At 46.1% G+C, this 72,089-nt stretch overlaps 1 protein-coding gene across 1 annotated transcript; it reads left to right on the top strand.

The window, feature by feature from the left end:
• Nucleotides 1–36,226: 36,226 nt before the first annotated feature.
• Nucleotides 36,227–63,402, top strand: FAM89A (family with sequence similarity 89 member A). The gene is made up of 3 exons (XM_073557648.1): nucleotides 36,227–36,547; nucleotides 51,636–51,915; nucleotides 59,489–63,402. Exons 2-3 carry the CDS (start codon nucleotides 51,667–51,669, stop codon nucleotides 59,750–59,752), a joined length of 513 nt encoding a protein of 170 aa, XP_073413749.1. The 5' UTR covers nucleotides 36,227–36,547; nucleotides 51,636–51,666; the 3' UTR covers nucleotides 59,753–63,402.
• Nucleotides 63,403–72,089: the final 8,687 nt, after the last annotated feature.

Here is a 72,089-nt window from a genome sequence, read left to right as displayed (position 1 = left end):
GCCTGTACACTCCGTTCGTATGCAGAAGCTGCAGCGATTGCTCCACCTTCCCAACCACCGCCTCATTATCGACATTGCAACAAGGTGGAACTCCACCCTGCACATGGTGGAGCGGCTGTGCGAGCAGAGGCAGGCCATAATGCATTTGTGGGAGGATACACGGCCAGGCACTTTGAGAGCAGACATGGAGTTGACAGGTGTGCAGTGGTCGAAGCTGAAAGACCTCTGTAAAGTCCTTCATTGTTTTGAGGAATGCACACGGCTGGTAAGCACAGACGACGCCATCCTAAGCATGAGCATCCCACTTATGCGTCTGCTCATGCAAACTTTGACGCACCTTAAGGAGCAGGCGTCTGCAGCCAATGTTGATGAGGAGGAAGAGGAGGAGGGAATCCTTGATGACATTCAGCCATTGTCTGCTCAGGGACCTCTCCTGGACGAGGTGGAGGAAGAAGAGGAGGAGGAGGATGATGATGGGGATGATTACTTAGGGGAGGAGGATGCATCTCGTGGGGCAAGTGAAAATGTTGGCGTGGCAAGGTCTGGTACAGGGTTTGTGCGTGACTGGAGGGATGTGGATTTGCCAGAAAGTGCTCCTCCAACCAGCACTCGCAGTGCATCATTGACACCGGGAACATTGGCCCACATGTCAGATTATGCCTTGCGGATCCTAAAAAGGGACCCCCGCATTGCCAAAATGATGAACGATGACGACTACTGGTTGGCCAGCATCCTGGATCCACGCTATAAAGGCAAATTACAAAACATGCCACAGGAGAACCTTGACCTAATATTGGCTAATAAACAAGCAACTCTGGTAAATCGGTTGCTTGAGGCATTCCCAGCACACAGCAGCGGTGATGGTTCTCACACGAGCCGTACGGGCCGGGGGCAGCTTGGCAGAGGTGTTCGTGGTGCACACAGCAGAAGTGGCGTTGGAGACAGGGGTTTCATGACAATGTTGTGGACTGATTTTTCAAATACCGCTCACACAACTGGTAATACTGCATCGATGGAAAGTGACAGGAGACAGCAGTTGTCAACCATGGTTACAAACTACTTTTCCTCCCATATCGATGTTCTCCCACACAGGTCATTCCCCTTTGACTATTGGGCCGCTAAACTGGACATCTGGCCTGAATTGGCCCAATATGCCTTACAGGAGCTCGCTTGTCCAGCTGCAAGTGTGCTATCGGAAAAAGTCTTCAGTGCAGCTGGATCAATCCTGACAGAAAAAAGGACCCGTCTGTCAACCCAAAATGTGGATGATCTAACCTTCATTAAAATGAACCATGCATGGGTTTCCAAGGATTTTGTCCCACCTTCCCCTGATGACACATAGGGTGACAGAAAAATGGCTTGCTTTGGTCCACCTCTTCCTGGGACTTGACCTATTTCGCCTTTTGCATCAGCTGAATGTCCAACATCAACATATGCCACTTTCTAAAACTCCCTAACTGTGCTGCCTCCCCCCCCATGGCCGGGGTCACCACCTAGCGCACAACACCGTGCGAGTGCCGTTGCCCTGGACAGGTGGGTAGGCCGACTCTTGGGCGCGGGCGCTGGCACAGGGTCCCTCATAGTGCAATCAAGTGTCTCTGACGGTGGTGGTGCACACCCGCCATCAGACACACCGCTGTACTATGAGGGGCCCATTGCCAGTACCGACGCCCACGAGTGGGCCCCCCTGGCTTGGGCAGGGCCCCAGCATTTGCAATCTTTACCTCTCCCTGCTCCTCCGCTGTGTAATCTGGGCCGTCAAATCCATACTGTGCCTGACACCGTCTGAGCCTGCCTCCTGAGACATATATTTTGAATGTGTACGCTATCCATACATGTTATCCGGGGATACGGTACCCTTTCTAACCTTTGTGCAATCACGTGCAATCCATACTGGGCCTAACACCGTCTGAGCCTGCCTCCTGAGACATATATTTTGAATGTGTACGCTATCCATACATGTTATCCGGGGATACTGTACCCTTTCTAACCTTTGTGCAATCACGTGCAATCCATACTGGGCCTAACACCGTCTGAGCCTGCCTCCTGAGACATATATTTTGAATGTGTACGCTATCCATACATGTTATCCGGGGATACGGTACCCTTTCTAACCTTTGTGCAATCACGTGCAATCCATACTGGGCCTAACACCGTCTGAGCCTGCCTCCTGAGACATATATTTTGAATGTGTACGCTATCCATACATGTTATCCGGGGATACGGTACCCTTTCTAACCTTTGTGCAATCACGTGCAATCCATACTGGGCCTAACACCGTCTGAGCCTGCCTCCTGAGACATATTTTGAATGTGTACGCTATCCATACATGTTATCCGGGGATACGGTACCCTTTCTAACCTTTGTGCAATCACGTGCAATCCATACTGGGCCTAACACCGTCTGAGCCTGCCTCCTGAGACATATATTTTGAATGTGTACGCTATCCATACATGTTATCCGGGGATACGGTACCCTTTCTAACCTTTGTGCAATCACGTGCAATCCATACTGGGCCTAACACCGTCTGAGCCTGCCTCCTGAGACATATATTTTGAATGTGTACGCTATCCATACATGTTATCCGGGGATACGGTACCCTTTCTAACCTTTGTGCAATCACGTGCAATCCATACTGGGCCTAACACCGTCTGAGCCTGCCTCCTGAGACATATTTTGAATGTGTACGCTATCCATACATGTTATCCGGGGATACGGTACCCTTTCTAACCTTTGTGCAATCACGTGCAATCCATACTGGGCCTAACACCGTCTGAGCCTGCCTCCTGAGACATATATTTTGAATGTGTACGCTATCCATACATGTTATCCGGGGATACGGTACCCTTTCTAACCTTTGTGCAATCACGTGCAATCCATACTGGGCCTAACACCGTCTGAGCCTGCCTCCTGAGACATATATTTTGAATGTGTACGCTATCCATACATGTTATCTGGGGATACGGTACCCTTTCTAACCTTTGTGCAATCACGTGTAATCCATACTGGGCGTGAGAATGGCTGGCGAGCTGTTAAGCAAGCTACAGCACCTGTGGTTTGCACACGTAAGTTTTTCATTTTTTCAGGAATGACGGTTAGGCCTAATTCCGGAACTGCAGTTGACCTGCACTTACTGGGAAATCATTGTTCGCGGGTAATAATTGTAATCAGTGATCCCCATCACTAACGTTGTTCAGCGGGTTATCTGCACCTGTAAGCGACAAACGCTGGCCTTTTCAGTGTAGCGCACATGCAGCCACGGACATGTAAGGGCATGACACACCAGTTATTGGCCAATCTCATGTTCCAGAGCCTCACGTGTCCCTCTAGTAAGCCGGACTCGGACCGCGGGGCATGACGAAGTCTCGTTCGTTAACGGAATTAAGCTTGCAATGTGTGCATCTGTTCTGTAGCTGGCATGGTTGAGGTTTCCCAGGTGGAGTCGAATTTAACCGTAGGCTCCACTCCTGGTGGTGCCCTTCTGGACATTCCTTTAAGGTTCAGCTTTGCAACCATACTGCCCACGTAAAACAAACAATTTGCCTTCATGAACGCTGTTTGGAGGGTCATGACTCGTGGGAATAACGCCGCCCAATCAGTTAACCTGCTAGAGAGATCCTTCGTTGCTCCCAAGCATGACATCACACTCCCTAGGAGGAAGGTAATGCCACTGTGGCGACCGTACTCCTGGGGGCGACACAAGTGCACTGATGCCCAGCCACTGCTCGATGAATCTGCTGGTACATTGACCCAGACCACTACATTCCCCTCGCACGCTACACGGCCTGAATCTGACCCTGATGAAACTCAGGTTACCCTTCCCATATACAGTTCCATCTTACACGGTGACAAAGAGGAAGCTGCAGATGAAAGTGCAGGTTCGGCCCACCCGCCATCAGACACACCACCGTACTATCAGGGGCCCTGTGCCAGTGCCGTCGCCAACGAGTGGGCCCCCCCTGCTTGCTCAGGATCACAGCACTTGCAAGGTTGAAATACTGTGCAGTGAGATGGAAGATGGGGACGACGAGGAGTCCAGACTAGTACAGGGATTCCCTAGCGAGGAGACTTATTTGATTGTTTTCAATGTTGGGACAGCAATTTTTGGGGAGCACGTTACTCTGGAGAATGATAGATGGGGCCCACCATACACTGGAACATTCCAAAGGTGGACATCAGACACTGGAGCAGCATTTACAGGGCCCATTATACACTAGAGCATTAGAAATGGGGCCCATTATGTTTGGAGCATTATTTGGGCCCATAAGACAGTGGAGCTTCATCCATGGGGACCAACATATACTGTAGCATTATGTGGAGCTCATCATATACTGTTTCAAACATTATATGGGACCAATGATTCTGTATGGAGAAATAGATGGGCCTCGTCATGAGATGTAAAAAGTGAAGTATTTTTCATTGTACTATACCGCTATTTCTCTGCCGTATCGGAGCATGATGAGTTTTGGCATGTGTTAAAGGGGCGCTCTTTCGCCCAGGGCACATGAAAACCTGGAGCCAGCCCCCCCCCCCACAACTTTAGCCAAATAACCCCCATTTTTCAGTGCGTAACTTGTATTATGAAGTTAATTAAGGTTGACAAGCTTAAGTAAGAAGAATTGATGCTTTTGGCATTCAAATGGGCACTGTAGGTGTGTTTCCTGTCCTCCTCTCACTGCCGACTTTTATTCCCCATTGACTTACATTGGGTTTCGTGTTTCGGGACGACCCCGACTTTTCCCTATAATCGGACGATCTTGCTCGACCCGACTTTTGGAAAAGTCGGGTTTCACGAAACGAAACGCGACCCTAAAAAAACAAAAGTCGCTCAACTCTAATAGTGACAGTTATTGGTTGACATTTGCCAACTTTCCAGGAAAAGAAATACTGGGTTGGAATTATTTGGGGATGTGCAGGCATCAATGAGAATTTGTATGGCCCCTCTGGCCTGCAGCCTCACCTCATGGGGAATGGGACTTATTGTAAGTAGCGTAGCGTGCTTTCCAGGACGGTCATTGATCATCCTGGAAAGATAATCCAACACCCCAGTGTCCACTTGCCTTCTGTTGCCTGTGATGGTAAGCTGCCTCCTGTGCCGGCCACAGCGTGGGATGACAGCAGCCTGGGGTGAGGTATATTTTTGCAAGGTTGGGCTGCTACAGTGGACCCTGTCTTCGTCCTCTGGATTTGCCTCCTGTGGGGCAGAAGGCGCTGCTGGTGGTGGTGGTTGGGTGCTGTTTGATGGTGCCGAAGATGGGCCAGCCACTTCTTCACCTTCCCCTTTTGGATCTATGTTGAACTCTGCGTCTGAAGCTGTCTCCTTCTCTGTAAGGTTTGACTCAGTTCTGTTTTTAAACACAGAGTAGAAGAAAAAAATTATTAAGATTTGCCCATAAAAGCATGTGTAAAATGTGGTGTCATGCATGCACTAACGGTCTGAGATCCATAACGGGAGCAAGAAAATTCAGTCTATCGTAATAGAGGTATTTTCTTCTTTGGGGGGCTGCATTGCCACTCCTGGCCCGCTGCTGTCGCTCCCGCCTGTACTGGTCTCAGCAACTGCGCCAACGTTTAGTGACATCAGTGACTGCAAAGTAACACAAGAAATGTATTAACTTTCAATCACAGTGTTTGGCTTCCAAAATGTAGGCTTCAGTGTAATGTGGCATGCTATTTAGCATGTGTAAAGTCTGAAATAGGTCACATATTACAAACAACATCACATATGATAATGTTATGTTCATTTGTTACCTCATGTGGAACTTTTAATAGTACATTTTTATGATTGTACTTACTAATTTCTTGCTGGACCTCACGAGGTCTTTCCTCAAAGTCGGGGAACATTTGGATGCAGATTCGCCTCCATAGTGCTTCCTTACGTGCGCGGTCCGCATAATGTGCGTCACGTTGGTCCCATAGCTCTGGCCTCTCCTGTACCAGAACTATGAGCATGAAGGCATGTTCCTGGATTTTTCTAGAGGTTGTCAGGGAAATTTGCATGCCAAAGCTTCCTGATAATGGATGATTCAATTTCCTGTCACCTGGAAAATGCCTGTGTATTTCTCACAAGTCACACGGGTGGTCCGTGTGGTGTCCGATTTTTTCTCGCAGGCATAGACTTGCATTAGCGAGACTCGGCCGATATACGCTGCAAATCGCAGCATGCTGCGATTTCACTAGCACGTATAATACGACCAAGAAAAAAAGTGGTGATGTGAGATGCCCCATAGATTAACAGTGGTCCAAGTGCTATGCAATTTTTTTCTCGCATAGCACTCATCCATATTCCTCTCTAGTGTGACTCCGGCCTAACACTGCTACCGGCACCCCTCCATGGTGTCCCCTTCCCCCTCCATGCAGAGACGCTGGTCTGTGTGTGCAGTGCACCGAGAATACACGTGCCCATGCTTCCTCGTTCTTAAAGGGGCTGCTTTCGCATTATGCTAAACGCTCTCCGCCTGTTGGAGAGAGGCATTTAGCATAAGTAGTACACCTGCAAGATGGCTCGTAGCCCAATGGGTGGCAGGCATCTTGTCTAAAAGAGACTCCCTCTACCCTAGAGAGTTGCCAAGCAACGTATTGAATCATTAGTTATGATATACTGCTACTGAGTTGTGAGGTCCACTGATCCTGGTGTGGCCAGAGCCTAAACGTTATCCCCTGGTTTCAGTATGACCAGTCCTGTGCCCGTGGTCCCCTGGTCCCGGAGTGGTCAGTCTTGTATGCTCGTCACCTGGTCCTGGAGAGGCCAGTTCCTGAACCTCATCCCCTGGTCCCAGAGCAGCCAGTGCCTGAACCTCCGTCCCAGAGTGACCAGTGACTGTGTCATGTCCGCCATGTCCGCCATGTCTGCCATGTCTGTTTTGTCTCAAGAACTCCTGGAGCGATGTGCATGCGCATATCTTGTCTGCTATGCTGCATGTTCCCTAGAGCAGTGTGCACACTCACCTCGTGTCTGAGCTGCAGGATGCCTGCGTTTCTGCTCTGTCTTCTATGATCTTATCGTCATGTCTGGAGTCCCTGATCATGTGTCCCTGCCTGGATCCTGCACTGTCTGGTTCTGCAATCATCTCGTCATGTCTGAAACACTGATCATGTGACGTTTCTTAAAGATCCTGCTCTGTCTGGTTCTGCAATCATCTCGTCATGTCTGAAACGCTGATCATGTGACGTTTCCTAAAGATCCTGCACTGTCTGGTTCTGCAATCATCTCGTCATGTCTGGAACACTGATCATGTGACCTCTCCTAGGATCATGCACTGTCTGGTTTGGTAATCATCTCGTCATGTCTGGATCTCCGATCATGTGACTACGCTCTGTTATCCTGTGGATTGGAATCCGGAAGTGTTCCCCTGGTCCTGACCTGGAAGAGGAGGTGCTAGGCCCTATATCAGGCCGTCCCTTCCTGTGCTCGGGGCCTGAGTATTGTGTGGTGTCCCTGCATGGCTGCTTGGTTTGTGGGGCGCTCCCTCTATTCTGTGCCCTTGCACTCTGCTCTGTCGTGCTTCTCTGTGCTCGTATTCCGTGTCTTGTCTAGTGTTTGTCTCTTGTGCCATGTTCTGTCCCTGCTCTGCTTTGCCTTGTAGTCCTTGTTTGCTCTGCTTCTGTTCCGTGTTTCTGTCCTTGCGTCATGTCTCGCTCTGCTTTGTGGCTTCAGGTACCCTGCCTCTGTCTCTGTCCCTGGCGTGCCTCTCTGCACGCGCAGGACTCTGCCTCGCCTGTCTCTGGCGTGCCCCTCTGCACGTGCAGGACTCTGCCTCACCTGTCTCTGGTGTGCCCCTCTGCACGCACAGGACTCTGCCTCGCCTGTCCCTGGCGTGCCTCTCTGCACGCGCAGGACTCTGCCTCGCCTGTCTCTGGCGTGCCTCTCTGCATGCGCAGGACTCTGCCTCGCCTGTCCCTGGCGTGCCTCTCTGCACGCGCAGGACTCTGCCTCGCCTGTCCCTGGCGTGCCTCTCTGCACGCGCAGGACTCTGCCTTGCCTGTCCCTGGCGTGCCTCTCTGCACGCGCAGGACTCTGCCTCGCCTGTCCCTGGCGTGCCTCTCTGCACGCGCAGGACTCTGCCTCGCCTGTGAACCTGACCTGTCCCTGGCATGCTCTTTACATGCGCAGGTCTCTGCCTAGTTCTTTGTATTGTCCCTGATGTTTCGTGCGCCCTTGCACATTTCGCACTAGGCTTTTCCGTACTGTCTGTACGCGTCTCTGTCCTGTGTCTTTGACTAGCTCTGCCTTGTGCCTCCGTGCACGTGCCTGGTCGCCTGTGCCTACCTGGTGTGCCTCAGCCGTGCCGCCTCTAGCCGTGCTCGCCTGTGTGCCCCAGCCGTGCCCCGTCCAGTGCTATAGTGGTCTGGCTGCGTGGCCCCGCAGCGGTGCCGCCTCTATTCGTACCCGATTGCAACTGCCATTGTCAGTACCACCTGCCGATGCTCCCCAGCCGTGTTCTCTGTGCTCCCTTGCACTCACGCTGGTTCTCGCACTGTGCCTTTTCGTGCTACTCTTGCACAAAGCCTTTGTCTCTCTTTTGCTCCTTTCTGTACCCTAGTTTGCCTGCCGGATTCCGTAACCTGCCGACCGCTGCCAGAGGTCCGGACCTAGATGACTGCGGCCTGATGTCCGTAGCCAGATACCTGGACCCCGTCGGTCGATGCCAGCATTTGGATTCCGATGACACCGTACTCTGTGCCTCTCCCTGGTATGCCCCTCAGCATGCGCAGGTCTCTGTCCTGTGAACCTGATCCTGGCGTGTCTGTTGACACGCACCATGTCACTAACTCTCTTGTTTCCTTGCAAGGAACCCTGGCTAACTACTGGATGTCCGGATCCTGCCGATCACTCTCTGAGCAACAGACCCTGATGCCCTGGTGGATCGTGGACTGTTGTCCGGAGTCTGATGTCCGTGTACCATCTGCACGTTCCATGCCTGGACCTCGGCGTGCCACTGCACGCACCCTGTTTCATGAACTCTGTGTGTTCACGTTTGCTCCTGTTGCACCCTGAAGAGTTCCACAAGTCTTGGACCTCGGCGTGCTCTTGCACGCACCTTGTCTTATGTTCTGGGTGTTCATGTTTTGCACCTGTTGTACCTGAAGTCTTCCAGAATGAAGTTTCTTTGATTTAACGACTCGCCTTGCCTTGTCTTGTTTCCCTGAGCCGGCCATCTGGTCCAGCAGCCGTGGTGGCTCACCCCCTTGGTCTTGCCCCTGACACTCCCTGTATAGTGGGTGGTTCTCACCACGTTAGCTCGCCCTAGGTGGGTGGGTGCCACGGCCCAGAGGGTCCACTCTTTCTAAGAAGAACGACTCAGCGTAAGCTGACACTTCGTCACAGACTGAATACTGTCCCCTGATCCTAGAGCGGCCAGTCTTGTTCCTGAAGTCCCCTGGTCACAGTACGGCCAGTGCATGAATACTATTCCCCAGTCCATGAGTGGCCTAACACTGATTCTGAATCCTAGACCGACATGTCTGAACTAAGCCATAAAGTAGTGTCTGCATTCCTGACCCCTGGTGTCAGCAGCTGCAGTACCGGGTTCTGTCCAGGAGAGGTACCAGGAAACTACCTGCTACACAAGCCTGACCTCACCACTAGAGGCTACACTGAATACTAAGGGAGCCTCTTAGTTACGCCCCTTCATGGGTAGGCTCTGCCTTGTGGCACAGTGAGTCCACAAATACAAGGGCGCCATGGCTGAGCGTAACAGTCTGCTCGGCTCAGCCATGGCAACAACAGTTTGCTTGGCCATGTGCTCCCATAACGGAACCCATCCTGTCTGATCCACGTTGGTACTATGGGGAGCCGAAACATGTGCTGTGGGTGGCTGGAGCAGTGCATGCGACACTTTGAAGTTTTCAGACAGCAATTTTCCTCAGATCGGGCCATGGTGGGATTCCTAATGTCCTACCCATCAGGAAATACCCTAGCATGACTTATTCCCCTAAGGGAGAAAGGGGCTCCTATCACCTCCGATCTACCAACCTTCCTGGTGGTCTTCTGAATGGTCTTCGGGGAGCCAAATCTAGAATCTCCTGAATAAACTTCCCTTTCCAGCTTTCAGGAGCAGAGCAGATGGGTGACAAGTGTGAGGAATCTGTAATGTCTGGCCCTGTCCTTTCAAAGACTGTTCGTCAGACTGTTGAGGCAGCTATCCATGCAGAATTCTTCAAGATCAACCGTATTTGGCAGGCTAAGCAGAAGCGGGAGCTCAGTCGTGAAATAGAATTGCGGTACTGCTGTAGTTGTGAGGAGCGGTCTTTGACCAGCAGAATTTATTCTTCTATCCGTGAACAGTCAGTGTCAGACTCCAGTCCGACAACTCCACAGGCCGGTGAGGGTGTTGTCAGGTGAAGAATGAGCCCTACTCAAAAGCTGTCAAGTCATGTCTGAACAGCTTAAGATCCAGACAGGAGCATTATACTTGCAGAAGATCGCCTTCCATGTGCAGTCTGTTATTACCATCGGTCATCCAGAGCTGTGAACTCATGTGCTCTAGTCTGGATACCCCATGTGGTGCTGTGTGAGGGACAGCCGAGTCACAAGAGGTGTCTGGTCCCCATACGTCCAGGTCAGCCAGCAATGTCGCTATCTACTCCACCAGGTCTGCTAGTTGCCAAGTTGCTGGGTGCTTGTGTCTCTGAAGAAAGGGAAGCAGAGGCGATGTCCCCACACAGTGCCGACAATTGTTCCAATGATCAGGCCCCAGGAACCACCCGCCTCATGGACGTGTTGTCTTGAAGACCCAGCTCAAGACGGAACCAGAGTAGGTATCTTTAGTCTCTGGGGAAGAGAACTTCATGGCGGTTGCATCTTCCAATTCTCTGCAATCCAACAACCAGGCGGAGGAACTCCAGTCAATCCTTGAATCCTCTGGGGTGGTATCTGATTGCAACTTTCAAAGAGAGACTTCCCAATGCTCTGTTACTGGTACAACGCACACTTCCTCCTATGATGAGTATGGCTGGAGCAGCCAGGGCCTGAACCCTGTCCCCTGGTCTTGGAATGGCCCGCCTGTTCCCGAAGTTACCTGGACCCAGTGAAGCCAGTGCATGAACACTATTCCCCGAACCATTAGTGGTCTAATATTGATCCTGAATCCTAGACCGACGTGTCTGAACTTAGCCCTAAAGTAGTGTCAGCATACCTGACCCCTGGGGTCAGCAGCTGCAGTACCAGGTTGTGCCCAGGAGTGGTACCTAGCGGCAACCTGCTGCACAAGCCTGACCTCACCACTAGAGGCTCCAGTAAACCCCAATTAGTTACGCCTCTTCCTGGGTAGGACCAGACCTGTGACAATGTGGGTCCACAAATCCACATGCGCCACTGCTGGGCATAACAGTCTGCTAGACCCAGCCATGGCCGCAACAATGACGCAAAACATACTGCTAAAACAACATTCAAGTGTTTAAGAGGAAACGTGTAAATGTTCTGGATTGGCTTAGTCAAAGCCCAGACTTTAAAGCAATTGAGAATCTGTGGTCAGGCTCGAAGATTACTGTTCACTAGAGGAGACTAGCAAACTTAAAGGATCTGGAGCACTTTTGCCTTGAGAAATTCGCAAAAATCTCAGTGTGAAAATGTGTAAAGCTCATAGGTTTATCAAAAGCCACTTGCAACTGTAATTGACACAAAAAGAGGTGGTACAAAGTACTGATTTATCAGTTATTTTGTCCTATTTGTTGTTTGCTTCATAAGAAAAAGAAAACCAAAGATGCACAGCTGTAGGTATGTTCTTCACAAGAAATAATGCAAACCCTTAAAAAATCAGTGAAATTCCAAGTTAAGAGGAAGCAAAACACCAAAAATGCCAAGGGGGTGAATACTTTTGCAAGCCACCCATTTGGAAATAGACCATGATACGGCAATGTCCACACAATATACTGGTAAGCTCACATATGGGCATGGTTTGACTGTTGGTGTTCAGACACATTGTCTTTTCACACCCTCAAAGTGGTAGTCACTAGTGTGACCTGTAGTTTTCCTGCTCCTGTGCCCTAAAGACATTTCTATTGCTCAGCATTATCATAGGGACTAAATCCCTCATCTGGATAAAATCACCATCCATATCAATGACCACATGTTAAGCGGGTGGGCCCTTTCAAAATTTCATTGGGCCAAAGGACTGCAGAAGTCTAAAATAACAGTGAAATTGTTACTCTTCCTCCTCAGGTGAAGTGCTGTCTCGCTACCATGCTCTGGTCTTTGCTGATTGACTGCTGCATTGATATTGCTTCTTACATTGCTCATAACTGCTTCAATCAATTATTAGGCTCAGCGGTTTGTGCAATCTATATCAGAAGATCTGCTCAGTCCTGTGATGTGACCATTGGAGTCAATCAACAACAACCAGAGCAGTGGACAGCAGTGGATCCAGGGATGGAGTCAGCAACAACTCTGTTATTTTAGACCTCCGCAAAGTTATGGCAAAATTAAATTTGAAAATGGGCAAACCATTTAACATGAGGTCATCAATATGAGTGGTGATTTTTATTCAAATACTGGATTCATTCACAATACTGAACAAGACCAGTAAATGTTGCCATTTATTTGGACACAGGAGCAGGAGAACTAAGGCTTTCAGGGTTTCTGTCGGAATTCCCCCTAAAAAGATAGAGGCATTCACTTCAATGAAGCCAATAGAGTCAAGGTTGACAGTCTGGCCTCCATCCTAGCAGTATGCCTCTTTTCAGGCATGCACAAAAACATGGTCTGCCATGTTTTTTTGCATATTTAAAAAGACCAGTACTGCAAGGATGTATGCCAGACAGTATGTACAGTGACTCGATTTAGCGTCATTGAAGTAAATGGATCTGTCAAAGTTTCTTTCAAAATCCCAGAAAAAGAAGCTTCCAACAGAAACTCCGACTGAGCCCTGATGGAGCAATTCAATTCAATGAAACTGAAAGTCACCCCCAACGTAGTACTCAGTAAAGAGCACCAAATTACTGTGAACCTATCTTAAATCAGACATCAGGCCTTTAACACCAAACCCTGTCAACAAATGAGCAAACAATTATATGATTGGGCACTAAAAATCTTTTAGTGTATGACAGTAATTCTTCAGTTGCTGAACAAACAATTTATAAATGGCAATGTTAAGTAAATGATGGCATAAAAGTCATTTCCTAGAAGTCAAAGCTAAGAATTCAGTTATATGAGACTAGGGCATCAAAACGTTTTACGTTGTCACTTCAGCAGTTTCACATGCATATGCAATTACCTCAAATATTTCACACCACATTTAAAATAGGACTAGTAAGTAAATCTAATTTCTCCAGATGGCAGGTTTCCAGGGTCTAGTGATAACAACAGTGATCTGATACCAACTGGACAGAAATTCTAGGAATGAATGTCAGAGAAGGTATCCACATATCAGTATGTAGGTTCCACCAGAACATTTGTTCACAAGTTGCTGCAACTGCTCTTCTCATTATCTGAAAAGCAAAGGTCCTTTTATATGTATGGGAACTAGATGAAGGCTCAAAAATGATAGATAGATAGATAGATAGATGAGACACATCTAGCAATTGCTAGAATGAATGGGATATACTAATCATGTTATTACTCCCCTTTTGGGAATATGTACACTTTTCAATAAAGACATGTTGGTTAGTAAGGCCACTGGGAGAAGCTGAGGTGATTCTTTTAAGTATAACTCCTAGACCTGATGAGAATGAGTAGCTGCTCCTCAGTATCCTTTGTTGCTGCTGCTAAGATTTCATACTGCTCAGAACAAGCTGCAGTCAGGCAGGGTGGGCAACAACTGATTATACTTGCACTTATAAGATCTCTCAATCTTTAGCTGCACTCATAAAATCCTCATTTTAATGTTAGAATTTTACAGTGATTCGGTTATGGATTTTCACATTAAAGAGGTATTCTCGTGTTAATAAATTGCTTTTCTTAGTAGACAGCAAAAAAATAAACAAGTTAGCAGAGGACTTACTTTTTTGCTTTCAGTCTTCTACTCTGAGAGCTTATATCTTACATAGTGTAGATCTTGTTGCTAAGGAGATCAAGCAACAGTCCCTGGCCAAAGAGGAGCAATATCTGCCTTCCTGATTGAGGAGTTAACTCCTGAGATACCAGCCACCTCACTCCAGCACATTAATTTCTATATAGCATTTAGCGGCTCGCCTCCCTCCCAGCTCCTGAGCTGTTATTAGGCTTGCAAAATCACCATCTTTAGGCAGTTTTCAGAGCATTTCTCAGCATTCACGCTTGTTCAAAGCCATTGTTATCATCATGGGCAAACATAGTGCTATTTTTGTAGATATCAAAACAAGCACAGTGATAGCTGAATGTGTTACAAAAGAATTACAGTACAGGTACTGCTAATGCCACATACTCTGAAGCCACTATTACCATGTGTCTAGTTCAACAAGAAAAATTTTGGGAAAGGTCACCTTCAAATGCACTAGCGTCATGAGATCTAAAAGATCTGTTTGCAGTTTGTATTGTGACATCTTGAGAGAGATCCCTCTGTAGTAAATTTCTGCACCACATTTTGTTTTCTAGTGGAAAATTCTGAGCTGATTAAATTCCTAATGAATGTTTATAGATGTTCGGACCTTGGTTTATCATTTTTTTTCTATTTTCAGTCACTATAGGAAGCCGTCCATACTGTTTAGCTTATTTCCATATCAAAATTCAACTTTGATGTGGTCAGAAATCAGCTTAGAAGAAAGTTCAGGGGAAGAAAGATAAGCATTACCAATCCAGTCATAAGAAGGAGCTCACCAATTACTGTTAAGTCATTACTGCGATCAGTGATTAGCTCCAGAATTCTCATATCTGTAAAAAGGAACGAGGCATACAGGCTATCATCTGCAGCAGTCAGCAGATGCAATGAGTCAATATCTACTAAGGCCAACGATTGGCTGCACTGGTCATATGCCCGTCCCAGGATGAAAGAGATACCGCAGAGATTGATGGAGGACCTGGACAGCATTAGATGAGGAATGAAGGGAATCAGAAATGTAATTACGGTACACTTTTTTTTTTTTTTAATTTAAAGCCTTCTGCATGTTTTTTTTTCAGTTGCAACTATATTATCAGATCAGGATTTAACTTTGTGTAAAAATTATTCAAGAGACGCCAACTACAAGTCACTTACACAAGATATTTTTTAGAATCATTCCTATAGATTATAATAGCATATTTGTAACCAGTGCTGCAGTACAAATATCACTACAAACAGTTGCAATAACAATTTCTACAGGACAGAGAGAAACTAGGGTATCACCTGATACTTCATTTTTAATGACTTTTCCAAAAAACAAGAACATGGCTAGACAGGAAGGCTGTTCATGCTGCGGTATTCTATACAAATAGATACTGTAGGTCAAACAGTAGCTAGAAATCTATGTCTACACAAAAAAAAATAATCAGGCCTCCGACAATCTAGAAAGTCTTAAAGTGGAACTGTCATTTGCTGAAAAAAATTGAGTTAAATACCTTGTAAAAGTTCCTGACCTCCCTCAATTCTGCCGCTCTTTGTTTGTTTTGCAATGTATCACTCCATTGCAGAGATATCCACATTTGTTACTACTGGAGTACAGTACACACGTGGTCAAAATTGTTGGTACCCCACGTTTAATGACAGAAAAACCCAAAATGGTCACAGAAATAACTTGAATCTGACAAAAGTAATAATAAATCAAAAATTTATGAAAATGAATAAATGAAAATCACATTGCTTTTCAACCATGCTTCCACACAATTTAAAAAAAAGTAAAACTCATGAAATAGGCCTGGACAGAAATGATCGTACCCCTGAAAATAATGTGACAAAAGGGACATGTTAAATCAAGGTGTGTCCACTAATTAGCATCACAGGTGTCTACAATCTTGGAATCAGTGAGTGGGCCTGTATAGAGGGCTACAGATACTCACTGTGCTGTTTGGTGACATGGTGTGTATCACACTCAACATGGACCAGAGGAAGCGAAGGAAAGGGTTGTCTCAGGAGATTAGAAAGAAAATTACTGATAAACAAGTTAAAGATAAAAGTTATAAGACCATATCCAAGCAGCTTGATGTTCTTGAGACTACAGATGCACATATTATTCAGAAATTTAAGCTCCATGGGACTCTAGCCAACCACCCTGGACGTGGCCGCAGGAGGAAAATTGATGACAAATCAAAGAGATGGATTATATGAATGGTAACAAAAGAGCCCAGAACAACTTCTAAACAGATTAAAGGTGAATTTCAAGATCAAGGAACATCAGTGTCAGATCACAGCATCCGTCATTGTAAGAGCCAAAGTGGACTTCATGGGAGACGACCAAGGAGGACACCATTGTTGAAAAGAAAATCATAAAAAAAAGACATACTGGAATTTGCCAAACTACATGTTGACATGCCACAAAGCTTCTTGGAAAATGTCTTATGGACAGAAGAGAGAAAAATTGAACTTTTTGGCAAGGCACATCAGCTCTATGTTCACAGATGGCAAAATTAAGCATATCAAGAAAAGAACATTGTCCCTACTGTGAAACATGGAGGAGGCTCTGTTATGTTCTGGGGCTGCTTTGCTACATCTGGCACAGGGTGTCTAGAATCTGTGCAGGGTACAATGAAATCTTAAGATTATCAAGGGATTCTAGAGAGAAATGTGCTACCCAGTGTCAGAAAGTTTGGTCTCAATCGCAGGTCATGGAGCTTGCAACAGGATAATGACCCAAAACACACAGCTAAAAATACCCAAGAATGGCTAAGAGGAAAACATTGGACTATTCTGAAGCAACCTTCTATGAGCCCTGACCTAAATCCTATTGAGCATCTTTGGAAAGAGCTGAAACATGCCGTCTGGAAAAGGCAACCTTCAAACACAAGACAACTGGAGCAGTTTGCTCTTGAGGAGTGGGACAAAATGCCTGTCGAGAGATGCAGAAGTCTCATTGACAGTTACAGGAATCGTTTGATTGCAATGATTGCCTCAAAAGGTTGTGCAACAAAATATTAAGTTAAGGGTACCATCATTTCTGTCCAGGCCTATTTCATGAGTTTTATTTTTCTTTTAAATTCTGTGGAAGAATGGTTGAAAAGCAATGTCTGACTTCCATTTGTTCATTTTCATAGATTGTTTTATTTATTATTACTTTTGTCAGAATCAAGTTATTTCTATGACCATTGTGGGTTTCTCTGTCATTAAACGAGGGGTACTGTCAATTTTGACCAGGTGTATGTGAAATCTCTGCTTGCAGCCTAACATACACTCACTGGCCACTTTATTAGGTACACCATGCTAGTAACGGGTTGGACCCCCTTTTGCCTTCAGAACTGCCTCAATTCTTCGTGGCAGAGATTCAACAAGGTGCTGGAAGCATTCCTCAGAGATTTTGGACCATATTGACATGATGGCATCACACAGTTGGCGCAGATTTGTCGGCTGCACATCCCTGATGCGAATCTCCCGTTCCACCACATCCCAAAGATGCTCTATTGGATTGAGATCTGGTGACTGAGGAGGCCATTTGAGTACAGTGAACTCATTGTCATGTTCAAGAAACCAATCTGAGATGATTCGAGCTTTATGACATGGCGCATTATCCTGCTGAAAGTAGCCATCAGATGTTGGGTACATTGTGGTCATAAAGGGATGGACATGGTCAGCAACAATACTCAGGTAGGCTGTGGCGTTGCAACGATGCTCAATTGGTACCAAGGGGCCCAAAGAGTGCCAAGAAAAAATTCCCCACACCATGACACCACCACCACCAGCCTGAACCGTTGATACAAGGCAGGATGGATCCATGCTTTCATGTTGTTTACGCCAAATTCTGACCCTACCATCCGAATGTCGCAGCAGAAATCGAGACTCATCAGACCAGGCAACGTTTTTCCAATCTTCTACTGTCCAATTTCGATGAGCTTGTGCAAATTGTAGCCTCAGTTTCCTGTTCTTAGCTGAGAGGAGTGGTACCCGGTGTGGTCTTCTGCTGCTGTAGCCCATCTGCCTCAAAGTTCGATGCACTGTGCGTTCAGAGATGCTCTTCTGCCTACCTTGGTTGTAACGGGTGGCAATTTGAGTCACTGTTGCCTTTCTATCAGCTCGAACCAGTATGCCCATTCTCCTCTGACCTCTGGCATCAACAAGGCATTTCCGGCCACAGAACTGCCGCTCACTGGATTTTTTTTCTTTTTCGGACCATTCTCTGTAAACCCTAGAGATGGTTGTGCGTGAAAATCCCAGTAGATCAGCAGTTTCTGTAATACTCAGACCAGCCCTTCTGGCACCAACAATCATGCCACGTTCAAAGGCACTCAAATCACCTTTCTTCCCCATACTGATGCTCGGTTTGAACTGCAGGAGATTGTCTTGACCATGTCTACATGCCTAAATGCACTGAGTTGCCGCCATGTGATTGGCTGATTAGAAATTAAGTCTTAACACACAGTTGGACAGGTGTACCTAATAAAGTGGCCAGTGAGTGTAGTCTTCTCTGGAGCATGCATTTTGACCCATTTATTTCAGATGCTGCCAATCGCAGGTCAGCAGCTGAGACCGCTAGACTGCAAGATCAGCTGCTGAGCTGTGATTGGCAGCATGTGAGACGGAGGTTTGAAAGTACACGACCCATAGAAGACTGAAGAAATGCCCAGTTGGACTGAAAGCTGAGATTTCACAAACTGCCCTCCAGAAGTAAAAAATATGGATGTCTCTACAATGGAGCAAAACAGAAAATAGCAATATAATCAGCCGAGTTAAGGGATCTGAAATTCTGAAACTAAGTACAGTGCTGTGTTAGTGATTTGAGTTTTAACAAACCTCAATAACTCACAACATAAAAAATACACTGTAGGGTGAAGGCATACTACTAATGTTCAAATCCTTAGGATGCCTTGTATGCTACAAAAATCTGGAGATTATATTTGTTGCAGAATCCTATAACCGGGAGGAAGCTTTGCTTCTTTCCTTCATGTGTAGGAAGATGTGCTCCTAGTGGATATTTGGATGCAATACTCGAGATTCTGAGTTAAGAAGATATTGCCCACACTATTGTCCACATTTTCTTTCTGATCTAATACTGGAGATACCAGGAGTACCAAGGTAAGAAGAGGTTGTTCATACTGCTGCCCCTCCTGTCTATATACTGGAAAAAGAAGGAATGCTAAGGTAAGAAGAATTACAATATGTGATGACGGTGGGTGGGGACCCACTGTTGCACTAACCGGGCTTACTCTGGAGGGCTCCTTCCATGTTCCTAATGCTAGGGGCACCCAATCTATCCCTTCTTCCTGGATTACTTCTGATGGTGAGGATGCCGTACAACGTACATTGCTGAACTCCTGAATCAGTCCTATACCTGTCCCCCTGCCCCACCCTGGAAAGTGGGGCGTTACAGTGTATGTATATACACAAACAAGTAAGGACATACAGGGATAAAGAAAAAATACCAATCATACAAATATGCACTCAGAGACAACAAAGGATAACACTGAGGATAAAGGGAATGTAAACCAAAATAAGAGAGGAAGAGGATTTCCACACAGCCAAAAACTTCAAGCAGCAGTCACAGAACAATATTCCAAATGCTTCTACCAACACCTGACTTCTCACCTCTCACCAGGCAGAACAAGACTTAACACTGGCAATCCAGATTGCCAGAGGAGATTATATATAGCAGAGGAGAGTGGCCAATACTGCACAGCTGAGCTCATCCAAGTAGGAAGGCTTCAGAGTATCTAAGCTGAACAGTTTAACCCATGCAGTGTTAACATAAACTTCCACCATTTAATATGAAGTAGATGTGCTTCTAATCAGTGTAGAAGTCTGTGAAATCAGACTCTGCAGTCTTCTGGCCCCTCTTTGCTGCATTAGACCTGTGACAGTACCTATACAGAGCCCTGAGCTCAAGACATTGAAAGAATGTCCTCAAGGGATTCTAGTTAGGCCTCCCACTACCATGATCGACAACTAATGACCCACTGCAACTTGAACTTGACCTTGGTTACTGTACTTGTCTGTCTGAGTCACTACCAGGAAACAAGAAAAGAGAAGTACGGCTGATTAGGGCGCTCAGACCAAGACAGACACTTGTTTTAGATGGAAAAGAAACTTCTTAACTTGGTCATTATGTCCTCACAAAGCTTTTCGGCGGTGAATACGCCTTCATCAGAAGCCGGGACGACGAATGGTGCACGATAAGCACAGCAGGCTCTGCAAACGTGGTTTTGCCGGCAGCATAGCCACGGCAGGTTAGTGTACTTTGTTCTTAACCTCCTCTACTTGACCACCGGGTATCACACCAGGAGCGCCCCCTCCTCTCTCCTATTTTGTTACTACTACCAGGAAGCAGTCACTCTTTACTGTGACTGGTCCCTCCCACTATGGGCAAGTCAAAACTTTAACTATGTCTGCCCCTATAGTAAGTAGCTGCTCAGATCTCCATCACAACCACTATGTACTACAATTGCACCTAGTACACATATTATACTTATAATGCTTCCCGGAGTCTATCTTATGTCCTAAACCTAAATTGTGTCTTACTCTACTTTACATTTGACCACTTACTTATGCATTACACATTTATATATAAATTACAGGTTGATCCAATTTTTAGTGTTCCCTTTATTTTTTTTGATCAGTGTATATATAGTAACAGTGTGTATATATCCCCCGACCTTACCCCCGCTGTACTACAGAACGCCATTGACTGCCAGTCCGCAGTCTCCAACATCATGTCACGTCTACGAACCTCCCTAAATCTGACATTTCCCTCTCCGTGGGTGGTACCAGGCACGCTGTCTGGGTGTTATGTTTGACATCAATCTCTCCTTCACATCCCATATACAATCTCTTGCCCGCTCTTGCCGTTTATACCTAAAGAACATCTCTAAAATCTGCCCTTTTCTCACCATGGAAACAACAAAAACCCTCACTGTCAGAATGATCCACTCCTGCCTGAACTACTGCAACGCTCTATTAATTGGCCTCCCCATTACTCGACTTTCCCCTCTCCAGTCCATACTTATTGCACCAGCCAGGGTCATCCATTTGGCTAATCGGTACTCGGACGCATCCGCTCTTCGCCAGTCCTTACATTGGCTGCCCATTCATTACAGGATCCAACTCAAAGTACTTGTTCTCACCCACAAAGCTCTCCACAGTGCAGCATCCCACTACATCTCCTCCCTCATTTCTGTCTATCGGCCTAACCGACAACTGCGCTCTGCAAACTACTTTTGACTAACCTGTGCACTAATCCATACCTCCCACTCCCGACTCCAAGGCTTCCCTCACACTGTGCCAATCCTCTGGAATGCTTTCTCCCAAGAAGTTAGGACTATCCACATGCGCTCCCTCAAAATGCATTTGTTCAGAGCGGCCTATCACGTTCACTAATCAAAGTCATTTTATGCGTAAGGCTGGAGTCACACACAACCATTAAAAAATCGGTCCCATTTTAACGGTACGAAATCGCACAAAGAATTCTTGGCCAGATATCCATCTGTCATCCCATTTTCCGGCAAGGAACCAATTTTAATCGCATCTAAGCATCAAATTGACATCCAATGCCAATGCCTGATGCCCTATCCTGTAGACCTGGAGAAGTTGTGCGATTTAATCGCAAGTCACACGTTTGGTGCGTTTTCCATGCGTTTTTTTATCGCACCCATAGACTTGCATTGGGGAATCCGATCCGAAAATCGGTGACAATCGCAGCATGCTGCGATTGTCTCGGTCCGAGGATCGGATGCGATAAAAAATCGCATGATGTGAGCTGCCATAGAATAACATGGGTTCGAAAGCAATGCAATTTTTTATCGCATTGCATTCGACCGTTTTAATCGCTAGTGTGACCCCGGCCTAAGTGTGCGTGTGTAGCCCATTCACTATCTCCATCTATCCCTCACTCCCTCAAGATGGCTGGACCATCATTGTAAATACACAATTGTAAATACACTCCTGTACTTTGTATCTCCCCCACCTCATTGTAGATTGTAAGCTCTCACGAGCAGGGTTGTTTCATTTTGCTTCAATTATTGTATTGTTAACGTTATTACTTATGATTTGTGTTTTGGAACTGTTAAACTGTAAAGCGCTTTGGAATATGTTGGCGCTATATAAATAAAGATTATTATATATATACTAGATGGTGGCCCAATTCTAACGCATCGGGTATTCTAGAATATGTATGTAGTTTAATTAAAGGGAATCTGTCACCCCATTTTTACCCCATAAGCTGGGGCCACCGCCATCAGGGGCTTATCTACAGCATTCTGTAATGCTGTAGATAAGCCCCCGATGAAACCTGAAAAATAAGAAAAACACGTTAGATTATACTCACCGGGGGATGGGTGCGGTGGGTGTCGTGGTCCGGTCCGGCGCCTCCCATCTTCATACGATGATGTCCTCCTTGCTTCTCCCTCGGCTCCTGCGCACGCATACTTTATCTGCCCTGTTGAGGGCAGAGTAAAGTACTGCAGTGCGCAGGCGTCGGGAAAGGTCAGAGAGGTACGGTGCCTGCGCACTGCAGTACTTTGCTCTGCCCTCAACAGGGCCGATAAAGTATGCGTGCGCAGGAGCCGAGGGAGAAGCAAGGAGGAGGCCATCATCGTATGAAGATGGGAGGCGCTGGACGGGATGGCGACACCCATCGGACCGGACCAAACGCCGGGGTGAGTATAATCTAACTCTTTTTTCTTATCTTTCAGGTTTCATCGGGGGCTTATCTACAGCATTACAGAATGCTGTAGATAAGCCCTTATGGCGGTGGCTGCAGCTGATAGGCCAAAAATGGGGTGACAGATCCCCTTTAAATTCCGCATCAATATCGCTGATTGCGGCAAATCCATGTGGCAGGAGATGACCAGCGGCAACCGTCGGGAGATCAGCGGCTAGCGCCGCAGATCTCCTGACGGTAGTGGTGGTGTGCGTTGTTCGAATTCCACGCCAATTCACGGCTGGACTGCGCCTGTCGCTGATTGTTCGCGCCCGGCCGGCCACGACCAATCAGTGACGCGGATTTCCATTACAAACAGACAGACTGACAGAATTAGACTATTATATAGTAGATACTAGCTGAAGAGCCCGGCATAGTAACTAACTATGGTTAACTATAACAACTTCTAATGATTATATTTATATATATAAAGCTGAGTGTAGAGCCCCACCCACTCCGCAACGCCACATTCACTATAATATCCTACATCATCCCATCAGCCAGAGCTACCGGACTACTACCCCTAATATCCCACATCATCCCATCAGCCAGAGCCACCGGACCACTACCCCTAATATCCCACATTGTCCCGTCAGAGCCACCGGACCACTACCCCTAAAAACCAAAGCGCTTAGTGGAATTGCCCTAACTTCCATACCAATGATCCCTTTAAGAGACCCTGGGGTCAGAACCACAGCGCTGAGGGATTTGCCCTAACCTCCATACCGAAGATCCCTTTAAGAGGCAAGATGTGCCTAAGGGATGGAAGATGTGTGATGGGTATATGGGCATGGGAGAGGGGGATTCATTTCTGTCATGTCCTCTCTGCTCCTTTCTGGGGGACAGACAATGTCTGGGAGCTTATGTTCTCAGGGATGCTAGATTTCTCCCACCCGGTCAGTGTCTGCTGAGGTGTTGTTGAGTGCCTCCCTTCTTCATACGATGCCATCCTCTTCTTTGCTGCCTGTCGTGGCTCCGGCCCAGGCGCACTGTTCTGCCCTGTTGAGGACAGAGCAGATTTCAGCTGTGTGCCTACGCCGGAGCCACGACAGACAGCAAAGAAGAGGACATCACTGTTAGAAGATGGGAGGTGCCGGACCGAACGGCGACACCCATCGGACCGGACCAAACGCCAGGGTGAGTATAATCTAACTCTTTTTTCTTATCTTTCAGTTTACATCGGGGGCTTATCAACAGCATTACAGAATGCTGTAGATAAGCCCCTGATGTCGGTGCCGGCAGCTGATACTCGAAAAATGGGGTGACAGATTCCCTTTAAGTGCATATGTGGAATCTGTAATCAGGACAATTCATTTTTCCCAATACATCTTATATTTTTCTATACTGTACTAATGCACAAGGAGAGAATACTCATTCACCCACTGAAAACAGAAATAGAACATGCTTTCTTTAAGACTCAACATGTGTGCGCCATTCTTGTGTATTGCTCAATCTACTGCAGAGACTCCTGCAAAAACATTCATTGACAGACCTGCATACTCATTGCTTTACTCTTGTACCTTCTGGTTTCACTCAATGAATCTGCTCATTAATAATAAACAAGAAACTCTGAAATATAACAGAAATTTGTGAAAGTCACTATCCAGATCAAGGCTGCAAGAAACTCTCAAGATGTTGTTGAGAAATATAACATGGATGGAAAATGGTCTGTACATTGGAAAAAATAAGATCATTGTGCAATTCTAGAATGGAAAAACTGATTCTATGGGTTTGATCCAGAGAAAAGCATAACAGCCGTAATGAGGCGGTTTCCTTTTTGCTACTTAATTCTAATGATTCGGTACAGATTGCCGTAGTAGATTTTCATCTACCTTACATGTAAGATAAAAAACAAGGTTTCTTATTACCTACTCTGTCAATCCAAAATGTAATTGTACCGATCTGGATCATAATGTACATTATTGTCCATTACTAGACAATTTTCTGTGCATTAACAATCCCTTTAAATGGAGTCTGTTAGCACAAAATGACGGTTCAAACCAAGCACCAGTGCTCGGTGCACCTCTGGTGTGATAAAACAGTTCAGTGCACCTCCCCATCTATTTGTTTTCCGTATATCTCCACCCTCCTTTGGCTCCTGTAAAGCCAGAGCCGTCAATCAAAAAAGAGGAGCGGAAAGATAGAAGGAAAACAAGTAAGTGGGGAGGTGCACTGAACTCCTTGGCCACCCCATGGGTGCACTGAGCACCTGTGATTGGTTTGAATACTCATTTTGTGTTGACAGACTATCTTTAATTACATGCGGACCGCCCATAGACTCTATACCTCTAGGCAGCCCGCATTCTACCCTATAGTGATGTCCTATTATGTCAGTGTTCTAAAACATCAAACACAGAGGAGCATCCCCAAAAAGAAGGCAGGGAAAGGTTTGTTTGTTTTTTTGTTTTGGGCTTTGTTTGTGAAATGCCAATGTGAACGTGCTCTTACACATTGAACATATACCACCTTATGCTCCGGCTCCTTTCTTTGGTTTTGCTGTAGTTTGCTTGGCCCACCTTTCTGAGCTAGGCTTTTTATCTATACAGCTTCCCATGGACATGTGTCTTAATAGTCAGGTGCCTGTCCTGCTCTGCCCTTATTCACATTGAGGTCGGTAGAAACAAGGTAAGGTTTTAATACTAGAGACAGGATATGACCGCCCCGATTGAGTACACCTTGTCGCAGTGGGATGGTTATTACCTAAGGACCCTATGTTATTTACATGTACTATTACTATTTACTTACTATAAGGTATATACTCATTTTGTTTGTTTATTTTCTTAGGTTTTGGCTCTCAGATGTTAGTCTAACGCTAAAGTGTATGGCTATCTTAAGTGTGAAAAATAAGCACAGATTTTTGGTGCAAAAATGCACTTTAGAAAAAAATGCAGCATGTGGATGAAATTAAGTTAAAATTCATCTCATTTTCAGCTGGATTCCACAGGAAAAAAAAACACTCAAAAGAATGAAATCAGGATTTCTATACAAAAACAATTTGCTGTTCATAAGTTCAGGATTTTGAACATCTTTTAACCACTTCAGGTTTCCAAAGACGACTAGTAGTTAAAAAAGTCAGACAATATGTGCAAAAAATAAAGGTAACAAGCTCACCTGCTTTCTTGGCTAGTAGTGGTGCGTGGAAGCTCGGATATTTCGTGAAGCCACACGTGGAGTAAATCAATAATAAAAAAAAAAGTTTCCAGCTTCCAAATATACAAAAATTTATTCAAGGCATAAGAGCAAGGATAAAAGGACATGCCCCATCATAGCGGAAAGACACAGCAATGCGTATCGAAAATATTGTTCGATACGCGTTGCTGTGTCTTTCCACTATGATGGGGCATGTCCGTTTATCCTTGCTCTTATGCCTTGAATACATTTTTGTATATTTGGAAGCTGGAAACTTTTTTCATTATTGAGTTAAAAAAGTCGCCAGCCATTCTTCCGGCATTTGCTTCATGTAAAATGCTCTGTACTTTACAAGACAAGTCAAAAGGAAGCTTCAAAAGATGCTCAAAAGACTTTTGGACAGATATACCAGCGTATTTTTTTTCCTCTTAAAAAAATGGTAGCTTTTTTTAATTAGTTAATGGTATGAAGAAAACAACCAAAAACTACAGGAAAAAAAAGACATCACTAAAAACCACGAAAAAGCTCTCCAAAAACTGCCCAAATCAACAGAAAAATGCTCAGGAAATAACTGAACAATAAAACAACAGAAACATGCTTCAGGGAAAAATACGCCAGTTTACTAGAGCGTCTTCTGCTTGAAAAACTTGACAGGTTCGGCTGAGTTTAAAAGATGTTGTGTGCATATAGTCTAATGGCTCATTCAGACATCAGTGATTTTTATTGTACAAAAAAGTCAGCATTTCATCAGCATTTTTCAGAGTGTCATCTGTTTTTCTCGGATGGAAAAAAATAATAGGTTTCTTAACCCCTTAACGACTGCCGAAACGACTATTAACGGCGGTAGTTAAGGATACTTAAACCCCAGCGCCATTAATTAGTGACGCTGTGGAAAAAGTATATAGCGCCCCCCCGAGTCGGATTTTCTCTGGGGTCTCAGCTGCCAGAGGTAGCCGAGACCCCAGAGAACATGATTCGGGTCGATTTTTACCCACCCCGCTTTTGCGATTGCCGTTATTAAACATATAACGGCGACCGCAAAAAAAAGTCCGATGTGCCATTTACTTTCTCTCTCCTCCGATGTGATCGCACATCAGAGGAGAGAGAAATAGGGTCCCCGATCCCCCCGGTACCTCCCGGTGGTCCTCACCCACGGGCTCCCCCTCCATGGGTGCCGCATCTTCTTCCGGTTAGAAAGTGGCAGGTACATGCGCAGTGCGCCTGCCACGATCTGCCAGCCAGCAGATTTCACTCATTCATTCAATGTACATTTTGATCACTTATTGTAAATAAACCCCACCTTTATCACCCCCATAGTTAGGGAAATATAATGAAATAAAGAAAATATATTTATCTTCATTTTTCCATTAGGGTTAGGGTTGGGGTTAGGGTTAGAATTAGGTTTAGGATTAGAATTAGGGATAGGGTTGGAATTAGGGTTAGGGTTGGGATTAGAATTAGGGTTAGGGTTGGGATTAGGGTTAGGGATGGGATTAGGGTTAGGGGTGTGTTAGGGTTCTGGTTGGAGCTAGAATTGAGGGGTTTCCACTATTTAGGCACATCAGGGGGTCTCTAAACATGACATGGCGCCACCATTGATTCTATACCATTTTGCGTTCAAAAAGTCAAATGGTGCGCCCTCCCTTCCGAGTCCCAACATGTGCCCAGTGGTTTACCCCAAAATATGGGGCATCAGCGTACTCAGGACAAATTGCACACCAACTTTGGGGGTCTAATTTCTCCTGTTACCCTTGGGAAAATATAACATTTTGGGGGCTAAAAAAATCATTTTTGTAGAAAAAAAATGATTTTTTATTTTCACTGCTCTATGTTATAAACTTCTGTGAAGCACTTGGGGGTTCAAAGTGCTCACCACACATCTAGATAAGTTCCTTAAGGGGTCTAGTTTCCAAAACGGTGTCACTTGTGGGGGGTTTTCACTGTTTAGGCACATCAGGGGCTCTCCAAATGTGACATGGCATCCAATCTCAATTCCAGCCAATTCTGCATTGAAAGAGTCAAACGGCGCTCCTTCCCTTCTGAGCTCTGCCATGTGCCCAAACAGTAGTATGTGCGTACTCAGGACAAATTGCACAACAACTTTACGGGTCTAATTTCTCCTGTTACCCTTGTAAAATAAAAATTTAGGGGCAAAAAGATCATTTTTGATCAAAAATATGCATTGAAAAAGTCAAACGGCGCTCCTTCTGTTCCAAGCCCTGCCGTGCGCCCAAACAGTGGTTTACCCCCATATATAAGGTATCGGCGTATTCAGGAGAAATTGCACAATAAATTTTGTTGTTCATTTTCTCTTTTTACACTTGTGAAAATAAAAAAAATTGGTTCTGAAGTAAAATGTTTTTAAAAAAAAGTTAGATGTTAATTTTTTCCTTCCACATTGCTTCAGTTCCTGTGAAGCACGTAAAGGGTTAATAAACTTCTTGAATGTGGTTTTGAGCACCTTGAGGGGTGCTGTTTTTAGAATGGTGTCACTTTTGGGTATTTTCTGTCATATTGATCTCTCAAAGTGATTTCAAATGTGAGGTGGGCCCTAAAAAAAACGATTTTGTAAATTTTGTTGTAAAAATGAGAAATCGCTGGTCAACTTTTAACCCTTATAACTTATTAACAAAAATACATTTTGGTTCCAAAATTGTGCTGATGTAAAGCAGATATGTGGGAAATGTTATTTATTAAGTATTTTTAGTGACATATCTCTCTGATTTAAGGGCATAGAAATCAAAAGTTTGAAAATTGCAAAATTTTAAAAATTTTCACCATATTTCCATTTTTTTTCATAAATAAACGCAAGTCATATCGAAGAAATTTTACCACTAACATGAAGTAATATATGTCATGAATAAACTTTCTCAGAATCAGCGGGATCCGTTAAAGTGACAGTGGTCAGAGTTGTAAAAATTGGCCTGGTCATTAAGCTGCAGATTGGCGCCGTCACTAAGGGGTTAAGCTTTTCCTATCAAATAATCAGATTTTTTTCACTGACCCATTTAATAATAATAATTCTTATTTCTATAGTGACAAAATATTCCGACATATACAGACAATAAAGACATTGCAGGTAGCACATAATTTGACAAGACGAATGAGGGTCCTGCTCACAAGCTTACAATTTATTGAAAAATAAGGGAGACACGAAAGGTAAAATATAGCGCTTGTCATGTACGGTCCAGCCATCAGTATAATAAATAAGGGCATTAAAGTAGCCCCCAGACAACATCATTCTGGGGGCCCACCATCCATTAATATATGACATGACAAAATCTGCAACAAATAGGAGGATGTCGCTCTGCATACATTCAGATAAAGTATGAGACACTCAATATCAGAGATTTCTTTCATTTTTCTTATCACTATTTAGACTATATTGGATTTGATGGACTACATTGGACCAACATGGGATCTAGCTGGTTAATAAAGTGGTCAAAGGGTGATGGTGTAGGGTACAGCATTAGTAGCAGAGGTATCTAACAGACGCGATTATAATTGGATCTTACTCCCCTTGTTGTAAGATAGATAACTTTATTTTTCCTTCGACATAACTATATTAAAGGGAACCTGTCACCTGTTTTGGCTGCTTTAAGATGTGGCCACCGCCTTTCACGGATAATCTGAGGGGGGGCAGTCCGGTGCGGTCCAGTCCGATGGGTGTCGCAGTTCCGGTTCCGACACCTTCCATCATCTTGCGATGCTGCCTTCCTGCTTGGTTCACAGCTCCCCGGCATTGCGCTCCTGCGCAGGAGCTGGGCCTCTTTGACCTTTCCCGGCGCCTGCGCACTGCAGTACTTTGCTCTGCCCTCAACAGGGCAGATAAGTGCGTCTGCACAGGAGCACGATGTCGAAGAGCGATGAAGCAAGGAGGAGGGCGGCATCGCAAGAAAATGGGAGAAAACATTATTCTTGTGATCCAAGAATAAGATCAATATAGGACAAGTCTCCGTGCTTTTGTGGGATCACTAGATTAGAAGAAAAAATTGGAACGGTGAACTACGCCATCATACGAACTACTAATTTTCTGCACTTAGAAAACTGACCTCCAGTTTTGTTTTTTTTAAATCAACAACAACATGTCAATTTTTTTTGTAGGTAGGTATGTTGAGTTTTGTGGCAGACTTTCACCACAGAAATTGCATTAGATGCAGATAATCCGCAGGTAAAACACAAATAAGAGGGGGGCTGGAAATAAGCTCAGCTAGATGGAGGCCCCCCATGACTGCGTTGGGCAGGTCAGGGTTTTTGAAAAATGGGGACGGACTTGGAAGGGATTGGGGGAGGCAGAAAAAAGGAGGAGTATTGGGAGGGGCAGAGGATGCTGGGGGAGAAAAGTGCGGGGAAAAAACGCATTCTTGCACGGGAGGACGCCGAGAGAAGACCCACCCACCCTCCCTTTGTTTTGGCCCCCCCCTCGCTTTTGCGGGATGGGGTGGGGGAGTTTATTTGAGTCACAATGGGGTGCCTGGGCAACGTGGTCTGGGTATTTCTGTTATGAAGGTTTCTTTGTCACAGTGGCAAGTTGGCCGGGGGTGGGGTTCTTGGAGTTGACGCTGATTCAGTTAAATTCTGTGGGTGATCTGGCATTTTGGTTACGGGCTCTGGACGGGGGTTTTTTACCCTGGGAGCTGTTTGGTGGTTGGCCTTCCCGGAACGGGATTTATGGTGCCCTCGAGCTGGTGGTGTACGGCTGAGGGTAACTTGGCGGTTGAAGTTCTCGTTGGACATTTTGCCAAAATTTTTATGCCAGATTTTTATGGGCTCCAAGAACCCTCCCCTCATGTCATTACATATGACATATTTAATATTTATTGTTAAACATGGTTTATGTTTTTGTTTGTTAATAAACTGGCCGCTGTGGCCAAAATTATCCAAAATATTTCGTATAGTGTTGTTATTTTAAAGAAAGATTGGTGTTGCCTACCAGTACGGGTCGGGGCATAAGACAGGTTCTCAGGTAAGGAAAACCCATATTGGCCATACGCGGTCATGTGTTAGTGCATTTCCACTTCTGAAAAGCACTAAAAATGCATGTAAGCTGCACATGACTGTACCAATAAACTTTAGTCAAAGCTAAATATCAAGAAGTATAAAAAAAAATTGATGATTATGAATATGATTTTCATGCAAAACTGCCTGTGTGCATAAATCTTCAGTTATCATTCCAGCAATGTATAAACCTTAGGATATACAGTAGATCTGATTGGCTTTTTAGCTATGTATACCTATCAAGCACGACCATAGACAGATCTGTAGATCAGCGAACAGCTGGCACATAAAAGAGAAAGGGTTTAATACTGCATGAACGATGCAAACTGCAAAAACAAATGCTACCCTCCCTGCCAAATCAATTCAGAACAACAGATGGGTTACATACTTACATGAAAAACTAATGCATAAACAACATTAAAAAAGGATCAGTAATTGGATCCTTCTTCCAACAAATGGTATATGAGATGTGCTACACAGAATTTCTTGTTTCCGCTCTAAGGTTGCAGAGGGTATGGCAGGGGCACAACGTGGCAGGAGAAAAGGAGCAAAAAAAGCCACAAAAAAAGGCAATAAAAAAGCTGCGTGCTATCAATCCTCAGAATAAAGCCTCCAATGTACTTTAGGCCGGGGTCACACTTGCGAGAAACTCGCACGAGTCTCGCACCTCAATACCCGGCACTGCCGCCGACACTCGGGACCAGAGTGCTCAGCTGCATAGGAATACATGCAGCCGCATACTCCAGTCCCGAGTGCGGGCAGCAGTGCCGGGTATTGACGTGCGATACTCATGCGAGTTTCTCGCAAGTGTGACCCGGCCTTAGACTAAGGTCAACCAAACCCACCAGTATCAATGGGTTTCCCAGACAAATAATCGTTGGTGGAGTTAAAGTATAACTGTGGTAAATAATTTTTAGATAATAAAAATGTAGCACAAGAGATTTTAACAATCTTTCAAAAAAATCTTATAAATAAAATACTAATGAAAACCTTTCAAAAACCTTCTAGAAGATTCTGTTTCTGAAGCATATCCGTATTCAGTTTCACAGATACCGAAGATGGTTTTTTAAGGGTGGGGGCAGAGCCTACACGGCATGTGCACCCCTGGCTGGATCCCATGCTCTGTGTGTCAGTGCCGGCAGGTTACCTCAGTCACACAGTGCTCCAGCTCTGTCAGCTGTTGTTTGTGAGCACAGCTCCTCTGCCCTGTCAGCTGGTTTCTGTGTGCTCAGTCATGTAGGCAGTTTTACTCAGTATATAGCACAGATACACAGCACAATCAGCTAAGAGGGCAGAAGGTCAGTGACATCGGCACTTCACCTCAGTGGTTACTATAGAGCAGCCTTCACCAGGGGATAAGTTGCACACACAGCCTAGCACCACTGAGCAGCAGCACAGGCACCACAAGGTGGCGAAAGCATGGTCAGACGAGCCGAGTCAGAAACAGGAAAAGAAGTACCAGAGGTCACAGCAAAACACGTGCCAAATACAAGCCAGAAGTCAGAGCCAGACAGGTCAGAAGACAAGCCGGGTCACATACCAAGAGGTCCAAGCACAGGTAGTGAATACTGAGGACAAAACACGATATCAAGAGGTCAGCTGCTTAGCCTGGCAGCATGAACTATCACTGACATTGGTCTGCAGGCCACAGCAGACTGAAATAGCTACACAGAACCCAAAACGAGGCAGAGAAGGTTAATTCCTGCACGACCAGACCGGGAGAGAATAACAAGCATCAAACACCGGTCTGGATCATGACACTTCCTACACTATGTGCTCATTGACATGGGCAGCTCTCAGTGTTATTGATGACCCTAATTCTGAGCACATTTGCTGGAATTCTCATCACTCACAGGCAGCACAGGAGCCAGCAGCTGATAGAATAACATTGAGAAGTGCCGATGTCAGTAAGCACACAGGAACTAGCTGACAATCAGAAGAGCTGTGTGCTGACAACACATAGAGCTGATAACAGCGCTGCATTGTGCACTATGTGACTGAGGTAACCTGCCAGCACTGACACACAGTGCATGGGATCCAGCCAGGAGCGCTGTGCAGGCTACGCCCCAACCTTAGGCTAGTTTCACACTAGCGTATTTGCTCGCAGCGCACGGCGCCGCTAAGCCCTGCCCCCTGCCGCTCCCCCTCCGGTCATCTCCTCCTACTATCGCACATCGCTGCATGCGTTCTGCACACCCTGTCTTTAGCATAGGGTGCGCAGACCGTGCGCTGGCCGTGCGCTAGTAGGATTTTGCGTGCGCTGCGCCCTTTTAACTGTGCGCCGATGTGCGCCGAATGCACCATGTTGCATATTGGTGCGCTTGGCGAACCGTCAAAAGGGCGCAGCGCACGCAAAATCCTACTAGCGCACGGCCAGCGCACGGTCTGCGCACCCTATGCTAAAGATAGGGTGCGCAGATCGCATGCAGCAATGTGCGATAGTAGGAGGAGATGACCGGAGGGGGCGGGGCTTAGCGGCACCGTGTGCTGCGAGCAAACACTCTAGTGTGAAACTAGCCTTAGAAAGTTTTTTAAAATCGCATGTTCTACATTATTATTGATTAAAAATGAAAACAACAGTTACGCTTAAGGATCCAGTAGGTCCAATTTTGGACTGACAATCCTTTTGAGTTCTCGGTGACATGTCTGGCAGTGAGTGTACTCCTGTTTATGAGAGAAAAGAATAAGTGGAAACAACGTTTAGATGCCAGACATCTAATGTGAATGTACGATTTAACTAAATATGTGGAAAAAAAGAGAAAGCCGTGGACATAAGTGAAATAAACAAAAACAATATATTTTATTAGGCATTTCACTGACATTTGAAAAACTTAAAAATATCCAAACACTGTGCCATCATGATGCGACAGACCTCCTCCATAATGTCAAAGTCCAGGCCCATAACACTGTACAAAGACTGCCATATGCATTAGACTATCTTAGGCCGAGCCTGCCAATATGCGCTTGGTCGAAAATTTAAGGAGGAGCCTGGCAGCACCTCCCTCGTAGAGGACACAGCAGCACTCAGCAGTGCTATGGCTCTTGTGTATGGAGGCGTCAAGGAGATACTGTAGCTGCCAGCCAAATAATGAGCCTAATAATGGTTCTATTGTGGATGGCGCCTCTAAAGGATAAATGTAATTCAGCAATGAATCCAAGGAACCAGTGTTTAAGTGGATGAGGAAGCCAATACGGGGCTGCTACAGCACATTGCTTAATGTGTGCCAAAAAGGTCATCAAAGCATGTGAAGTGAACATTCCTACCATTACACATGGAGACCAGGAGATAGTCTGTGACATAGCAAACTATAATGAGACCTTGATACCTAATCAGTGATTCCAAGTCCAATTCCATCACCAATCCAAGGGATTTAGATCACCCTCAGTGCAGCCTGATGGGGTGAGAGCACATGGATTTGTTTGCGGACAGTTGTGCTAATGGAGAAAGAAAACAGCATAACCCCTTTTCTGCGCACATCGGCTGCAGCTTTTCATTCTATCAGCGGCTTCCGATTATCTGTACCCCTCGAACATCTGCCATCATGTTGCGACATCACTGGAAGAGGAAGCTAGGAGTCCGTGATTGTTCACATACAGTGGGTATGGAAAGTATTCAGACCCCTTTAAATTTTTCACTCTTTATTTCATTGCAGCCATTTGGTAAATTCAAAAAAGTTATTTTTTTTTCTCACTAATGTACACTCCACATCACATCTTGACTGACAGTCATATTTATGCCACATGCTGTCCATTTCCTTGTGATCCTCCTTGAGATGGTTCTACTCCTTCATTGGAGTCCAGCTGTGTTTAATTAAACTGATAGGACTTGATTTGTAAAGGCACACACCTATATATACAAGACCTCATAGCTCACAGTGCATGTCAGACCAAATGAGAATCATGAGGTCAAAGGAACTGGCCAAGGAGCTCAGAGACAGAATTGTGACAAGACACAGGTCTGGCCAAGGTTACAAAAGAATTTCTGCAATACTCAAGGTTCCTAATAGCACATTGGCCTGATCCCTAATCCATCAGATCTAGTCTGGTAATGAAGGCGTCACAATCCCTGATTAAAGAATCCACTAAGAAAAAAAAGGTAAAGGAAAATCAGGCTGCTAATGGAAGTTACAAACATCCCATTATTAAATGCTAAAGCCGTCCCTAAACCAAACAGACGTCCCTGGAAGAAGCTAGCGGCAAAACGCGCGTTGGGGTGACGCCACCATCTTCTTTTGTCAGGTAATGGAGCCCTGCATCTGCTGCTGATTATTATGTTTTGACCTACTCTACTGTTTATATCCCTCCACACTGTTTGATTTAGGGATGGCTTTAGCATTTAATAATGGATTGTTTGTAACTTCCATTAGCAGCCTGATTTTCTTGTACCACCATTTTTTCCTTAGTGGATTCTTTAATTATGGCACTATAGGTGACTATATAGTGAGCATTAATGTATTATATTATTTTTCATCTGTATACCTTTTTGTGATACCACAGCATTCTTTTTGATAGTTTTTTTTATCTTACCATTATTGATTACATTTTTTGATTTATAGCACTGCGCAATTTAATACCTCTTGCACTTCTAATTGTCCTTATTTGTGTAGTACCTTAATTGACCTGATTGGGGTTATGTTGCCATATTATGGATATATTGTATTTTCAAGAACTACTAGAGAATTTTTTGTGTGGTGACGTCTTCTTTTATTCATACATCCTGCTTTTTTATGTGTACGTGTTTTTCTTTTTTAAATATTGAAATAAACGGATATATTTTTATTTTTGGATCTCTTCTTTGTCTGGGATGGATATGTGTCCTGGCTTTGGTGTATTAGGATAGATAGATGTCATTGATATATATAAGTAGTGCAGTGCGTGTGTAGTGCAGTGCCCACTGATCTCTAGGTCCCGGCAGCTAGAGCCCACCAATTTATAGGGATCAGCAGCCAGAGCCCACCGATATATAGGTCCCGGCAGCCGGAACCCACTGATCTATAGGTCCCGGCAGCCGGAGCCCACCGATCTATAGGTCCCGGCAGATAGAGCCCACCGATCTATAGGTCCCGGCAGCCGGAGCCCACCGATCTATAGGTCCCGGCAGCCGGAGCCCACCGATCTACAGGTCCCGGCAGCTGGAGCCCACCGATCTACAGGTCCCGGCAGCCGGAGCCCACCGATCTATAGGTCCCGGCAGCCGGAGCCCACCAGCAGCCAGAACCACACTGATCTACAGGTCGTCTTGGCAGCAGCTCATCATTTTATGGTTCCTTAGCCCACTGATCTGTAGGTTAGGTGATAACTTGTTTTCACTGGGCACAGCACATTGGAGCCCTGTGGTGCAGCTGTGCCCATTTTGCTGGAGCAGCCCCCATCATGTGTACACAGCCACCACTAATACACAGCACTACAAGCCTCCCCCCGCTGTCGGTGCTCCTGCCATACAAGTCTATGGGCGGTGCTGCTAGCAGGTCCCGGGGACCGTCCACATGTACACAGAGCCCACAGAGAGCCTCCTCCCTGCACCAACAGCTAACACCTCCCCGCCCGGCCACACAGAGGAGCACACGGCCGCCCTCCCCCATCACACATCAGCAGCGCTCCTCCACACACAGCCCGAGAGGGTGGACGGGACACGCCGCTGACAGGAGCCGTGCCCGGGAGAGGGATGACAACAGGGCCGGCACACACCGAGGACGAGGCGCGTGTACTGTGAGGGTCTGACACAAAGCCGCCGCCGAGTCCGGGAGGAGCAGTGAGTGCGCTGTGCCGTCCATTGTGTGGGGTCCTGAGATATGGGCTCTACAGGACCAGGGTGGTGTGGGGGGCACACTGTGCCCATGTAACAATATATGGACACTACAGGGGCAGGGTGATGGCGGGGCACACTGTGCCCATGTAACAATATATGGGCACTACAGGGGCAGGGTGGTGTGGGGGGCACACTGTGCCCATGTAACAATATATGGGCACTACAGGGGCAGGGTGGTGTGGGGGGCACACTGTGCCCATGTAACAATATATGGGCACTACAGGGGCAGGGTGATGGCGGGGCACACTGTGCCCATGTAACAATATATGGGCACTACAGGGGCAGGGTGGTGTGGGGGGCATACTCTGCCCATGTAACAATATATGGGCACTACAGGGGCAGGGTGGTGTGGGGGGCACACTGTGCCCATGTAACAATATATGAGCACTACAGGGGCAGGGTGGTGTGGGGGGCACACTCTGCCCATGTAACAATATATGGACACTACAGGGGCAGGGTGATGGCGGGGCACACTGTGTCCATGTAACAATATATGTGCACTACATGGGAAGGGTGGTGTGGGGGGCATACTCTGCCCATGTAACAATATATGGGCACTACAGGGGCAGGGTGGAGTGGGGGGCACATTCTGCCCCATGTAACAATATATGGGCACTACAGGGGCAGGGTGGAGTGGGGGGCACATTCTGCCCCATGTAACAATATATGGGCACTACAGGACCAGGGTGGTGTGGGGGGCACATTCTGCCCCATGTAACAATATATGGGCACTACAGGGGCAGGGTGGTGTGGGGGGCACACTGTGCCCATGTAACAATATATGGACACTACAGGGGCAGGGTGATGGCGGGGCACACTGTGTCCATGTAACAATATATGTGCACTACATGGGAAGGGTGGTGTGGGGGGCATACTCTGCCCATGTAACAATATATGGGCACTACAGGGGCAGGGTGGAGTGGGGGGCACATTCTGCCCCATGTAACAATATATGGGCACTACAGGGGCAGGGTGGAGTGGGGGGCACATTCTGCCCCATGTAACAATATATGGGCACTACAGGACCAGGGTGGTGTGGGGGGCACATTCTGCCCCATGTAACAATATATGGGCACTACAGGACCAGGGTGGTGTGGGGGGCACACTGTGCCCATGTAACAATATATGGGCACTACAGGGGAAGGGTGGTGTGGGGGGCACACTGTGCCCATGTAACAATATATGGACACTACAGGGGCAGGGTGATGGCGGGGCACACTGTGCCCATGTAACAATATATGGGCACTACAGGGGCAGGGTGGTGTGGGGGGCACACTGTGCCCATGTAACAATATATGGGCACTACAGGGGCAGGGTGGTGTGGGGGGCACACTGTGCCCATGTAACAATATATGGGCACTACAGGGGCAGGGTGGTGTGGGGGGCACACTGTGCCCATGTAACAATATATGGGCACTACAGGGGCAGGGTGGTGTGGGGTGCATACTCTGCCCATGTAACAATATATGGACACTACAGGGGCAGGGTGATGGCGGGGCACACTGTGTCCATGTAACAATATATGTGCACTACATGGGAAGGGTGGTGTGGGGGGCATACTCTGCCCATGTAACAATATATGGGCACTACAGGGGCAGGGTGGTCTGGGGGGCACACTCTGCCCATGTAACAATATATGGGCACTACAGGGGCAGGGTGGAGTGGGGGGCACACTCTGCCCCATGTAACAATATATGGGCACTACAGGGGCAGGGTGGAGTGGGGGGCACACTGTGCCCATGTAACAATATATGGGCACTACAGGGGCAGGGTGGTCTGGGGGGCACACTCTGCCACATGTCGCAGTATATGGGCACTACATGGGAAGGGTGGAGTGCGGGGCACATTCTGCCCCATGTAACAATATATGGGCACTACAGGACCAGGGTAGTGTGGGGGGCACATTCTGCCCCATGTAACAATATATGGGCACTACAGGGGCAGGGTGGTCTGGGGGGCACACTCTGCCCCATGTCGCAATATATGTGCACTACATGGGAAGGGTGGTGTGGGGGGCATACTCTGCCCATGTAACAATATATGGGCACTACAGGGGCAGGGTGGAGTGGGGGGCACATTCTGCCCCATGTAACAATATATGGGCACTACAGGGGCAGGGTGGAGTGGGGGGCACATTCTGCCCCATGTAACAATATATGGGCACTACAGGACCAGGGTGGTGTGGGGGGCACATTCTGCCCCATGTAACAATATATGGGCACTACAGGACCAGGGTGGTGTGGGGGGCACACTGTGCCCATGTAACAATATATGGGCACTACAGGGGCAGGGTGGTGTGGGGGGCACACTGTGCCCATGTAACAATATATGGACACTACAGGGGCAGGGTGATGGCGGGGCACACTGTGCCCATGTAACAATATATGGGCACTACAGGGGCAGGGTGATGTGGGGGGCACACTGTGCCCATGTAACAATATATGGGCACTACAGGGGCAGGGTGGTGTGGGGGGCACACTGTGCCCATGTAACAATATATGGGCACTACAGGGGCAGGGTGGTGTGGGGGGCACACTGTGCCCATGTAACAATATATGAGCACTACAGGGGCAGGGTGGTGTGGGGGGCACACTGTGCCCATGTAACAATATATGGGCACTACAGGGGCAGGGTGGTGTGGGGGGCACACTCTGCCCATGTAACAATATATGGACACTTCAGGGGCAGGGTGATGGCGGGGCACACTGTGTCCATGTAACAATATATGTGCACTACATGGGAAGGGTGGTGTGGGGGGCATACTCTGCCCATGTAACAATATATGGGCACTACAGGGGCAGGGTGGAGTGGGGGGCACATTCTGCCCCATGTAACAATATATGGGCACTACAGGGGCAGGGTGGAGTGGGGGGCACATTCTGCCCCATGTAACAATATATGGGCACTACAGGACCAGGGTGGTGTGGGGGGCACATTCTGCCCCATGTAACAATATATGGGCACTACAGGGGCAGGGTGGTGTGGGGGGCACACTGTGCCCATGTAACAATATATGGACACTACAGGGGCAGGGTGATGGCGGGGCACACTGTGTCCATGTAACAATATATGTGCACTACATGGGAAGGGTGGTGTGGGGGGCATACTCTGCCCATGTAACAATATATGGGCACTACAGGGGCAGGGTGGAGTGGGGGGCACATTCTGCCCCATGTAACAATATATGGGCACTACAGGGGCAGGGTGGAGTGGGGGGCACATTCTGCCCCATGTAACAATATATGGGCACTACAGGACCAGGGTGGTGTGGGGGGCACATTCTGCCCCATGTAACAATATATGGGCACTACAGGACCAGGGTGGTGTGGGGGGCACACTGTGCCCATGTAACAATATATGGGCACTACAGGGGAAGGGTGGTGTGGGGGGCACACTGTGCCCATGTAACAATATATGGACACTACAGGGGCAGGGTGATGGCGGGGCACACTGTGCCCATGTAACAATATATGGGCACTACAGGGGCAGGGTGGTGTGGGGGGCACACTGTGCCCATGTAACAATATATGGGCACTACAGGGGCAGGGTGGTGTGGGGGGCACACTGTGCCCATGTAACAATATATGGGCACTACAGGGGCAGGGTGGTGTGGGGGGCACACTGTGCCCATGTAACAATATATGGGCACTACAGGGGCAGGGTGGTGTGGGGGGCATACTCTGCCCATGTAACAATATATGGACACTACAGGGGCAGGGTGATGGCGGGGCACACTGTGTCCATGTAACAATATATGTGCACTACATGGGAAGGGTGGTGTGGGGGGCATACTCTGCCCATGTAACAATATATGGGCACTACAGGGGCAGGGTGGTCTGGGGGGCACACTCTGCCCATGTAACAATATATGGGCACTACAGGGGCAGGGTGGAGTGGGGGGCACACTCTGCCCCATGTAACAATATATGGGCACTACAGGGGCAGGGTGGAGTGGGGGGCACACTGTGCCCATGTAACAATATATGGGCACTACAGGGGCAGGGTGGTCTGGGGGGCACACTCTGCCACATGTCGCAGTATATGGGCACTACATGGGAAGGGTGGAGTGCGGGGCACATTCTGCCCCATGTAACAATATATGGGCACTACAGGACCAGGGTAGTGTGGGGGGCACATTCTGCCCCATGTAACAATATATGGGCACTACAGGGGCAGGGTGGTCTGGGGGGCACACTCTGCCCCATGTCGCAATATATGTGCACTACATGGGAAGGGTGGTGTGGGGGGCATACTCTGCCCATGTAACAATATATGGGCACTACAGGGGCAGGGTGGAGTGGGGGGCACATTCTGCCCCATGTAACAATATATGGGCACTACAGGGGCAGGGTGGAGTGGGGGGCACATTCTGCCCCATGTAACAATATATGGGCACTACAGGACCAGGGTGGTGTGGGGGGCACATTCTGCCCCATGTAACAATATATGGGCACTACAGGACCAGGGTGGTGTGGGGGGCACACTGTGCCCATGTAACAATATATGGGCACTACAGGGGCAGGGTGGTGTGGGGGGCACACTGTGCCCATGTAACAATATATGGACACTACAGGGGCAGGGTGATGGCGGGGCACACTGTGCCCATGTAACAATATATGGGCACTACAGGGGCAGGGTGATGTGGGGGGCACACTGTGCCCATGTAACAATATATGGGCACTACAGGGGCAGGGTGGTGTGGGGGGCACACTGTGCCCATGTAACAATATATGGGCACTACAGGGGTAGGGTGGTGTGGGGGGCACACTCTGCCCATGTAACAATATATGGACACTACAGGGGCAGGGTGATGGTGGGGCACACTGTGTCCATGTAACAATATATGTGCACTACATGGGAAGGGTGGTGTGGGGGGCATACTCTGCCCATGTAACAATATATGGGCACTACAGGGGCAGGGTGGTCTGGGGGGCACACTCTGCCCATGTAACAATATATGGGCACTACAGGGGCAGGGTGGAGTGGGGGGCACACTCTGCCCCATGTAACAATATATGGGCACTACAGGGGCAGGGTGGTCTGGGGGGCACACTCTGCCCCATGTCGCAGTATATGGGCACTACATGGGAAGGGTGGAGTGCGGGGCACATTCTGCCCCATGTAACAATATATGGGCACTACAGGACCAGGGTAGTGTGGGGGGCACATTCTGCCCCATGTAACAATATATGGGCACTACAGGGGCAGGGTGGTATGGGGGGGGAACACTGCCCCATGTAACAATATATGGGCACTACAGGGGCAGGGTGGAGTGGGGGGCACACTCTGCCCCATGTAACAATATATGGGCACTACAGGGGCAGGGTGGAGTGCGGGGCACATTCTGCCCCATGTAACAATATATGGGCACTACAGGACCAGGGTAGTGTTGGGGGCACATTCTGCCCCATGTAACAATATATGGGCACTACAGGGGCAGGGTGGTGTGGGGGGCACACTGTGCCCATGTAACAATATATGGACACTACAGGGGCAGGGTGGTGTGTGGGGCATACTCTGCCCATGTAACAATATATGGGCACTACAGGGGCAGGGTGGAGTGGGGGGCACATTCTGCCCCATGTAACAATATATGGGCACTACAGGGGCAGGGTGGAGTGGGGGGAACATTCTGCCCCATGTAACAATATATGGGCACTACAGGACCAGGGTAGTGTGGGGGGCACACTCTGCCCATGTAACAATATATGGGCACTGCAGGGGCAGGGTGGTCTGGGGGGCACACTCTGCCCCATGTAACAATATATGGGCACTACAGGACCAGGGTGGTGTGGGGGGCACACTGTGCCCATGTAACAATATATGGGCACTACAGGGGAAGGGTGGTGTGGGGGGCACACTGTGCCCATGTAACAATATATGGACACTACAGGGGCAGGGTGATGGCGGGGCACACTGTGCCCATGTAACAATATATGGGCACTACAGGGGCAGGGTGGTGTGGGGGGCACACTGTGCCCATGTAACAATATATGGGCACTACAGGGGCAGGGTGGTGTGGGGGGCACACTGTGCCCATGTAACAATATATGGGCACTACAGGGGCAGGGTGGTGTGGGGGGCACACTGTGCCCATGTAACAATATATGGGCACTACAGGGGCAGGGTGGTGTGGGGGGCATACTCTGCCCATGTAACAATATATGGACACTACAGGGGCAGGGTGATGGCGGGGCACACTGTGTCCATGTAACAATATATGTGCACTACATGGGAAGGGTGGTGTGGGGGGCATACTCTGCCCATGTAACAATATATGGGCACTACAGGGGCAGGGTGGTCTGGGGGGCACACTCTGCCCATGTAACAATATATGGGCACTACAGGGGCAGGGTGGAGTGGGGGGCACACTCTGCCCCATGTAACAATATATGGGCACTACAGGGGCAGGGTGGAGTGGGGGGCACACTGTGCCCATGTAACAATATATGGGCACTACAGGGGCAGGGTGGTCTGGGGGGCACACTCTGCCACATGTCGCAGTATATGGGCACTACATGGGAAGGGTGGAGTGCGGGGCACATTCTGCCCCATGTAACAATATATGGGCACTACAGGACCAGGGTAGTGTGGGGGGCACATTCTGCCCCATGTAACAATATATGGGCACTACAGGGGCAGGGTGGTCTGGGGGGCACACTCTGCCCCATGTCGCAATATATGTGCACTACATGGGAAGGGTGGTGTGGGGGGCATACTCTGCCCATGTAACAATATATGGGCACTACAGGGGCAGGGTGGAGTGGGGGGCACATTCTGCCCCATGTAACAATATATGGGCACTACAGGGGCAGGGTGGAGTGGGGGGCACATTCTGCCCCATGTAACAATATATGGGCACTACAGGACCAGGGTGGTGTGGGGGGCACATTCTGCCCCATGTAACAATATATGGGCACTACAGGACCAGGGTGGTGTGGGGGGCACACTGTGCCCATGTAACAATATATGGGCACTACAGGGGCAGGGTGGTGTGGGGGGCACACTGTGCCCATGTAACAATATATGGACACTACAGGGGCAGGGTGATGGCGGGGCACACTGTGCCCATGTAACAATATATGGGCACTACAGGGGCAGGGTGATGTGGGGGGCACACTGTGCCCATGTAACAATATATGGGCACTACAGGGGCAGGGTGGTGTGGGGGGCACACTGTGCCCATGTAACAATATATGGGCACTACAGGGGTAGGGTGGTGTGGGGGGCACACTCTGCCCATGTAACAATATATGGACACTACAGGGGCAGGGTGATGGTGGGGCACACTGTGTCCATGTAACAATATATGTGCACTACATGGGAAGGGTGGTGTGGGGGGCATACTCTGCCCATGTAACAATATATGGGCACTACAGGGGCAGGGTGGTCTGGGGGGCACACTCTGCCCATGTAACAATATATGGGCACTACAGGGGCAGGGTGGAGTGGGGGGCACACTCTGCCCCATGTAACAATATATGGGCACTACAGGGGCAGGGTGGTCTGGGGGGCACACTCTGCCCCATGTCGCAGTATATGGGCACTACATGGGAAGGGTGGAGTGCGGGGCACATTCTGCCCCATGTAACAATATATGGGCACTACAGGACCAGGGTAGTGTGGGGGGCACATTCTGCCCCATGTAACAATATATGGGCACTACAGGGGCAGGGTGGTATGGGGGGGGAACACTGCCCCATGTAACAATATATGGGCACTACAGGGGCAGGGTGGAGTGGGGGGCACACTCTGCCCCATGTAACAATATATGGGCACTACAGGGGCAGGGTGGAGTGCGGGGCACATTCTGCCCCATGTAACAATATATGGGCACTACAGGACCAGGGTAGTGTTGGGGGCACATTCTGCCCCATGTAACAATATATGGGCACTACAGGGGCAGGGTGGAGTGGGGGGAACATTCTGCCCCATGTAACAATATATGGGCACTACAGGACCAGGGTAGTGTGGGGGGCACACTCTGCCCATGTAACAATATATGGGCACTGCAGGGGCAGGGTGGTCTGGGGGGCACACTCTGCCCCATGTCGCAGTATATGGGCACTACATGGGAAGGGTGGTGTGGGGGGCACACTCTGCCCATGTAACAATATATGGGCACTACAGGGGCAGGGTGGAGTGAGGGGCACACTCTGCCCATGTAACAATATATGGGCACTACAGGGGCAGGGTGGAGTGGGGGGCACATTGTGCCCCATATAACAATATATGGGCACTACAGGACCAGGGTAGTGTGGGGGGCACACTCTGCCCATGTAACAATATATGGGCACTACAGGACCAGGGTAGAGTGGGGGTCACACTCTGCCCATGTAACAATATATGGGCACTGCAGGGGCAGGGTGGTCTGGGGGGCACACTCTGCCCCATGTCGCAATATATGGGCACTACATGGGAAGGGTGGTGTGGGGGACACTCTGCCCATGTAACAATATATGGGCACTACAGGGGCAGGGTGGAGTGGGGGCACATTCTGCCCCATGTAACAATATATGGGCACTACAGGGGCAGGGTGGAGTGGGGGGCACATTCTGCCCCATGTAACAATATATGGGCACTACAGGACCAGGGTGGTGTGGGGGGCACATTCTGCCCCATGTAACAATATATGGGCACTACAGGACCAGGGTAGTGTGGGGGGCACATTCTGCCCCATGTAACAATATATGGGCACTACAGGACCAGGGTGGTGTGGGGGGGCACATTCTGCCCCATGTAACAATATATGGGCACTACAGGACCAGGGTAGTGTGGGGGGCACATTCTGCCCCATGTAACAATATATGGGCACTACAGGGGCAGGGTGGTCTGGGAGGCACACTCTGCCCCATGTGGCAATATATGGGCACTACATGGGAAGGGTGGTGTGGGGGGCACACTCTGCCCATGTAACAGTATAAGGGCACTACAGGGGCAGGGTGGAGTGGGGGGCACACTCTGCCCCATGTAACAATATATGGACACTACAGGACCAGGGTAGTGTGGGGGGCACATTCTGCCCCATGTAACAATGTATGGGCACTACAGGACCAGGGTGGTGTGGGGGGCACACTCTGCCAATGTAACAATATATGGGCACTACAGGGGCAGGGTGGTGTGGGGGGCACACTCTGCCCCATGTAACAATATATGGGCACTGCAGGGGCAGGGTGGTGTGGGGGGCACACTCTGCCCATGTAACAATATATGGGCACTACAAGGGCAGGATGGCAGGGGGGGCACACTCTGCCCCATGTAACAATATATGGGCACTACAGGGGCAGGGTGGTGTGGGGGGCATACTCTGTTCCATGTAACAATATATGGGCACTACAGGGGCAGGGTGGTGTGGGGGGCACACTCTGTTCCATGTAACTACAGGGGCAGGGTGGTGTGGGGGGGGGGGGGAACATTCTCCCCTATGTAGCACTGCATGGGCACTGACCATAAAAAATGACCCATGACCATTGCGTGGCGGTACCAGAACCCGCATGACCAGTGGGTGGACGAACCTAGACTGCCTATACCAACGGTGACTCAAAACATGGTCACGTTCTGTCCATTAGGGCTCATACTCACTTGTGAGAGACTCACCCGATTCTCGTGTGAGTCTCTCGCATGAAAACCCGGCACTGCCGCCGGCACTCAGACTGGACCATGTGGCTGCATAGAAATACATGTAGCTGCACACTCCGGTCCGAGTGCCGGTGGCAGTGCCAGGTTTTCATGCGAGAGACTCACACGAGAATCAGGCGAGTCTCTCGCAAGTGAGTATGAGCCCTTATAGGGGTCTCTGACATCCCTCACCTCGAAAACCACATTCAGTTTTGAAGAAGCCCCCTGTGCCTCCCGCAGAATGTAGAAATATGTGCCCCGCAAAATAATATTGCCCCCTTAACAAGTAATATTGTCATAACTGACTCCCTTTAAAGTAAGATTGCCCCTTTTATTAATCCAGGTACCCCCATCCCATGGATGCTAATGTGAGAATGGTGCTCACTGGAGTAGACCACCCAATCCACAGATTGGGACCCTTGGTCTGCTGTGTCCTCAGTGACCGTTCATGGCTGTGGTGTGTGATGGCATCAGGGCATGAGATCACAGCTTTGTCTGTAGGTAAAGACATGAATGTATAAAAACGAGCCCCTATTTTGCTTGGTGTCCTGCCAGCTGCTCCTGTCCATTAGGTAAAATTAGCAGAAGGGCACACGTAATAGGTTTTTCTTTTCCGGACCTGATAGTTGCCCCTCTCTGGCTTCCGGAGGGTCTTTGCCCAGTGAGACGCTTTGCTAATAATTTGCATATATCTGTGCCACGTTAGGTTGCATTGGTGCCCACCTTAGCTTTATCGCAGCCCCCTATCGGTACTATTCCTAGTAACTCTCAGGATCCCAACCTCCGGCCCAGCTGGACAACCTTGCAGGCTCATAAGTGTGTTGTGTCGTTGCCTCATATAAATGTCTTTTGTGGTGACATCCCCCCTGATGTTATATTATTGCCCCCACCCTAGAGGTTAGTGCTTCAGACTCTGAAGGAGAAGCATCCCTGGAGGAGCCGTGCTCCGGCCTTCTATGATTTGAGGCTATTTATGGCTGGTTTTCCATTGAATAATCACTTCCTTGGCAGAGTTGTGACACGCGCCGGCTGCCGAGCTCGCAGGAATATTGCTGTGTAGCAGCGCTGGACAGACGACCATTCATTATTAGTGTGTCTGATCGGCAGTATCCTTGCGATGGTGCCAGGTCAGCGTGGTACAGGCATCGGTTGTATCCAGATACCATAGAAGATACAGGACACATAGTGATCAGTAGTAGTCAATTATGTCTGCCCGCCAGGCTGGTGCAGGGGATGGCGGCACACCGGGAGATGGCAAATCTCCAGCCTGATGTCACTAACACAATTAGTTGTGCAGGGTCTGTTACCTACACATGAAATGGAGCAAACCGACTGATCATTCACTACGGGGAAAGCGTCACCTCCTGACGATGGCCACGGAGAGGCTGACAGTAGTGTGATGGCTCCCAGTGTGACAGCCAGCTCCTCGCCTTGTAGGTTTCACGAGTCCCCCTGACTTGTCTGCTTTAGTCAATCATTGTATTCTCTACTAAATAACAATGAAGCATGATTTCTCCTGTGTTGTGCCATTCTGCTGTTATTTCTATCTATGTATTCATAACTTACAACATGGTGTTATCATTAGGGCACAGTGTTCTAGGAGGTAATTTTTCTCCTTGTGGGGAGTGACATGCCTGACATATCAGTGTAAGGAGACTTATAGGCCATGCAATGCTACTCTAGCGCCACCTACTGGATGTAACAATCCTGAAATGTCAATATTAATTCTTTAATGAGCTTTGCTACATGACTTAAAATAAAAGCCGAATCAGAATCTCAATTTGCAGACATGTGTTTAGGGGGTGTTGCCCCTCCTTAGTGCAAAGCAAATGATCTGAGTCGTGGCAAGGCTCGTTAAAGGGTCAATATTGACTTTTAGGATTGTTCCATCTAATAGGTAGCGCTAGAGTTCAAGTCCTCATCCTCTCTAAAGAGACAATTTGCATCCTTATACAGGCTTACATCGCCCAATCAGTGCGGTGCAGGAACTCGCCTCTCTGACAGGCGGAATGGGTAGCAACCAGCTGTCGTTCCTGAATTTCTATGAGGAGTAGCAGGAAGCGGCACAGTGGTCCAAAACATGATCCAAAATTATTTTATGGGGGATATGCGAATTTACCAAAAAAGTCGAGCAGTTGTCTGGTGAAAACAAGTATAGGGGCTAGCTTGCTGATTGTGGAGATCTGACCGCTGGGACCCATTCCGATCGGCAGAACATGGAGCTTTTATCCCCGTCAGCCTGGAGTGACAGTGCGCAATCGAAGCCGCGGCTCCATTCATTCTCTATGGGACTACGGAGTGCTGTATAACAAGGGATAACTTGTTTTCACTGTACAGCCACTTTTAATTAGCGCTGCATTACAAAAAACGACCCGTCTAGAACAGCCGGTCATCTTCTACTTGGTAAGTGGGGCTGTACGCCATCGGCGCCATTGCAGCAGAGGTGATGAATGTAGGCATGCTGGCACCTAATCCTGACCAGTGGCCTCTATGGGGCGAATGGGCAGAGATTGGTAATGTCACTCATCTGTCACTGTCTCCCAGAGGAAGCAGATTGATTTTGAGTTGGCGTCTGGCAGCTGCTTATCTCTCTCTCTTTATTGTAATAGCATGCACATTCGCCAGTGTTTATAGTTGGGACTGGCCGCTTGTTCTGTTAACATGTCCAATATTAGGAAGTGGAGCTAAATCCAAAAATCATACTTTATATTGTAGGGAGCAGCATCTGGTCCTCCTCCGCCTCGCTGGAATGCACGAATAAGCTTAACCATGCTGTTTCCCATACTGTCCGTACACAAGTATGACCGCAGCTGTTCCCAGCGCCCCACCATGTATTGTCACACAATATGGCTCCAGAGCAATTGTATCTGGACGGAATCCATGTGTAAATACATTAGGAGGTGATCAAACAAATATCCCTATTAAACAGGGTTGTCTGCACTCAGGCCACATTAGCTCACAGACTAGTAATGCTTACAGATAGCATAGGCATTAGGGTAGGTGCACACAATCAGTAAACGCTGCGGGTTGGACGCTGTGTACTTGTGCAGCGTCCAGATGTTACAGCATAGTAGAAGGGATTTCAACAAATCCCATTCCCACTATGCGTCCAGAGACGCGCACGGAGATGGACATGCGGCGCGTCTCTCCAGACCGCAGCATGTGTTTTATTTCACCCGTACAATGTATTGGATGCGGTGATTCTGCACGGTATCACGTGTGGCTTTACCTGCGTTCAATAGCCGGTAGCGCTTTGCATGCAGTGGACATGCGCTGCGTCCAAAGCACTGCCGATTCCTGATCGTGTGCTCGTACCCTTACTGACCTGTTGACTTCCCTGTGGCTCCAGCTCCTCTCCTCTGCTCCCCACCAGGCCTTGTTTGCAGGGCTGCAGTGGCGATGTCTTATCTACCGGATGTGACTGCACGATCCTCGGCCTCAGTAATCTTATTCCACATACCTTAGTATCAACCCTGAGGGCAGTGATTGGCTGCAGCGCCCACTGAAACCCTGTAGATACAGACTGGTTGGGAGCAGCAAAGAGGCAGCACTGGTGGGGGAATTCATAGGGAAGTGATCCATAGTCTGTTATCTTAAAGCCTTATCTTCCTATGGGCCAATTTAAATAGGGATGAGCAAACGTGCTTAGATAAGGTATTAGTTGAGCATGTAGAGTCCCCATGGCTACATGGTCAACAGCCGCAGCACACGCGGGGATTTCTTGTTTGTTAGGCCATCCCTGCATGTGTTGAGGCTGTCAAGCAGCCACGGCGACTCAAACATATTTTTCAATCACTCTGAAGACATGGTTAGCACTCGAGCATGCTCAACTAATACCTTATCCCAGCACGTTTGCTCATCACTAAAGGCACCCCCTCCAAGGCTGGCAATAAGAGCAATCTTTTGATTAAACATTCCATTTAAGAACTGTCTTAATCAGAAAGTGACCTATTGTTTAACTCCATAATGACAGGGCGACCTTTTCTTTTTTCCAGTATTATTACTTATTTTTAGAGCACCATTGGATCCATGCTGCTGTACATGACAACTGGTTACATACATCCAGTAACCACAACTTCTTGCTTTTCCTTTAACATGGTCATTGAATGCTATTCCTACACAGTTGTTAGGGTTCTGTTTTTCAGACATTCATTGTTTGGTAAAAATGACCCGGCCGAATGAATCTCCAGGTCAGTACCATTACGGCAAAACCAAACAAGCATAATTCTTTTTATTTTATTTACTTAAGCAAAAAAGTATTGAAATCAAAACCTTGTGTTAGAAACTAGACCTGTGTGTTTTCATGTTTCCGCGGTCTCCTTGAGAAAGCCACGGTAGGCGAAACGTACGTTGGAGGGAGTTGGAGACACATTGAGCCATTGATCATGGGTATTTATGATCTTATTATATCTCCTATGCACTTTATTTGAGTTTTCAGACTTGGTGTCTGCTCATTATATGCACTTTTTTGCTGATGGAATTTTTATGATCACCATATTTATTCATGGCTTATGTGTTCACTATGTAACTATCTTCTTACATTATGACATTTTATGGTATTGTATTATGTCCAACTTGTCTGGTTTTTCTTTTATTGTGTAATTAATAAAACTTTTTAAGTCTTTATAATTTGGACTTTAATTTGGTTTATTCATATTTAGCTGAGTAGGTTTCTCATGTTTCCGCGGTCTGTTGCTTCTTGCGTGGCGAGCTGCTGTTCTCATTGATACCATTTGGGGTATATACAACATTTCGATCTGTTATGTCATTGACTGGTGTCACCAAAATCAGTTACCTGGGGCGACGTTCATCTAATGCGTAGGAGCAGCTTCTCTCATCCTGACTCCATCATTAACGTGCCCGTATTGTGCCTACTGTAAGAGCTTGTCCATGGGAGCCGGGATAAGTTGCTGCCTTACAGCTGCGGTGCCATGTGAGGGGAGCAATATTATCATATGGGTTACAGCCATACCCAATATGGCATCCAAAATGCCCAGCAATTGGCTGCTGCTATCATTATTCACCACTGCACTGGCTGTAAATCTGTGTGACTGGGAGAGTCCTATCTAAGGGCAGAGTCTGAAGTCTCTGCCAGGCCACAATGAGATTAGGGGGGATTAACACAGGCACAATCCATATGCACAACATGTTGATTTTGTGGCGGGCTCATCAGGAGTGTAAGATTATGACTTGTGTGAATGCACCCTCATTCAGATTGTCCTTTCAGGTGCATAGACTATCACAGAGTTGTCAGAGAAACCCTGAGCGGTTATTTCTGTAGTCTGTCTGTGCCCCCGGCGCATTGCCAGTTGCATGGTGCCTTCTTAGTTGCCTGGTAACTTCAATGACTGGTATGTAGCACAGCCATCATTGCAATGTTTCTAATAGATGTAATATGTTTGTCATTCTTTAGGAGGAATATTTGGCTCCGTTTCTGCTGAGTGATGAGTGGGTCCCACGCAGCTGTCACTCCGCTCACCCCTTGCATGGAGGGGTTGCCACCACTGCCAAAGAGCCTCAGTGGGCTGCTAAACTCAAGTGGAGGGTCAGGCTGGCGAGACCTGGAGAGAGTGTACGCCCAGAAATCCCGCATTCAAGATGACCTAAGCCGTGGAGGTTCAAGTGGAGGCTCTCAAGCTCATCCAAAGCCGCCAAATTTAGATGCAGCTCTGGCTTTACTTAGGAAAGAAATGGTGAGTTACCCTTTTGTATGCAGGCTAAAAAGTGTTCTCTGTAGAGTTGGTGCGACTCGATTAATACGACCTGGTCCATCGGCCACATCTGTAATCTGTGGTGGCTGAACTGGTGCCCTGAGAACCGCCCCTTATCTCCCGGCATCCGCTGCTATTTTTTTGATTAGCTGACCTGACATAACATTGCGTGCAGCGGCAGTGGATGCCGGGAAGTACGGGGCAATTCTCATTGGCCACAGATTACTGACGTGGTTGAAGGACCGAGTTGTGCAGATATATTCGCACCAATACTGCCTTTGTGAGAGCGGTCATTAATGATAAAAGGGCGTTTACTCATAGTGTAGTGCATACTTAATCATACAGAACCCCTTATGTTGATAGTCATTACAGTGCTAGTTGTCAGATTTTCCCACCACCTCCTTCTGTTATATAGCAGACGCGTTGTCAAACACTGCAGCAGTTTTAGTGTCTCCTGTATTACTTACATATACTCATATATAAATATATTCAGATCGTGAAGTGTATTCAGCCAATCCACTGTAAGATACGTCATGGAAAGCGTTAAGAGACAAATGTCTTGTTTGGACTTGTTAGAAGTCTCCAGCTAAGTATTCACACTCCCAAAGCATACATTAGATGCAGCCATCTTGTTTGTCCACTGTCCCAGATTTCCCAGGACTCATGGGTCCAAAGGGGACAGGGTTCACGCAGACCCTGCCCCATAAGTGGGTGTTTCAAGGTAGACAGCAGATATTCCCTGGAATGTTAGGTGGAAATCTTGGTAACTATGATGCAAATGATCCTATACAACCAGTTAAAACCAAAAAAGTGTTTTGGCTTCTGTCTGGCTCATATTCTGCTGCGCCATTCTACACAGAGGCATCCTACTAAAGAGGCACACAATGTATGGTAAGCATTTCTTTTCATGGAAATCTTTGTGTGATGTACGCAGTAGTGGCAGCCTGTCAGATGAGAAATCTTTCCAACCTGCACCACCTACATACACTACAAGCATGGTGTGAGTAGATCAGTGTGCTCTGAGATCCGTTCTTCCATGTGTCTCTTTACGACTTACGGCCCATTTAGAGGAGTTAATCATTAAGGATCAACCGCTTATGAGTGAGTGACCAATTGATATGTCCAAAAAAAAAACCCCTAATTCGTCCATGAAATTATGAGCGAAAAATTGTCATTATTTCATTATTTCTTGCTCATTATGTAATGCAAATGAAAATTCTTTGTTTATTGATTTTGCTTCGGCAAATGCAGTTTTCTAATTATTTGTAGCCGTGATATATGTGATTGGTTGGTCAAGCTTGGCTCAATTTGAATAGAACTATGGGCCAGATTCATCAAAGCTTTTATGTCAGAGAACTAGCGGAAAAAAGCTTGGAAAAGTCACAAATTTTTGGCTGCGCAAAAATGTTGCGACTTTTGGCTTTAGCACCCAGATGTGGTGATGTGAACGGTGCTGTGGGAGGGTGGTGCGCCCATGTCAAATTGATAACAAGTTGTGGCATACTTTACACCACAAATCTTCCTCCAGTCCATCAGAAGGCACATGGAGGAACACGCCGCTTCACGTCTCGCTTGATTTATAAGAGGTGGGCCGGTTAATAAGTCTGGCTCCTCGCACTGCACCTCCTCATCAAGACCAGCATGGGAAATCTTGATGAATCGAGGTCTGTGTTCTACAAGTTGATCAGTTACAGCGACTTCTCTTCTCTTCATACATAAGATACTGAAGTATGTTGTGTCCAAGACAGTTTTTGCTAAACTTAGACCAATCACTACCTTCTCCAGTATATAGGCTGCCTCAATTGTACAGTTATGTCGCAAGCAAAGGCGCAAAATCCACGAGAAGGAAAAGTGGCGCTAAAGGCGGTCTACTGCAAAATCATTAACATTCTTTCCAATGCCTTTCCCACACCGACACTGGCGGTAATCTGACTTTTACATGGGTGAATACAATATGCTATGTAGCAATTATGTGATCAGTTTATTACACGATTCATGTGAAGTGTAAATACTGCTTTGCCATCGTATATCACATTTTTGATGACTTGGTAGTTTGCTTTTACACTGTTCAGTTATCAGGAGCGAGCTTTCTTAGGGACGCACAATTCCTGATATTCAGCCTGTCTAAGCAGCTTGCCAAAACCCAACAAACGATCCAAGCTCTCACTAATTGCTTGAAGTGATTTTTACATTTGCTTAAAAATCATCGCTCTCGGCAGCACATCGTCCTGGGTAAATAGAACATGTGCTGCCGAGCTCTATGCGCGTAGAACCATCGTATTTACAACTGTTCCATAAACATTGACGCGCGGCTAGCCTGCCTAAACGGGCTATTTAACGGTCTCCATGGGGCGGCGTTAATGCAGCTTTAATATAAATGGGCTTTTTAGGATATCGTTCAATCACAACTCTGAGCACCTGTTCTCTAACCCCCTACAAATTAGAGGTACAGCCTAACAAAAGGAGCTGAGCCAGATGAATGACATTATCGAATTTCTACGACCGAGTCTCAGCAAGAATGGGGACAGCAGTGGATTTCTGCTACGTGTGAACACACTCCATGTTGGAGTTTATACATTGTCATCTAAACATTTTTCTGCCGTGACTATTGCAAAACTGCTGCACAGTTACCTTTTCCATTATTTCATGGAAATCGTGGCAGAAAACTCATTTTGCCTGTGACTAGTGAACTCCCCCTAAGCCGGTTGTCGGAGTGCTGCATTGGGTTGTAGTTGTCTAGGAGGAGGCGTTTCATTGTGTTTGTGTGGGCCGTTAAGTATAAATGTATCTTTTGTTCCGTTCTGTGTAATCCTCATTCTTATACTTTTGTGCCTTTTGCTGTTTTCCGATCATCCTCCGAGTATAATAATTTAGTGGGATAAAGGGCTTAGCCTGAAATAGTAAGTCCTATGTGGCCTAGCTCCTTGTATTAAGGATCACGAGGACATATGAATCATTACAGCGAAGGTAGCTCTATTGTCTGCTGTCAGCCCAGGGCCAGAGACTTAGGTAGGGTAAGAAGATTGAGAAACAGGATCTGCTATTTTTATACTTGGGCTCTCATTATAACATTAAGAGCATATGTGCCAGGTCTTTAACCACTCAGTATAGCAAAGTGCCACCCTTGTAATTGGCAGATGAGAATGATGCATTCATTGCACATGGCTCATTAAAATCCCCACACTTAATTAAGAGTATAATTAACAATTTTGCTATATTCTTGTATCAGACTGTGAAATCTGCCAGACAGTAGGCATTCACCAGGGCAAACATTGTGCAGTATTACAGCGGCACAGTGTTTAAAATGTGGGTATTAGGGCTGTGATGGAATCCTCCCTGACATCCTGTGTAGGGATTTCATTGGGAGAAGTTGCACGTTTTCTCTCCAGAGTTCCTGCTTGGATCCATTGTGAAAGTTGAAGTGAGACACTTTCAGTAAAACTATAGGATATCCGTAGAATACATAATCTAATTGTTCCACCATTCAGCTGGATAAATAGTAGGATGTGTCTGCTATTGTCAATTTTTTTTGTAGTCTTTAGGATATTATGTTTAGGCAAGGCATGAGACTACCCATATATTATGTCTTACATCTGTGAATGATGGGTGTGTGTGTGTATGTATGTATGTATGTGTATATATAATGTATTATATTAGCTGAAGAGCCCGGCGCTGGCCAGGCATAGTAACTAACTGTGGTTAGTTATAGCAAATTATACATATCCTCCATCCCATAGTCCTGTGCCCATATACCCAGCATACATATCCGCCATCCCATATACCCGTCATACATAGCCTCCATCCCATAGTCCAGTGCCAATATACCCATCACACATCCTCCATCCCAGAGTCAACCATTATGACATCATAATGAGCGGAGGGGCTTGCAACCTATGATGACATCAGCGCCGCCATGGCAACCATTATGACATAATGAGGGGTGGGGCTTGATACACACACTTTTTCCCCATTATGTAGATAGGGGCAAAATTGTTTGAATTGGAACGCGCGGGGTTAAAATTTCGCCTCACAACATAGCCTAGGACGCTCTCGGGGTTCCTGACATGTGACTGTGCCAAATTTTGTGGCTGTAGCTGCGACGGTGCGGATGCCAATCCCGGACATACATACACACACACACACACACTTGAGTTTTATATATTAGATTTTTTTTTTTTTTTTTTTTAAATAAAAAATTTTGTATTAGGATTCTTAAAATGTTTCTCCGTAGTCCTTACTAAGGCCTATTTTCCTCAGCATGTGTATGACCATTGCAATTCTTACTTTATTTTTCTGAGTAATTTAGCCATCTTCACTTTATAATCATTCTCCCCTTGATTTACCGGAAATCTGCAGTGGGTTCAGTGAACTCCGCGTGAGCTTGTGTATTTACTCAGCCAATCAAATAGGCCAAGTTGGATGGAGGAGGGATAGAGCAGCAGTCTGAGCCAATGATGAGACAGGGGTGTGTCTCAGACTCTCTCAGAATCCCTGTAAGCACTGTGGCTAATCTATAGTCACAGATCAGTATTTCTTATGTTCACCTTCCACTTGTGGTTCATTGTTCTCTCTACAAACAGCAATTCTAATACTAGTTAGTGAGTTAAGGGGGTGACTCTATTTCAAAGTATAGTCACCCCCTTAAGAGGTTGGGAATTGCAAGCTTATCAATTGCCCCACATCCATATGCATTTAATGGATAATGTCAGTTCTGCATAGCTCTGCAAGTACAAGACCAAAACGCTTCTTGTAATGTGGACATTAAGAATGTATCGGAGCGTTACTAAACTGGCTGCTTCATAATATATCAAAGTGGCTCATGTTCTATCCCACAAGCAATGTGCAGGGTGAGTGTCTTATACAGCTGGTCAGTTCAATAAAGGAACATCTCTCCAAAAAAATGGTTTAACAGGTTGTTAATTAGTGATATGACCTCTCACCCTCTGGTTGTGCATCTACAGTAAAGCCACCCCGAAGCACAAACATGTTCGAGGTGGCCTGTTGACAGGTCTTTCCTTGGTTTCCCTGGCTTAGAGCAGGGAGATGAGACTCTGCCTACAGTCCTGCCCTAGAGCACGGGCATCTCATTAACTGAAAACTTGTAACACTGAGTACACAAGTGTGAGCAGGCTGGAAGATGCAGTGACAGGAGGCAGATTAAGGGTTAACAGGTTTTATTAAAACAGTGAGTTACTCCACGCAGGGAGATCGGTAACCGTGAGGTAAATAACAGGAAATTATAGGGCTTTGGTTAAGGGGGAATCAATGTAGGAATAAGGAGTGAAGTTGTTCTCAAAGGAATCACTTATCAATCAGATGTTTTCCTGTCCAGAAGAGGTCCGGGAGCAGATGATGGCACCAACAGCCGTAGGCACAACGTAGAGCCGGTGGGGTTTTGAAAAAGACGACGATGCGTGCCTGAATGGCAACATTGAGTCTCTAAAATGTCCCTTGGAGTCCTCATTAAGGAGACTCCAGCGGCCAGCAAAGTATAGGCCACAGTCCTGTCAGAATTAGGCGAGGCTCGAATACCAGGTCACTGTCTTAGTCTGGCGGCACACGCACACCTCAGCTCCTAACGGCCCCGAAGCAGGAGCGCTCGCTCTCAGATGCGCGCTGCACCTTCCCGCCAACTCCCTCTGTTCCCACGCCCCCTCCGACAGGAGGAAGGTCCTGTCGGCTCCAGCTTCCCTCCCGGGAACAGCCTCCGTTCCGGCCCCGACACACAGGTAACCACGGTGCTGTCGTCCCCCTTACACGAGAACCACTAGATGGATTTATTCACCCCAGGTATGATTTTAGTCAGTATAACAGCGGCCAAAATGACAATGTTTGTAGTTTACTTAGCAAAATCTCCCTGACAGGTTCACTTTAAGGAGCTTTTGCTTCTTATGACAGCTGCAGCCTTTTTTGTTTTAGTCACCGCTCCCTAGTGACAGAGCCTGGTACTGCTACTCTGCACTTGGGACTGAACTGCAGTACCAGGCACAGGTGCAATGGAACACTAAAAACCCTTTGAAAACCTCATTAGTCTGCAATAACAGGTTTTTTTAGCCAAATACCGGAGAGTCTAGAAGAGTGTTATCAGCCTTTCAGATGCTACAAAGCTGCATGTGTGTTCCTCTACATAAGTTCTCCTGCCCAGTCTGATATTGGACCTGGAGAGAGATGCCGTTGCTCTCTGTGAAACTGTACAGCGTTCAGAGAGCATCAAGCATAGTTCTTATTGTAGTACAGGACCCATTAATAATTCTATTATTGCCTCTACCACCCAGCATGCCATAACGTCTGCACACTCAGTGTCAGATTTGGTGAGAAAGGTTAGACGTAGATACATTTTAAGGCACAGGCTTAACTAGGAAGGGGGTGCATGTGCTGCTATTACTGTCGAGAGACGGTAACACCAATGGAGAGTCTCAATGCACAGCTCAACAGATGTGGATAAGGCCGAGGTCACACGGGTGTCTACTTTCTCATGTGAGAGAATCGTCCCGAATCTGCTAATGACCCTTGGCTGAAACTCTTCCAGAGTATAAGCCGAGTGTGATCCGATTCTCTCATGAGAGAATTGCAGCACAAGTGTTGAGAAGATGGAAAACATAATTTCTCCATCTTATCCATTGTCTGTCAGTGTACATCAGACTGCACTGGGATGACATCAAAGTGCAGTCCGATATTTCACATGCACCTGTAGACTTGTATGGGGGGGTTTGATCCAGTCATCGGATGCCGCGATTGTTTTCTTATACTGAATCGGCATGAGAAAATGGCGGATCTGCCCTGCCCCATAGTATAACATTGGGCTGAATGCTATTCGATAAAACATCAGAGAGCACTCGGCCATGTTATACGGCCGTCTGACTGCTCCCTAAGGATATACAATTCAGTACATGGAAAGAGGATTGCTAAGCAATGGAGGCTGTATGAAGGGCGCTTGGAAAGTACACAATGGATATATTCAGACAGCGATGCGTTCTCAAAGAGCCGTCACAATTGATTAGATATTTCAGGAGGCTTTCGTATCTTAATCTTTTAGCATTTAATGCAGACCAGACCAAAATGGTCAGTATGTGAATTATTGATGTAGATGTCTGTTAGATGTGAGTGGCGGTGAAGAACTTTTGAGATAAGGGGATACCAGGATAAAACTGCTCTCCAGGGAAGGCATCAATATCGATTTTTTTTTTTTTTTTTTTTTTTTCCCATCCTTGTGTATGATTAAAGTATTAGTGGATGTCATAACATAAGCGGCATTTCTTAGAAACATTGTGGGGCCAACATACAGCATAACATTTTGCGTAGCTGCAAGTCGTGTAAAAAATGCACAATTTTCTGAAGCCCAAAATAATATTTGATGAATTCCTTCCTTTTTTGTATAAGTTGTATAAAAACTCACAAAAGCCCATGACACATCACAGTGGTGATCACAAATCTTATTAAGAAAATGAAAACTCCTGGAGACTTTGTGAGAGCAGTAAGATATTGTCCAGCAAGTAATGAATGTATTGTGAGCCTCGCTTTGCATGTTATAAGTTGCTTTCTTCTGTATTCCCAGGTCGGGCTAAGACAACTTGACATGTCTCTCCTGTGTCAGCTCTACTCACTGTATGAATCCATCCAGGAATATAAAGGCGCTTGCCAGGCCGCCTCCAGTGCAGACTGCACATACGCCATGGAAAACGGATATTTTGATGAAGAGGAAGAGTATTATCAAGAAGCCGGTGTCCTACATAAAGGTGTCAGGGAGGACTCTGAAGGAAACCTCACTCTCTCAGTACCTCCCATTTCTAATGATGACTGGATACTGGAGAATATCTAATTTGCCATTTGTTGGGAAGACAACTCCTGAATTTTTATAACCATGCTCTCCGGGAGTTTATTTTTTTCTCCTCGAGGAAAGCCATTTATCGTTTAAGCATTTTTTCCCATGTTTATACGGACAGTACTGTTCCTGGTCACCTTGGTTGGTGAGAATATTGCTATAAGTAATGTGGAACATCGTCCAAGTGCCTTTAACATCCAGAAGCACTAATATGAGATGAAAGACTTTTTATACACCGTATACAATGAGTAGCGCTGGAGACTCAGTAGTAATAACACATTAATTATACAGGCTTCCATCATCTGCCTTAAATCATTCTTAGAGCAATGGCTTATAGTATCAGTTTTTAGTAAATGTCAAGGAGAAGCTCCGTCATTTCTTAGAATGGACGGTGAGCTCATCTCTGAATGTGCCTCGGACAGGCTGAAAGGATTTACAGAAATCATATGATATTGATCGGATTAGGTCATTTTAATTTGTCATAGGATAAACGTAATTCTCAAAGGATTGAGTGTGTAAAATGTCCAATATACAATAACCTCAGTTTGTGGCCTTAATCCGTGTTGATGAGAGCGCAGCCTAAGGCATAAATGCCACAGAAGAGTTTTTGGTTTCCATATAGATTAATGTCCTACTAAAGCCACTTTCAGATTGACTTACCTTAGTCAGTATTTGTATGATCAGGCGTGTAACCTAAACATTAGAAAGATTTTATACATTTTAAAACTATATATATATATTTGCACACCTGTGGTGATGGATTGATTATGACTTACAAATACTGATGCACAATCCTGACCAAAATGGCCTTATAGAGGACTTCATCGGCTCTCCTGACATCTCTGTTCTTAGAATTGTATTCCACGTAAGGGAATCCCTCTGAATCATCTAGTTACGCCTAGAATGTATGATGTAGGTGGAACAATTTGTGGGTGTGTCCTCAGTCTGTCCAATCAGTGGTAGACTCCAGAGCACGCCCTTTTAGCAAAGAAATGGTAACACCAAGTTGTCAATTTATTCAGACATTTCTAGGGGGATAGCAGAGGGCGGCATTCGGCTATAACAAAAGATGTTCCAGTATCGTTCTATGGGGATTACCATTGTGTACAAAAACGGACCTGTCCGGAGAGGTGACTGATCCTCTCTGCATATGGATGTTTTACCAAAAACTGCCTGTGTAGCTTGTGTGTCTGAATTATCAGCAACCAAAAAATATGTTTAAGCTGTAATTTGTCAGATTACAATCCTGTTCTTGGTGACCTGTCTCTCCTACGTGTCTGAATGTTGGTTTCTTTTGGCCATAGAATTGCTTTCATCACTGATACGCTTTAATTCATATCCACATATATATAAATAGACATATAGGAGGAATTCACTTGTGATTTACCTGAAAATATTTATCGCTGGATCATGAAAAATGTATTTTTAACTACATAGATTAAGAAGTCTTTCTACAGCAGAATACAGTGTTGCTATTTGCATCCTCGACATTTTTTGGGTTGCGTATCCCCGAAACATCCAATTTAATTGCTTTTTGAAGTGAACCAATAAGTGTACATACATATAACAGGGTCTATTCACAGTAACTGCAGCACATCTGAAGTCGTATTTTGAGTAGTTTTGTTCCTATTGCTTGTTCTGTCATGTGTTATGCATCACCACACTCCGTTCTACACTCCTTAAACTATGGCGCAGACAGCCGTCCTCCTGCATGGAAACCTGAGCAGACAGATATCGGGGAACTGTCAGCCAATCAGATCTTAGTTTAACCCACTCCGAACAGTGATCACTAGTACAGTGGGATAAATAAGTATTTAGTACACTGCCAATTTTGCAAGTTTTCCCACCCACAAAGAATGGAGAGGTCTGTAAATTTTATCATAGGTACACTTCAACTGAGAGAATCTTTAAAAAAATCCAGAAAATCGCATTGTATGATTTTTACATATTTTATTGCATGAAATAAGTATTTGGCACAATAGGAAAAACAGACCTTAATATTTGGTACAGAAACCTTTGTTTGCAATTATAGAGGTCAGGTGTTTCCTGTAGTTCTTGACCAAGTTTGCACACAATGCAGCAGGGATTTTGGCCCACTTCTCCATACAGATCTTCTCCAGATCTTTCAGGTTTTGAGGCTGTCGCTGTGCAACATTGAGTTTCAGCTCCCTCCAAATATTTTCTATTGGATTGAGGTCTGGAGACTAGATAGGCGACTCCAGGACCTTGAAATGGTTCTTGCGGAGCCACTCTTTACTTGCTGCCCTGGCTGTGTGTTTCGGGTCAGTGTCATCCTGGAAGACCAATGCTCTTACTGATGGAAGGAGGTAGTTGGCCAAAATCTCGTGATGCATGACCCCATCCATCTTCCCTTCAACACGGTGCAGTCGCCCTGTCGCCTTTGCAGAAAAGCACACCCAAAGTATGTTTCCCCCACTATGCTTCATGGTTGGGATGGTGTTCTTGTGCTCATCCTTCTTCCTCCATACACGGCAAGTGGAGTCGATACCAAAAAGTTCTATTTAGATCTCATCTGACGACATTACCTTCTCTCATGCCTCATTTGAATCATTGAGATGGTCATTGTCGAACTTCAAACTGGCCTTGACATGTGCTGGGGTGAGACGGGGGGCTTTGTATGCCCTGCAGGATTTTAATCCATGATGATCTTGTGTTTCTTCAATTTTCTAATAATTATGCCAACAGTTGTTGCTTTCTCGCCAAGCTGCTTGCATATTGTCCTGTAGCCCATTCCAGCCTTGTGCAGGTTTACAATTTTATCCCTGGTGTCCTTGGCTATTTTGTCTTGACCATGGTGGAGAGGTTGGAGTGTGATTGTGTGTGGACAGGTATCTTTTATACAAGTAACGGGTTAATATAGGTGCAATTAATACTGAGTGCAGTACTGAGTGCAGAGTAGGAGGGCTTCTTAAAGTAAAACTAACAGGTCTGAGAGACCAAATTTTTTCTAGTTGGTAGGTGATCAAATACTCATGTCGTGCAATAAAATGCAATTTAATTATTTAAAAATCATACAATATTCTGTTTTTTATTTTTTTTATTTTTAGATTCTGTCTCACAGTTGAAGTATACCTACAATAAAAATTACAGACCTCTCCATTCTTTGTGGGTGGGAAAACTTGTCAAAAATCGACAGTGTATCAAATACTTATTTTCCCCACTGTATCTGATTGACATCTCCATCCTGTGTCTGCTCTCATACATATACATGCGTATAAAGGCCAACTTCTCACTTATCTTTATTTTGTCTGTTTTTTAAGCTAGTGAGTTCAAACAGTGTTGAGTGTTCTGTTGTTTGACACTTTCTCATGTGCTGCTTGTTTGACCCTTATTATTTTTCGTATGCACTTTCCTGTAGCGTGTGCTGGTTCCGTTATGTGCATGTCACGCACATGTCCATATCACAATGATCCACTCCATACAGACGATTTATATATAAGGTTGCACAAAGACCACACATTGAGCCTGATTCATAGAAATGTCTATTTATGTTTTTAGGACTTCAACATTTCTTTTTCAATCAGCTAAGCAAAAAAAATGTTTTTGTTATCGTGTTTATGCTGTGTATATTTATTTAGCCATGTTAATCGTCCATTTTCTCTAATAAAATAAAGTCATAGTTTGTATGTTTTTAGATTTTATTTTTCAATTTTGGAGTCATTCTTAGGCCTGTTTCACACTTACGTTGTTGTCTGTCAGTTGTTATCCGCGAAAATGGCGGAAAACGGATCCGTGATCGTTGTGAGATCAACGGGTGTCACCGGACCGTTCTTTTGACGGATCCAGCGAAAGTGAAATTTTAAAGCAACCGCAGCCTAGAGAGAGAGAGAGAATTTTTTTACGATCCCGGAACGACATTACTGGGTTAAAAATGATCCCGGAGCACAGCTTCCGGGCATGCGCACATGAAAATAGCGGACCGTCAAGAAGAAAAAAGGTTGCAGTGTCCGTCTCATCCGCCCGGGAGCCATAAAAATTTTGGCGGATCCGTCAAAAAACGGGGGTGACGGACGACCGTCAGTCAAGATCCACCAATAATGTAAGTCTATGGGGGAAAAAGCGGATCCGTTTTTTTCAAAAATTTGCGGATTATGACACGTGAAAAAACTGAAGTGTGAAAGAGGCCTAAGTGGTTATAAAGTTTCATATCTTGAGACAGGAATATCAACACCTGAGGAGGTTGTCATGATATTTCCATATTTATAATTCTACAGGAGTTATAGAAACACTGTATGTAGCACAGCCGCGCTCTGCTGTCTCCGTAGCCCAAACTTCTGCATCAGCAGTGAATGGCTGACTTTGAATAACCCTTAAGATCGACATTAACCCATTTCTGACCGCTGACAGGATAGTACGTCAGCGGTCAGAGTCCCCTGCTTTGAGGTGGGCTCCGGTGGTAAGCCCACCTCAAAGCCGCGACATGTCAGCTGTTATAAACAGCTGACATGTGCCCGCAATAGGCGCAAGCGGAATCGCAATCCGCTCGTGCCTATTAACTAGTTAAATCCCACTGTCAAACGCTGCCAGAATTCTTTTTTTTTTTTTGGTCGCTGTGACATTGCATTAAAATGCAATAGCAGGCGATTAAAAGAATGTATTTGCACAAAAGTGGTATTTTAAAAACGTCAGCCCGGCAAAAAATAAGCCCTGACCCGACCCCCAGATCACGAAAAATGGAGACGCTATGGGTCTCGGGAAAATTGTGCTTTTTTTTTTTTTTTTTTTTTAAGCAAATTTTGGATTTTTTTCTCATCACTTAGATAAAAGAGAACCTAGACACGTTTGGTGTCTATGAACTCATAATGACCTGGAGAATCATAATGGCAGGTCAGTTTTAGAATTTAGTGAACCTAGCAAAAAGCCAAGCAAAAAACAAATGTGGGATTGCACTTCAAATTTTTTTCCCGTTTTCGAGTACACGACATGCTAAAACCAATGATGTTCTAAAGTACTACTCGTCCCGCAAAAAATAAGCCCCCACATGGCCATGTTGACGGAAAAATAAAGTTATGGCTCTGGAAAGAAGGGGAGCGAAAAATCGAAAAAAGCTCTGGTCATTAAGGGGTTGAAATCCTGTTTTTTGCCAGAATTTCATGCATTCCACTCTCCCTTACTCATGGTTTATGCACATTGTCCTAGTTGATCATAAGATCCCTTGTCATCTTAATATAGGCTACTAATGCAGCCTGCTTCATCCACTCACTTCAGAGTTATCACCATGCAGTAATACACAGACTTCACCCCGAAGCCTGTTTTCACCTTCCTGGCATTTCCACGGCAATTCCGCAACTCCCTGCCGCGAGAAATACGCATGCGTAATTCCCGCGAAAAACTAGCGTTTTGCAAGCGTAATTAACTTGCAGAATATGAGCGTTTTCCAACCGATCTGTAGCATCGCTTGGAAAACTGATTGACAGGTTGGTCACACTCGTCAAACATAGTGTTTGACAAGTGTGAGCAACTTTTTACTATTGAGGCTGCCTATGCAGCATCAGTAGTAAAAAGATATAATGTTAAAAATAATTTAAAAAAAAATCGTGATATTCTCACCTTCCGGCGTCCGCCGCAGCCTTTCCGATCCTCGCGATGCTCCCGGCAACTCCCGTTCCCAGCGGTGCTCTGCTACAATGACCCCAGATGATGTAGCATCACACGAGACTGCTACATCATCACAGGTCATTGTCGCAAGGCATCACTGGGAACGGGACTTGGCGGGAGCGACGCTGCAGGGGACGCCGGAAGGTGAGAATATCATGATTTTTTATTTTAATTGTATTTTTTACAGGGATATGGTATCCAGGGCCTGGAGGAGAGTCTCCTCTCCTCCAGACCCTGGTTACCATCCGCACATTTTCCACTTTGCGCATGGTGGGCTGTTGTGAATTCGCTTTGTGGCCTCCCTCTGGTTATTACTGAAGGCAGTGGAGCTGGTCAGATTGACAGAGGGGTTGTGAGTTCTCTTTCTGGGTTCCCTCTGGTGGTTACTGGAGGTAATGGAGCTGATCTGATTAACAGAGGCTTGCCACCTGATAATGAGGACGACGATTGGAGATCTGGGGTTTCACATTGGGATTTAAGATAGCCAACTCCCTCTATCCCTGCTGGTGATTTTCTTCTGCCTCCTGAGGTCTGATGTTTCCAGCTCAGTCCCTGCATGTTCAGCTAAGTGTTCATTTGCTATTCTGTTTGCATTTGATCTGGTTTTGTCTATCTCAGTTTTGTGTGGGTGGGTCAGCCAGCTCCGGCTGGGGCTGTGCTGAATCACCGTCCATATGTTACTGCTTGTGCCAGTTTGTTTTTGTCCCTTATTAGATTGGCCTCTTTTTGCTCTGCTTTCAGAATATACTGATATAGTGGGCGAAGTCGTGCAACTTCAGTGTTTTTTGCATCAGACGTGTTGGACTTTTTGCAGGGTTTTTTGCGTGATTGCAGACAGCATCTTTCCTTTCCTGTCCTGTCTAGTCAGTGTGGGCCCCATCAATTTGCTCAGTCTATTTTCCTGCCTGCGTTTGTGTTTTCACATTTTCTCACCGACAATATATGTTTGGGGGCTATTTATTCCTTTGGGGTCTGCTCTGGGGCAGTTTAGATTTCCCCTTTCTTGCTTTAGGCTTAGTTAGCTCTCCGGCTGTGCCGAGGCATTTAGTATCATGGTAGGTACGCTCCATGACTACTGCTAGTTGTGTGGATAGGATCAGGGGTCTGCAATCCGCTAAGTTACCAACCTCTCTGGTTTTCTGTGGCTTATCTTGGGCTTATCTTGGGCTTGCTCTCCTCCTCGGTGACCCATTCATAACAGTGGGCATGCAGAACAATGCATTCCTATGTGTGCGGAATCCCCACGATTCTGCAAAAAGAGCGAGCATGCTGCGTATTTTTCTGCGATGCGATTCCGCCACGGAAAAATGCACAGCATGTGCTGAATGCCATTGAACTCAATGGGTTGTTTATTTTATGCGTTTTCGTGGAGAAAAAACGCGGCAAAAACACATAAAATCTGCGGGAATTCCGCACGTGGGAATATAGCCTTCAATGTATCCCATTGATTCGGAGTATGTTGTTTTTTTTTTTGTTTTTTTTTTGTGTGTGTGTGTGACATATTGTACTTCATGATAGTGGTAAAATTCATTTCATATGACTTACGTTTATTTGTGAAAAAATTGGAAATTTGGCAAAAATTTTGCAATTTTCAAACTTTTAATTTGTATGCCCTTAAATCAATCAAGTCACGCAATAGTTAATAAATAACATTTCCCACGTGTCTAATTTATATAGCCACAATGTTTGAAACTTTTTTTTGTTAAGAATTATAAGTTGACCAGAGATTTCTCATTTTTACAACAAAATTTACAAAACGATTTTTTTAGGGATCACCTCATATTTGCAGTGACTTTGAGGAGCCCACATAAAACAAAATACCCAAAAGTGACATCATTGTAAAAACTGCACCCCTCAAGGAGCCCATAACCACATTCAAGAAGTTTATTAACCCTTGCTTCACAGGAATTAATGGAATGTGGAAGGAAATTTTCCTTTAGACCCAATTTTTTTTATTTTTACTTTCACAAGAGTAACAGTAGAAAATTGACCATACAATATGTTGAGGAATTTCTAATGAGCATGCAGATACCAAATATGTAGGGGAAAACCACTGTTTGGGTGCACGGCAGGGCTTGGAAAGGAAGGAGCGCTATTTGACTTTTTGAAAGCAAAATTTGCTGGAATAATTAGAGGACGCCATTTTGCATTTGGAGAGCCCCTGATGTGCCTAAACAGTGGAAACCCCCCACAAGTGACACCATTTTGGAAACTAGACCCCACAGGGAACTTATCTAGATGTGTATTTAGCACCTTGAACTCCCAAGCTCTTCACAGAAGTTTATAACATTGAGCCGTGAAAATAAAAAAATCACTTTTTACCCACAAAGAAATGTTTGTTTATTTAGCCCCAAATTTTGCGTTTTCACACGGTTAACAGGAGAAAATGGACACCAAAATTTATTTACCGAATTCTCCTGAGTACACAGATACTCCATATGTGCTTGAAAAATACTTTTTGCGGCACAGTGCAAAGCTCAGAAAGGAAGTAGCGCCATATTACAGTGCAGATTTTGCTGCACTAGTTTGAGGGTGCCATGTTACTTTGGCAGAGTCTCTGAGGAGCCAGAACAACAAACCTCTCCCCACCCCCATAAGTGACCCAATTTTACCAACTACACCACACTGAGTTTATCTAGGGGTACAATGATTATATTGACACCACAGGTGTGTCACAGAATTTTATACCATTGGGCGGTGAAGAAAAAATAATTTACATTTTTACCACCAGGATTGTGTTAGCCCCAAATTTCACATTTTCGTACTGGGATATGGGTAAAAATGGCACCAAAATTTGTCCCACAATTTCTGCTGAAATGTCTGTAGAAATGCACCATATGTGGCTGTACAGTACTACTTAGGCTGGGTTCACATTGCGTTATGGCCCTGCGTTCAACGCATCTGTTACATAGCGGCACTAACGCTATGTAACGGATGCGTTAATGCACCCATTGGCGCCATTATAGTAACGCATCCTAACGCATGCCAAATTCGGCATGCGTTAGCGATGATGCGTTACTTTGTGAAGCACCCGGGAACCCGGTCAACCGCGTTTTCAGGTGTGTCGGGTCTAACACACAGCGAACGGATGCGTTTGCTGTGCATAGACCTGTATGGCTAACGCATGGTAACAAAATGCTACCATGCGTTAGCGCTAAGGGCACAAAAGATGCCCAAAATGACATCAGCGTTAGTGCATCCGTTTAATGGATCCATTAGACGGATGCCCCTAACGCAATGTGAACCTAGCCTAAGCCACAAGGCGAGACTCTGGAGGGAGGAAACGCTATTTGCCGCCTGGAACACAGATTTTCCTAGAATAGTTTGCAGACTCCATATACAGAGCCCCCAAGTGACCCCATTTTGGCAATTATAGTGAGTATTTTGATTCCCATTGGGTGTTTTCCAGAAATAAAAAACACTGGATGTTGGGGAATGAAAATTGCAAACTGCCGTTGTAGTGACCAGTACGCTGTAGTGACCAGTACATTATGCCTAGCCCATGCTTCTGGAGATAAGCACCCGTTAAATAGATGGGCTCTAATTGCTACAGAAATTCTCAACGTGGGCACTAAATGTGGTTTAGACACACTGGGGCTCACAAGGAAGGATTTTGATTTGGCAGCGCATAATTTACTGAATTATTTTTTTTTATGCGGCGAGGAGCCATTTTGCTTTTTCAGAGTCTTTGTACTACCAGTAACGTGGAAACCCCCTATATTTACATTGACAGATAACAGACCTGAGTGGAGGCTTGCTTTTTTTGTGGATTGAGTTGAACTTTTATTGGGAATATTATGCATAACATTTAGTGTCACATTTATCCGGTGCTCTACGCGGAACACTTCCTTTGACGTTTCCATCTAAATCTACGAGTGATGTGACAGATGAAACCCGCAAGGGATCCATTCACTATAATGAGGCAGCAGAGATACTAAAAGTCGCTTTTTATTGGAAAAGCTATTTATTTGCATCACATGTTTTGCTTCTATAATTTTACCATGTTTCAGCTGACAGTCATGTGAAAGCTTTTTGTGGAACGAGCTGACATTTTTATTGGTACCATTTTCGGGCACAAACATTTTTTGATCGCTTTCTATTCCGATTTTTGGGAAGTAGAATGAGCAAAAGCAACCAATTCAGGAATAGTTTTTTTGTTTTGCTTTTTTATACCGTTTCGTGTGTGGAAAAATTAATAAAAGCAAGTTTATTCTTTGGGTCAGTATGATTTTAGCGATACCTCATTTATATCATTTTTTATGTTTTGGTGCTTTTACCCAATAAAAACCATTTTAAAGAAAAAATTACTTTTGCATCAAGCTATAACTTTTTTTTATTTTTCTGCTGACAGATCTTTATGGTGGCTAGTTTTCTGTGGGACAAGATGATTTTTTTAGCAGTACCAATTTTATTTCCATTTGTCTTTTTAATCGCGTTTTATTACCCTTTTTGTCGGCGGTATGATGATAAAGCATTGTTTTTTTGCCTCATTTTTTATTTATTTTTTTATACAGTGTTCATTGAAGGGGTTAACTAGTGGGACAGTTTTATTGGTCGGTGCATTCCAGAAGCGGCAACACCAAATGTTTGTTTTTTTTTGCATAAATGTATTTATTGGATTCATATTTTTCTTTTTTATTCTTTATTTGGGATATTTAAAAAAATATTATTACACTTTTTAAAAAAAAAAAAAAAGTCTTAAAACTTTTTTTTTACTTTGATACTCTGCAATGCTTCTGCACTCCAGGGTATCAGAGTCTGATAGGTAGGGACTCATAGGCTACCTTACCTGCAGAACCCTGTGGCCATCTTGTGGAGACCATCGACATAACGCGATTTCATAGCGCTGTGCCGATTGAAACAGAGAGGGAGCTCATTCCCTCTGCGATGCACCTCAATGATGCTGTCAATATTGACAGATGGGGTTAAACGTCCGCGATCGGTGCTAGCACCGATCGAAAGCGTTGCTGCAGGGTGTCGGCTCTCACATAGAGCTGACACCCGCACCCGATTGCTGTGGCTCTCAGTATGAGCCTGCATGATTGTTGCGCCGTACATATACAGCAGTTTGCAGGAATGCAACTCCCTCGGCACCTTATAGATATAGCGCATGTCGTTTAGGGGTTAATAGATACAGGTACATCTCACAAAATTAGAATATCAAAAAGTTAATTTATTTCAATTCTTCAATACAAAAAGTGAAACATATATAGAGTCATTATAGATCTATTTCAAGGGTTTATTTCTGTTAATGTTGATAATTATGGCTTACAGCCAATGAAAACCAAAAAGTCATTATCTCATTAAATTAGAATACTTTTAACACCAGCTTGAAAAAATGATTTTAAAATCTGAAATGTTGGCCTACTGAAATGTATGAAGTCAATGCAAGAAAGCGGACGGCACCGCTGTTACCGTGCTAAGGTCCGTGGCTGGCAGCAGGCGGAGAGCTCACATCCAGGACTCCCGGGTGCTTGACCTCGTAGCAAGACGAATGTAGTTTCCAAGAGAAAAAGGTCGCACTCTGCGGGATAATGATGAATGTTTATTGACACTGAATTACATGTCACGTCGGAGATGTGAAGGAGAGTGTGTCAAATGGCTGACTACGGCCGTTTCATGCTACTCGAGCGCTTCCACGGGTCGACCCGTGGAAGCGCTCGAGTAGCGTGAAACGGCCGTAGTCAGCCATTTGACACACTCTCCTTCACATCTCCGATGTGACATGTAATTCAGTGTCAATAAACATTCATCATTATCCCGCAGAGTGCGACCTTTTTCTCTTGGAAACTACTGAAATGTATGTTCAGTAAATGCACTCAATACTTGGTCGGGGGGTCCTTTGACATCAATTACTGCATCAATGCAGCGTGGCATGGAGGCGATCAGCCTGTGGCACTGCTGAGGTGTTATGGAAACCCAGATTGCTTTGTTAGCAGCCTTCAGCTCGTCTACATTGTTGGGTCTGGTATCACTCATCTTTCTCTTGACTATACCCTATGGGGTTAAGATCGGGTGAGTTTTCTGGCCAATCAAGCACAGTGATACTGTTGTTTTTAAACCTGGTATTAATACTTTTGGCCGTGTGGACAGGTGCCAAGTCCTGCTAGAGAATGAAATTTCCATCTCCAAAAATCTTGTCGGGAAGCGAAGTACTTTAAAATTTCCTGGTAGACGGCTGCGCTGTCTTTGGTCTTGATAAAAAACAGTGTACCTACACCAGCAGATGACATGGCTCCCCAAGCCATCAATTGTGGAAACTTCACACTAGACCTCAAGCAGCTTGGACTGTGTTCCTCTCCACTCTTCCACCAGACTCTGGGACCTTGATTTCCAATTTACCCATGAATTGAGTTTTGAAAATCAATGATCAATCCTGGTGTAGAAAGAAGCTGATTTCTTCAATAAGATATATTACAAATAGAAATTAGCAAATTTGAGTGCAATTGAATTTTCAAAATTTTCCAAAAATCCAAATTTGCCACTGGCCTTCATTTTTCTGAACCATAATGGATCATCAAAAGGTTAAAAAAATTGTTATCCCACCATTTACCTTTCCGGCCCCGCTGTTGCTCACCACCAACCATGGAATCTTATGGCCTCTTAAATTTTTCCTGGCTTCTGGGTGTCATGGCTCCTGAAAGGGTTCTACACATAAGCATGGAAGGTCATGGCATCATAGCAAGACCCAAGAGCATAATAAGGGACATTAAAT

Source organism: Dendrobates tinctorius, unplaced genomic scaffold (genome assembly GCF_039654945.1).
Source record: "Dendrobates tinctorius isolate UK_male_01 unplaced genomic scaffold, ASM3965494v1 ptg000250l, whole genome shotgun sequence".
Lineage (NCBI taxonomy): Eukaryota > Metazoa > Chordata > Amphibia > Anura > Dendrobatidae > Dendrobates > Dendrobates tinctorius.
This window is presented reverse-complemented; position numbering and strand designations above follow the sequence as displayed.

What these genes read in the sequence shown, in the direction of transcription:
- FAM89A (XM_073557648.1), top strand. Translation starts at nt 51,667, where the DNA reads ATGAGTGGGTCCCACGCAGCTGTCACTCCGCTCACCCCTTGCATGGAG. An exon ending in CTTTACTTAGGAAAGAAATG is followed by an intron (nt 51,916 to 59,488) that starts GTGAGTTACCCT and finishes CTGTATTCCCAG; the next exon opens with GTCGGGCTAAGACAACTTGA.